The sequence below is a fragment of the Aythya ferina genome (assembly GCF_964211825.1).
Source record: "Aythya ferina genome assembly, chromosome: 2".
Taxonomy (NCBI): domain Eukaryota; kingdom Metazoa; phylum Chordata; class Aves; order Anseriformes; family Anatidae; genus Aythya; species Aythya ferina.
In genome coordinates, this window is record NC_140297.1 from 110,905,090 (window position 1) to 110,976,759 (window position 71,670).

Here is a 71,670-nt window from a genome sequence, read left to right on the forward strand (position 1 = left end):
CCACTTGGACAGACCAGCCTGCTTTGTGCAGGTGCTCTTAGATTAGCAACAAGCTGGCACAACCCTCATCTGTTCTTCATCCCAAAATTGACACTGTTCTGCTGGGCAGTAGAGGAAACTTACTGAAGGCAGCATCTCTCTTTGGGGTTTCAAGGCATCTACCATCTTACCCCATAGTCTTTATAGCATTTATATACCCAACATAGCATTTCCAATGAGACCAATGAGATTGGTTTCATTATCTCCAAATGGGAAATCAAGGCAGGGTATCTTGACTAATCCAGGATCAAGTTGAAGACTGTGACTGAGCAGCAGACAGAACATAGGGCTTGGGAGCTACCTTGAAGATGGGTGAGTTTTAGTACCTCCTATCAAACAAGACTCCTGGTCTCAAAGATAGGATTTCCTAAGGAAAGCCTGCAGTAGTTTCCCATTATGCCCCACAGCAGACACCTGACCTACCCCGACAAATGGAAAAACCTGGATTAAACCCTGCCAGCCCCTGTCACGCTCAGCCTGGGCCCAGCTGAGGTGCAGCCCAGATGCATGGGGTGGGCACTTCCCATCCTGCTGCCACATCTGTGCTGTGGCCACCCTGGACCTGTCACCCCTTGCCTCAGGACAGGGGTCTGTAAGGGACCTCAGGGCATGATGCAGCCTTGACAGTGAGGATAGAAATCCAAGCAAAAAATACATGAGGGAACTTTTTTAAAAATTGTGATCAGAGTGAGCTGAATGGGGTTTCTACTTAGTGTTTTTATTTATGTAAGCATCGCCCTTGTTTATACAGAACTCTTCCTCTGTGGGGTCACTCATTCCCCGTCCTGCCGCCAGCTGCACTTTCAAAGCAGAAGTCTGTGCTTCTCGCCTCCTGGGAGGGTAGCTAAGGATCTCCTCTCTCCTGTGCATGCAAAAGGCTATGCTGTCATGCAGAGGCAGAGCTGAGTTGCATGGGATTTTGTTTGTTTGTTTGTGTGTTTCATACAATATTGGTTTGCAGCAGTATTTTATAAGGCCTTTCTGTTGCCCTTTTCAGCCAGTGGGTGCCCTAGGCCGCAGTACAAGCAATTCCTTTGCCACTCAAGTCTGGTGTTTCACTGACACTGCTGCATAGCTCCAAAAAAATCCTCCAAGAAATCAGCTGAACACCCACAGATCTGTGGCCTCATGATACCATGGCTTTTCCTCTCTCAGCCTACCTTTGCAATTGTTTCTTATAGCTAAACTTCAACACACACACTCACACACACACATATATATAAATTCATCTAGCAATCTGGCAACTACCCACTCAGCTATTTTAAGCTTCTGTAAGGATTCATTATTATTTTTAGTCAGCCTAAGATTTGAGCCTGCAATCCTCCTTGCCTGTTACCTGCTGCTCCAGCCCCAGGGATGCAAGATGCTGAACATCCTTCCATCTTTACGGGTGAAATGAGCTTGGTACGACCTGCCTGCACACCTGCATGACCTCAGTCACCCTAGGACAGGATTCGTTGCATCCAAGGCAAGTGGGATGGGATGTACTCCACATGGTTCAGGTGGGAACAGTGGAGGAACTGAAGCACAGGCAAGTGTCTTGCCCAGAATCACACAAAGAGACACCTACACAACTAGTTTCTTGGATCTCAAACAAATACTCTGAATAGGAGAGACCTTACAGAACTGGACTCATGGTCCTCTATTCCTTAGACTCAGTGCGAGTACCAGAACAGCTCTGGGAGATGCTGCAGTTACTTGCAGGGGAAGGCATTTATAGAAGTGCTGCTTTTTCCAAAGGAGATGGGATCCAACAGCCTCTGTCTCTTCCACAGCATCCTGGGCCGTCGGTTTAGAGCTTACACCGGTGGCAGTTTTGTTTCCCTATGTGGTAGAAGGGGTACAAGTGAAACTCTTCCTCTTGAAAGCCTTTTGTAATTAATACATGCTTTGAGGAAGGGATCAGCATCCAGAAACAGACAAGTGTGAGATGAAACATGGCCATGCAACTAGACAGAGAGTGGCCACCTAGACCTGGGTGCCAAGTGAGTGGTTCAACACTGATACATCAGGCTCGCAGGGAAAGGGTTACTTCTCTCAGCATCACCTGCAGAAAGGGCTCCAGTCGTTCTGCTACTGGTATTTTGCTGTATTGAATCAGGAAATCCTAGTGTGCTTTGCAGTTGCTTGTGTTACCAGTGCTCAAACGAGCCACGGAAGAAATTGCCAACAGCTCTGTTGGCTTCCACAGAGAGAGCTCATCAGCAACGCGCAGCTCTCCTGGTGAGATGTGCTGGGGGTGCTGTTGTGAAACGGAAGGTAACAAATGTGCAGGCTGTGCATTGTCACAAAATATTGCAGGTTTTATTCTTGGAAACTCTGAACACATAAGGTGCTAAGAGCAGGAAGTGTGAAAATGACCACTGAGAGCACTCTGGATGGGTGGTTGATACCAACTGCATGTTTCAGCATCTATTTCTTTCATAATTTTTGTGTTATCTGCACTGATGTGTTTTAATCTTTGGGGAAACAAATGTCATTTAACAGAAACATAAGCACTGGTGAGTATCAAAGCACTGTGGATACCACTGGTGCATGCACATCTGTGTGCTCAGCAAATCAGACCAGAGAAAGGTGCTGTGCACTTGGCCACCACTGCTGTCCTGAACGCTCTGTGGAATCTGTAGGCCTAGCAAGAGGGAAAGATAGTGCTCATGGGGCCTGAATGTAAGGCTTCTCATTAATCCTGAGAGATTCCCCACTCCTGGTTGTCCTCTTTTGTACATCTGGTCTTGATTTTGTCATAATTTCTACATATGTTTGGCTTTAAAATATCAGATAAAGTACAGGCATCACAGTTCTTGGAGTCTCAGCACAGGACTAAGTTTTTGCAGTGTGGAAGGCTGCAACAACTGTGCATTGCTTAGAAGTGGAACTGATCAGAACATTTCAGGGTGATTTTGTTGAAGCTTAGGCTGAAAGAAAAGATTTTTGCCTAGCTCTGCTTATTAGATATTTCTTTGTATTCCCCTCTCTCGATTTTGTCATTCTTACTTGGAGATTTTTATCTGAGATTTCAATCTTTTAGTCACTTCCTTATTGACTATGCTCTTGATCCAGGAGCCAAATCTCATATACTTAGCATGTTACTGAAGATTAAAAATAGCTTATTTTTAATATATTTCTGGGCAGAAATTGGCTCCTGTGCCATGCAGCTCTACCCTGAGCACGCAGCTTGCAGGGGGGCAGTCCCATGGGCTCGGGGCTGCCAGCATCCACTCTTGTCCTCACTTCAGCTCTGTTGGATGGAGCCTTCATATATTGTTCCCCAGGAAATTGGTCAGCAGCCTTCACCTCGCCAAAGTCCAGGAGTGTAACACGGTCCTGAGAAAAGGTTCATCAAAAACTCACAAAGAGGCATCTTAAATGTAAAAAGGGTCATTTGTATGGTAATGCCTTCCAGCAAGGGAGAGGAGCATGGGGGAAGGTCAGCATTTCAGGTCGCTGATGAGGCTCACTTCTTTTTCTTCTTTTGTAATAACCACCAATATTGCTTCCATAATGAAACCAAGATGGATGCTCATGCCTTAATGATTTTAAGGGGAAAGCATCAAATGCTCTTGCCTGGGGTTGAGAAACACATTGCTTTGCTGTCAGTAATTAATTTTGTGTGCCAATTGTAAACATGTTTGCACTTTGTGACATTTCCTCAATGAAGAAAAAAGCATCTGCATGTCACCTCCTTTATGGCGTCCATGTGGTTCCAGTTACTCAATCTGTTTTGTCTTCTGCTTCTGTGGAAGTTAGTAGGTGTCATGGTAAGGAAATCTTCTTGTATTTCCAGTCTAAAGGCAACTGGGCACCGTGTCCAAACTGAAATGCTCTCACAGGTCATTTTGGAGACAAGCCACTTCCCCAGCAGTGGGGGTTACTTTCTGCTCAGAGATCCCCTGCCCTTCCAGCAAACCCTGCCCATGTCCCTCCTGATGTGAACTCCTCCAGGGAGGTGGCTGCAGTTTGCCTTGTGCAAGATCTGGAGTCACAGCTAATAAGAACTAATGCCGACAGCTAGCAGGAAACTGTGTACATAGAGATTATGCTTTAATCTGCAGGTCTTTGTTTGTGATTTTGCAGAGGACCTACTTTTCTTTAAGTTTGGATAATGGGGTGTTTGATTTATTTATTTTTTTTTAATGGCTGGGTTTTTTTTCAATAATAACTCCCTACTGAAAACTGAAAACTAAGTAACTGAACTTTATTTGCTACCGCTGTCTGCTAGCAAATACTTCGGCCTCGTGTGTTGATCTGTTTCCTGAAGTGATCATTTTGGGGGAATTCTGTTCACTTCCAAGATTAACTTTCCTGTTCTAAAGGAGCCTGCTTTTCCCTGGGAGCAGGAGGTGTGACAACAAGGGTGCTTCTCAGAGTAAATATGACAGCTGAGATGTTTGACTTGACTTTCCCATTTAATTTTTCATTCCTGCTTGAACAGACTTTAAAAGGACGGGGTTTATATCAACTACTCACAGCCACAGAGTTACATGTCTGGAAGTGCAACGCAAGCTGATGGGCTGGGTTAGAAGAGCTGCTGCTGCCTCTGAGTTCCCTGCTGGCTTACGGGGAAAAGGGAAGAGATAGCCACTTGAGCCATGCCTCAAGTGGCTAGCATTACTTCACCTGTTTTCATCAAACTGTCTTATTATGCTATGCTTTTTATTTTGTATGCCATCCTTAAATCAAGATGCCAAACAATTGCTGTGCTGCATAGATTTCAGATATCTTGCTGATGTGCTAACAAAGTTCATAGTAAGTCATCTTTCCTTCAAAGATAGACCTTGGCACCCTCCTTCTTCCTAATCCTTGAGTTGTTTCACCAGTTTTGGGGGGAGTAGCTCAGGAATATCCCACCAGTCTGTGCAGCTTAGGCTGGAGGGGCAATTATAATGATGAAATCCAGAGGGTGAGGAGAAATCTTTTGGTGTAATTTGAAATACATGCTTGCTCCCCAGCAGAAACACTCCAAAACAGCCTGCTTGGGAAAAAGGAAAGGGATGAGTCAAAGCAGATCTGCACTGGATAAAAACCATTGCTCTGCATCTCGTGGAGAATGGGAAGGGGACTGTGTGAGATGAAGGATGTTGTTTGCCAGCATCTTCTCTTGTGTCTCAGAAGCACAAAGTCAGCCATTTGGTTTGTGCTGCATACAGCTGTTTGTGTTGGGTTAGCAAGGAGATCATGCTGTTCTCTGCTCCTTCCAAGGATTTTTCTGATTTGCAGTTCTCTTGCAATGAAATAGCTAGAGAAAAGATAGAGGGTGTTCTTCAAAAATTGATCTACTGAGTCAGAATTATTACTTTTAAGAAAAAAAAAAAAAAAAAAAAAAAAAAAAAAAAAGAGGTCAAAACACCTCCACTCCTTCATTTTCCCCAAAGAACAGTCTTTGATGGGCCATTTAACAAAATAATCCTCTATTGACTAAAACACCACCTGGCTTGAGGCAGTCACTGTCTGCTCCAGAATAGCAAATGTTGAAGCATGGATATCCTGCTTATACAACATCCTGTGCCTGGCTACACTACTCTGGCCAGCAGGTAAAACAGGTTTGAATGTTCACTCTTGCAATAGGAGGACCTAAAATGGTGTATGGAATGGGGAAATGCTAGCAGACGACGATCAGTTCTCACTACTTGCTGCTAAACACTTAGAAGTTTTGCTGGACTGAGTTAAAAAGTAAACTTGCAGAAACATTTTGGGAGGCAAAAACCAGGCCCAATGCCATTTAACTAATTCTCCCAGTAAGACAGTGTGTTATAGTCCTCTCTATTCCTTGGGTTATACCCAAAGAGTTTGCGTATTGAGAACTAGGTATTAAGGTTGAAATGGAAGTCTCTTCATGTTGGTATGCTGTGTACAAGAGAATTTACTTTGGTGCAGCCATGTTGCGTTAAACCAGGAGCTAAAGTACATAGAGATACTGGGAACATGATGCGTATGCACCAAAAGTCTGACTGTTACAAGTTAATGAAAACACATTGAGTCTGTGCTAGGATGACTATGATTAGAAGCACAGTGCTGTTAACCTGCAGTAAATTCATGTTTGAGAAGTGGGGATGTCTCCTTGGCTGATTACATGACCCTCTGAAGTCTGATAATTGCTGGTTTCTTCTACCACCTCTGGTTGCCTTGGCTCTGGGGGATACTTTGAAACTGTGAACAGGGAAAGGTCCCTATCTTCCTTTGGGGAGCAGCATCTTTCCTGCCTGAGAGGGTGGCGTGCGCATGGGACTTGGCTTTCAGCAAAATGTTGTGAAAGCTTTGACAGTTTATTTGTGTCACATTTAGTTGATATAATTGGGATTTGTCTTCTGGGAAATACACCTCTTGGTATATCTAGAAACAGCAGTGCTTGGTCCTGGGATATTCCTACCTGGATTAGAAAAATTTGTCATATATTATACTTGACTGAGTTGAGTTTGGTTCCTGTATTGTAACTGGATATTATTCATATGTCTGATCTGACTTTCTGCTGGCTTTCTGCTACCTCATAGGAAGAAGTAAAAAAAGTTTTTGTCTTTTTATAAAGATGTGTAAATGAATATTATTCTAGAGTTATTTGAATGTGTGCAATTGATATAACTTTACTTGCATCTATACACAGAGGCCTCCAGAGAGGGCTGGACAAGGTGCAGTAAACACTTGTACTGAGTAGTAATCTTCTGTGTTTTATGCTTTGAATAGAAAGATAGACTAGATCTCATCTAACTCTTTCAAGTCTGTGATACGGGCAGTGATGTCTGCTTCTGTATATCTCTGACACCTCCCCAATTTCACTGCTGCATAATACTGCATTGCAGAAAAGCAGTAATGGTATGGCAAAACTGAGGGATGATTGCAAATGACAATAACCACATTTCCATTGATTGATGAAAGAAAAAAAAATAAAACAACAAACATTGCTGTTGTTTTCAGAGTAGGTTGAAGCTTACTCATAAGAGAAGTAATAAGAAAGTTCTTTCATTAAGATGGTGATGCTGCAATTGTGAATTCTAGTTTATGGATCCCAGTTTACAGCTGCATTAATCATTCAGAAGCGATCTCTATCTTGTTCCAAATGTGCATCTGGCTTCAAAATAAAGGTGGGTGCAGATCTGCAGTGCAATATTCATAGATGCAGATTTATATGACAAATGACTTGCCCTGCCAAGATAATGGGGAATATCACCTTTTGTTACTATGCTACATCAAAACCCTTAGATGAAATATCTCCCATTATATACATTTCTTGATAAAGATTATTTTTCATTTTTCAGATCCTGACTAATAATGGCAATGAATGGTGATATAATACCAAAAAAAGAGCAGTATTTGACATGATTGAGGTGGATGTATGACTAAGCATTTTATGTGCCAGAATTTTCACTCAGGTTTGTGGAGGAAACCCATGTAGAGGATTGCCTTCTAGAAGATTTAGCATGTCTTTTATATTCAGGGAGTCTTCCAGAGGAAAGGTTGTTAAGGAATAATTAGATGGAAGTCACGCACTTGATTCAGAAATGTTGCTCTGTTGGACTGCTATGGGCTGGAATCTCTGCCCCATTTGTTCCCTACTTACTGTGGGTGCTGCAGTGCAGCACAGGGCTTTCATGGTGCCATATATCATAAAATCCCCAATCAGGAACTCTGAATGCAGCATGACAAGGACCTGAAGAGCTTGTAGAGGACATGTAGTGTCCTTTTCAGGTGTTTCACTCTTTGAAGGCAGGAAAATTCTCCCTTGTGTGAGAGAGATGTGCTGGTTGGGAAGCCATCTTATTTAAACTATGTTTTTTGTCAAAAAAAAAAAATCTTTTCCACTGAAAACTTTAGGCAGCCACGTCCGTGCTTTAGGGTGCTTTGATCCAACACATGCTGCCAAGATGTACTCATTCCCACAGAAGACTCTGCTCTCCTTCCTGCAGCTCCTGATCTGCCTGGCTCAAACCTAGTTTGGATATTGCTATAGTCATTGCGAGCTCCTGGAGTAAATGTGGCCAAAAGCACACAATACAGGCAGAATGTGAATTCCAGCTTTTAATTTCCTTTCTATTTCCTGAATTCCCATCATTTCATATCAGTGTTTCAGCTCTTTTTATTAGAGTTTGACAGAAAAAGTCAATAGGATCCTGCAGCATATTTGATTCTTATTTTCCTTATCCCCAGATGCCAGATGCAAACCAACAAGGGGAAATAAAAGCAATAGAGTGGGTCACTAAACTGGATGAATTTAAACCTTCATGGAGTCAACTCCTCCAGATGATATTCTTTGGAGGGCTTTTCTATTATTATTTGTTTAAAAAATGACACAGTGAGTTCAGTCTAGAAAGTTGTATTGTAATGTTGATACTGCTCCTTGACATACTCAGAGTTCAGGTTGAACTTGTTATTCAGGGTGTCATTAAATATATTTGCTACAGGACCCTGACACACATTCTGCACCTGTATTCCCTTAAGTTTAAAGGAATAGCTTGTTCCTAAAAAAAAATAAAATATGTAAAACGACTGTAATGTCTGCATGAGGAAGGCAGCCAACTTTTAGTAGGAAATGTGAATGGACTTTTTTAAAAATGTGTGGCTTCCAATGAAACTGGAAATTTGGTTCAGCATTTGTGCTCTCCACATGCTGCACTTGGCAGCACCATTAAAACCCCAGACGTACAGAACATGCATTTCTTTACTGCTCCGCACACACTGATATATAATTCTTTATGTTGTTTGCGGAGCAGAGAAGGCAGAAAAAAAAAATCAATAAAATGTTTTATAAAGTGTGTAACATTTTCTATAAAATGAGTATGCTGAATCAACTGTTATTCCATCCTTTATGCTACTGGGTAACTCTGTTGGGAATTAAAAACCAGAAGCAAGTCTTGAATGTTTGTGATTTCCTTGCAGGCCTTAGCACTGCTAGGAATTAGTGTGACAACCAACAGGGTAAATGTATGTGTATGCGTTGTGGGCTTTTTCCTAATTACTATTTAATTAATGCAACAAACACCTAGCCTTTGGAGCTAGTGCCAAAACTCCTTTGCATTTCTCACTAGAATTAAATACTACAGCTGAAAATTACCCAATATCTATTACAGCCACTGCCTACAAAGGCTGCCTCCTTCACCTGCTCTCCCTGGTTCCTTTCTTCTCACACCTAATTTCTGTGAACAACCTGGAAATACAAGATTTTTTTTTAATTAAGAGAGTAGCTGCTAACATTATATCCCCTCAGCTGTGAGAAACATGAAAGCATGCAGCTGTGATCGTCAGTGCCCACACCAGAGGTAGAGAAGCAAGGCACAAGGAGAAGTCTGTGCTGCTCAGCATGGAGCAAAGTGCTGCCACATCCATGACTAGAGGCTCCCAGGAGCATCCCTGCAGAACAACATGGCCTGGACAACGTGGTCTGGACAGAGCTGCAGGGCTGCTGATATCCCCCAGTAACCCAAGGGTTACTAGCAGATCTGATTTTTCCTCTGTGGCTGTGGTGCTCAGGTTGTGCTCAGCACAGCACTCCTTCCTGTGGCTGTATGAGCAAGCGGTTGTAGGAATTACAAGGTTCCTGGCTCCTGTTGTTGTGTCTAATCTATTTGTGCTGCATTAGCTCAACTGCAGAGACCAAACCCACAGAAGGTTATTCTGTTACCAAGTAGTACTTCATCCTCTTAAGCCTGTCAGGGTGCCTGTATACCATTTGCTTGAGAATCAGGTCTCTTGAAGACCCCACAGAAACGTAACCTGGCCAGCATTATGCTCATCCCATGCTCACTGCTCACAGCAGATGCAGCAATGAGATTTCATAGTCTGATCTCCACGTCGCCCCAGGGGAAATTTGGCTTCTCCACCAGGCTTTGCTCAGGTGAGACTGGCACATAGGCAGCGCCATGCTTGGACAGACACACTTGGCTGTGCCTGTGCCTTCGCCATGGTGCTGTGCATCTTGGTGGGATGGAGAGGTGGAGAAGAAAAACGTTTCCCCTGAGGCCAGCTCTGCTGTGCAGGCAGTAACCTCTGGAGAAGAGGAGCCAGAAGGAAGATGCCGTGCTGTGCCCCTGTCAGGGTGCAGTGAGGGCTGGCTGCTCCCCGCAGTGCTCCTGGATGTTATATATGCAGCTGTGTTATAAGGCTGCACGTAACCTTTCCTTTCCCCCAAGGAAACTCCTTGTCAGCATCAGTATTAAGTCATCGCCATCGGCTACACCTAAACACTTTTCACATTAAATATTTTAATGAGTCCAAAGACCAGAACTAATTTATATCATAACCGTATCAAAATATACCATAAGCAGCCAGGTGCCAACAGACCAACCTTTCAGAATAGCGGTCTCCAGCCTGAAGTAAATGTTTTCTTACTGCATCCATCTTCTTGCCAGCTCTTGACACTAAATCGACAGAGCCAAGCAACGCGAATTAACAAATTCTCGTTCCTCTGCAGCAACTGGAAACAACATGATTGCATTAGCATAGTTCCTCTGCTGCCAGTTTCTCATGCCAAGCCCTGCTATCAACACATTTCATTGTACTTCTTGCTGTCAGCTGTTCTCTATCAGTAGATAAGGCACTTAATTTGCAGAAGGGGGTGAACATCTATTAGGAAGTGTTTGTATCACCCATCAGTATAGCTCTGCTTTACAAAGTAAAGGCAAGTCCTGAATATTGGCTTCACTTGTTAGTTTGTGTAATCTTTTTCTTCTTTTCACCATAACATCTGAGAACCACATTAAGTGTTTAATGTATTTATCCACACAATTCTCCTGCGAATAGAGGGAATACCATTATCCATACTACAGACCCGTTAAATTAATGTGAGGCCTGAACTGACTGAACAACTTAGCCAAGCTACGGGCAGGAAATTTGTAACACAGCTAGAAATTGAACCCTGACTCTTATCCAAGTGCATCTTTTCTATCAGGCCATCTCTCATCTGAACAGGTCTCTGGGAGAAAGAACGATTTCCTGTAGCAAAATCGCTGTTGTATTCATTTATGCTGTCTCAAAATGGGAATAGCTGCTTGTTCACAAAGGCAAGCAGATCCCAAAGCTGCTCAGTACTGAGTGTGCTGAAGTATGGCTAAGACAGTCCAGCCCCCAGGGCATCTGCAGTCCCTGCTTGTGGACACGGAGGTTAGGCGACCAGAGGAGGTTGAGTGGGCTCCCAAAGGAGCCTAAATCCTGAAATGATCTTGAGGCAGTCAGGGAGGCAATTATCTGGCAGAGCTGCCAGATCAGTCTGTGTGAGCATTACCTAAAGGCTTCATTACAAAGACAGCCTTATTTGCTTAGGTGAAAGCCGCTGTCCTTGTCCTGCAATGGAAGAGCCATTTTCACTTTGCCTTTCCCTTGTGTGGTTCAACATCCAGGTAAGGGACAGGAATTTCTAAATACACTCCAATGAGGCCTTGCCCTCAAACACACTGACTTTTTTTTTCTTCTGTGTAACTGAGTTCATCCAGACCTGGGTCAGGTATAGCCCTTATAGTAACTCACAAGTGTAATCCGATTCTTTTAATATTGGTAACATCCTTGAACATTGTTTCATCCAAATACTCATGCGACCTTTCATTTAAATGGAGTAATGAAAATAATTTGCATTTATTGAACCACACAGAAGGGACACTGTACAAATGTTTTGATATCAGTTGCCAGCAGCTCTTGTAGCAGCTCTTGTAATATGTTAATTTGGGAGACTTCAGGTCCTGTTATTTTTCCCTTGCAGTGCCACAACAAAGTGATATTTAAACAGCTCCTACAAAGCTAGTGCCTTGAGTTATTGCCAAAGTGACAGCTGCAGGCAGGGAAGGGTGAATGAAACCTTGTCTGTCACTGATGGACAAAGAGCTCCAGAATAAGGCTCTGCAAAATGCATCAAGAATGAGAAAATCTTTTTCTCTCTCCCCTCCAAACTAGTCTGATTGGTTTCTTCAGCTGTCATGTCCATGATTTCTAAGCATAAGCTTGTATGCAGTTCTGTAATTTTCTTTGTTTCATGTTGTGCTATAGGGCTGCCCCGAGACCTTTGATCCCTTTTGATCCCCAGTATTGGTCACTGTGGGTAATGTGGGGCAGAAATTGCTAGGACAGTTTGTCAGAAGTCGTTTTAAAAAATCATGAAGGAGTAGAAACACTGTTGATCTTTATTGTTTAGTCTTCTATCATTTACTCTATTATTTAGAACATTCCTCTCATGTGCTTAATTAAACACAGGCATTGCTGTTTTGTTTTCAGTGCCTGTTTGCTCTCATGCTGAGAGTGTTGGCCTCTGTGAATTGGTCCAGCATTTGATAATATTTGATGATATTTCAGCATCAGGAAGTGTTGAAAGCATGTTAGTTATACAAAACACTCCTGTAACAATTTACCGTGGGATTCCTTTTTTTTTTTTTTTTTTCTTAAAAAGATGTTCCTACTTGGTGCTCCCAACTTGCATTAGCCTTGTAACCCTTGTGGGCTACAAAGAGAAGTTAGAAGTGTGATTAAATTTCAAGCAGATGAAAGTGAAAAGTTTATTTTTAATAAAAGGTACTCAAGACCTGGGCCATATTCAATCTTCAAGACACTTCACGGATCCCAGACAATAAGGTAGCAAACTCACCAAGTCAGACAAATGAATAGACTATGGATTTTGATGATTGATGAGGTGTTAGTCTCAAAATTCAGAGACAATTCCTTCTTTTATGACCCCTTATCTCCCATAACCAGATAACTAATACTCTTAGAGGTATTGCTGCAAGGCCAATTTTGTAAAATATAAGACAAAAGGAATAACGTGGGTTACAGAAGCTCAGCTAACATAGAAGGAGTTAGTGTGCCTGACAAACGTGCTGGCCTTCTACGGTGGTGTTACAGCACTGCTGGATAGGGGAAGAGCAGCTGACATCACCTACCTGGACTTGTGCAAAGCATTTGACACTGTTCCCAGTGATATCCTTGTCTCTAAATTGGAGCAACATGCATTTGATGGATGGATGACTCAGTGGGTCAGGAATTGGCTGGATGGTCGCACTCGGAGAGTTGTGGTTAATGGTTCAATGTCCAGGTGGAGATCAGTAACTAGTGGTGTTCCTCAGGGGGCAGTGTTGGGACCGGTGCTGTTTAACATCTTTGTTGGTCACATGGACAGTGAAAATTGAGGGCACCTTCAGCAAGTTTGCCAGTTACACCAAGCTGTGTGTGCAGTTAGCAGGCTGGAGGGCAGGGATGCCATACTGAGGGAGCTGGGCGGGCTTGAGAGGTGGGCCTGTGTGAGCCTCACAAGGTTCAACAAGGCCAAGTGCAAGGTCCTGCACCTGGGCTGGGGCAAACCCAAGCACAAATACAGACTGGGTGGAGAAGGGACTGAGAGCAGCCTTGATGAATATTAATTATATTATCCTATATTATATCATATCATATCATATTATATTTTATAATTGTACTATATCTGTGTATGTATGTACAATAATTATTATTAATTATAATTTCAGCCCAGAAAGCCAACCATATCCCAGGCTGCATCAAAAGAAGTGTGGCTGGCAGGTCAAGGGAGGTGATTCTTCCCCTCTGCTCTGTTCTCCTGAGACCCCACCTGGAGCACTGTGCTCAGCTCTGGAACCCCCAACATAAGGGCATGGGCCTGTTGGAGTGAGCCAAGAGGACCACAAGGATGATCAGAGGGATGGAGCACCTCTCCTGTGAAGACAGGTTGAGGGAGTTGGAGTTGTTCAGCTCAGAGAAGGGAAGGCTTCAGGGAGACCCAACAGCAACCTTCCAGCACCTAAAGGGGGCCTAGAGGAGGGCTGGAGAGAGCCTTTGTCAGGGAGTGTAGTGATAGGACAAGGAGGAATGGCTTTAAACTAGAAGAGTGGAGACTCAGGTTAGACATTAGGAAGAAGTTCTTTACTCAGAGGGTGGCGAGTCACTGGCACAGGCTGCCCAGAGAAGCTGTGGATGCCCCATCCCTCGAGGTGCTCAAGGCCAGGCTGGATGGGGCTTTGGGCAACCTGGGCTGGTGGGAGGTGTCCCTGCCCATGGCAGGGGGGGTTGGAACTGGGTGGGCTTTAAGGTCCCTTCCAACCCAAACCATCCTGTGATTTTACTATCTGAGCAAAGTGGTACAAAATTTCTTTGCTGTCTCCAAGCTGATTGTATTACCCCTGGAAACTGGGGAAAGAAATGATGAAAGGATGCATTTGGAGAAGGAATGATGAAAGACTGGAAGAGGAAACTTCAAGACCAAACTGGGATGCAGAATGAGTGTAGCATTCAGCAGGGCAAATGGCAAGGACTCAGAAATGCTACAGCTATGCAGAGCTAGTAATGACATAAAGACAGTAAAGACATCTAATACCACCTGTAGGGCTCTTTAAGTCATCAGTTGGAAAGTGTGAAGGATAGGAAACTGCTGGGGACAGCTTATTCATCAGAAAGTTCAGGAACACCCCCTTCTCTCAAAAGGCCTATGGGTTCCTTTCATAGCTTCCCAAAAGGTCTAGCAATGTCCTGTTTTGTCTAACATACTGCTCTGAATATAGTCTTCAGTCATACCAGCCCTCTTTGCCAGTGGTGAACAGTCTTCACATTCTCTAAATTCTTTGAGTACCTCATGTTTAAGTCTACATATTCATATTTTTTGAATATTAATTTCCTTTGCCTGAAAATATGCTAGTCTCACACTTATTGATTTAAGTCACATTAAAGCCTGCTGTATAATAAACCACTTCTACTTTTTTGTATCTTTCTGATCTCGAGCAGCGTAAACTAGCTTGGACTTTAAGGTCCGTGCTTCAGCTCAACAACTGCTATCAGTACTAAATCATACTAATAAAGGAGAACAGTGATATTTTAGTTAATTCCTAGTGAAAAGAAGTAGCTCTTCCAGAGCTATGAACAGGTCTGTTACCACGTTTAAGCATTCTGTATAAGTCCTTACACCCATGGGAAGATAGACCATTTGTTGTGCTTCATACTTAAGAAGATTTTTTAATATTTTTTTTTAATGGTTTGAATAACTTGTGTTCAGTTTATGAAAGGCAGGCAATGATTCCTATTCTACATTCTTTCTTCTCATGTCTGGGTGTGTCTGTACTGGTCAACTTCACCATGTGCTAATTCCCTCTACTCGAGCCTTGAGGCCAACATTTTGCTTCACATTCTCTCTAGCTACACTTGCTAAAACACCCTGCACATTCCACCTTCACTGAGGTGTTACATAAAGTGGCTTCCAGCAAAAGGAACTTAACTTGCTAAGTGTAGGCAGAACTCTTAAGTGAATGCACAACCTTATTTCTTGTACTTTAGAGGACTGTAAATACACTCAAGAATCGTTAACTTACGAAAGTAAGAAGCTGCTGACGACCTAAAGCTGCAAGGTATGATGAATATAGATGGTACCTGAAGAGCTTAACCAGATGACTTTAAAACTGCTAGAGCTGGGATGAAATTTACAGGAAAGAGCGTGTGACATGGCTTTCAGGACTAGTAACAAGAATACTGCTACCGTCTGTGAGTTCAGTAATTTGAAAGACAGTTAAGCCCCCAAGTGTGTTTAACTACAGGCTAGCTACTGAACATCCATTTAATGGATCAGAAAAAGGTAAGGTTTGATCCTTCCATGTATTAAGCAGGTTTCTGGTATGATCTCAGATGAAATAGTATGTACAGTCTGATCATCTCTGTTCAAGAAAGATGGACTACCATAGGTGCTGAGAAGAACCTGTCTAATAAGCAGTACATTATTTACATTTGGTGCACTTACAAAAGGCAACGACATCCTCTTTCCCCTGTTCTGTGTGTTGGGCTACATGCCAGAGAAAGAAAGCAATAATTTAAGCTTAGTAAATCCTACTGGTTGGAAATTAAAATACACTTTTTCTACTAGTATTAATATATTGAATAGGAGTGAATAAGGGCAGAAAGACACAACGAGTTTTACAGTGAAAGTTGATTTCTTTATGTAAGGAGTTACAGGAAACTGTTGCCCATGGTAGCAGAGAGGTAGCAGACTGCTAAACTAGAACTCACCTTTGCTTTCCAACTCTTATTAACTAACAGCATGTACCTTTGTTTCCCAGCTCTTACTTACTACTACAAACATACTATAATTAAATATGAATCATTCATTCCAAAAGACTTTTTTTTAAAAAAAAAGCTTTATTAAACATATGCATTTTAAAGACTTGTATAAACTTGAAGAAATCCTCTATCACACATAAAAGCTCTTATTTTCAGTACTAAATTAATCATCTATGCAAGTACAACTCAGAAATAGTAGATGAATGGTAACTGAAATGGCCGCTGTTAACTGAAATGATGAGTAGAAAACCATCTCACAAACAACCGAAAGCTGGGGTAACATCTGCATAGTATATGCATTGTTTACACAGAAGGAATAATCCAAACTCTTTCAACTCACAGAAGCTAAGAATTCTACTCTGCTTTGTAACAGATGGAAAAAACAGCAGTGCTTTCCATGCCTAGAAATTTGTTCTGTTATGACAACTCAGTACTGAAGATAACAGTGACCTATTATCACCCATTTATTTTTCAATAATAAAGCATATACCTTTTGAAGTATATAAAAAAAAAAAAAAGTTACTGTAAGCACAGAGAAAGCTAAGTAGCTTAGGTAAATTTCCATGTTAATAGAAGCTGTTCTATAGCATTAAACAGCCATCTCCATTTTAATAGGTGGATGAGGATTATAATCTTCAATCTCAAAGTCTTCTGCCTTGAAGTCACAGATGTCGTCAACCTTACGAAGAAATTTGAGTTTGGGGAAAGGTCTTGGCTCCCTTTGAAGCTGAAATAAAAGCATGTCCTTAGTTTATTGTACAAAGCTAATACTTGGAGGCAGAGATTTTATGTTATAAATTCGATCTCATTAATCTCAATTCAGATTACACCATGTAGATTCTCCCCCCTCCCCAGGAAGAGTTAAAGGCAAATAATTACAATACAGTTTGGCAGTATCTAATTTAGTATTTTGATTGGAAGCAGCAGTGTCCGAATGCACTGCAAGCAGTTTCAGTTTGTAGAGCAATTCTCATGGATGCAAATTAAATTCCTTCCAGAGGAAACCAAATTGGAAATTCTGACCCAGATGTGCATCCAATGTGCTGCAGTTTCTCATGGGAACATTAGGGCCCAAACCAGTAACTAGTTCTCTGGATGGTTTTGAACCATATGAATGGTGAGGATATTCACTCCGAGCCAAGTCTAATCAAATAAAATTCTAATTGTTTCTACTGCACCAAATTAGATCCTGAAGAAAATATACCCTTATTCAGCCAAACAGTAATAGCAACTAACTAATGTGAATTGATGAGTTAGCCTTTTCTGATATACTCCAAAGACATTTTATTTTGTGTTTATCCTATTAGGCAGAATGGTTTTCTAAGGTTTTGTAATGATGAAGTCAAAAGTAAGGTACAGACTCTGGATCTCTAACTTGGTTCTGGAATAGTACATTTCAATCTGGAATGGTACATTGATGTACTTTTCAGTCATGTTTGTATTATGTTTCTGTTTGCAAACAGAGGTGAACATAGGTTAAAGGGCAGTTTATTACGATAATACCCAGTTCTGATACTACAATTATTAGCACAGAAATGTAAGAAAAGCCATACAAATGAGTATCTGCAAAATAGTAATTACAACACCAAGATAACTTTGTATTGGATGAGCATTGTGGAAGATAAAAGGATACAAGAACACAGAGTAAGTACTTACTTGAATTTTTAGAGGTTCCACATGATTCAGATATATGTGAGCATCTCCTAACGTGTGTATGAACTCTCCAGGCTGAAGAGAAAGGAAAATAGTTCTAATAGTCAGATTTCAAGAAAGCACAACATTACAATGCCTACGGTGTTGATTCTTAGCATCATACAGCTAGCATGGAACTGCAGCTTCTGTACTGGATTACATTATCAAGACATCCTTGCAAACTTCAGAGGACAGTCTCTTCCCAGATGCATGCATGGTTAATAAAAACATAATGAAATTCCCATTCATGTACTAAAAAATATATATCCTTGAAATCTTGCTCGGGAAATAGTTAGAGTGACTGAATAGAGTACTACTGATCTGTTCACCCAGTTGGGAACAGGTGTGGCAGTGACATCCAGCTTTCTCTTCCACATCCTCAGCAAGTAGGACTTGCTGAAGTTGTTTCAAACTAGCAACTTTAGCCACTACTGTACAATGTAGTTTGTGGCAATGGAGGTGTCAGTCACAGGCTAATGCATTTATCCAGCATCCAAATGAGTTTTGCAGGCTTGAAAGTTCTGTGATTTAGCAACCCTGGAAAACCTAATTTAACGTAAGTTTTACTGGCTATTTTATCAACCTCTGACCAATGTAGATGAGCCTTTGGATACATCATGCTAAATGCTGTATGTCTGATACTCAGAAATTACACTGCTACAGTACAGAAAGGGCAAGGAAATTTTCCTTGTACTTAGTTACAAAGGAACGGCATGGAGCTGGGACAGGGGAGGGTCAGGCTGGGGGTTAGGGAAAGGTTCTGCACCCAGAAGGTGGCTGGGCACAGGGACAGGCTGCCCAGGGCTGTGGTCCTGGTGCTGAGCCTGCTGGAGTTCAAGAAGTGTTTGGACAACACTCTCAGACACATGGTCTGATTTTTGTGTAACCCTGTGTGGAGCCAGGAGTTGGACTTGATGGTCCTTGAGGGTCCCTTCCAACTCAGGATATTTTATGATTAGTTCAGACACCTACCTTGAGTGGTCAAAATTGTCTGTCTTCAGAGGCTTCTCAACTAACGATAAGTAGGGCAAAAAAAATTGAAAACTAAAATTTATCGCTACCCAATACATATGTTTTAAAAATCTATTTAATTTGCAATTTTATACAAACCAAGATATTAAAATACTTATTCAGAGCTCTGTATCACCTAGCATTTCTCCTTGTAATATTTCACAGTGTTCTGGATTTTAAAAGCAAAGATTTGTGGATCTCTACACAGGAAAAAAAGGAAACCATCAAAGCTGTGAGAGGAAGTGGTGGAGGGGGAAGAGCTACTTTATGGACATAATGTTATTTTGGCTTTTCCTAGTACTTTGGCCTATTTTTAAAAGTATGTCTGTTCTTTTGCTGTGAAGTTTGATTTTTCCCTACTTTCTTATTTTACCTTAAGTTCCCTTTCATGTTGCTGGTGGCAGGAGGATCAGGCCCAAATGGCCTTGCTGGTTTAATCTTTAAGTGCTCTAAAGACGAGGGGGGTTCGCTTGTATAAGGCTGTGGACTACTTAAATTATTCTACCGAGCTGCAAAATACAGTTCTGGAATCAGGGTAGTACCCATCTGAGCACATACTGCCACTCTACATAACCATCTACAGTAGGAAAAATAAACAAATAAATAATTAAATAAAGCCACAAAACTGAAATTATAGCAGGAAGTTAGGTGGGCAGAATATCCAAAGTGGAATCTTGACAGCAACTGCTGAGCTGTTGCTTACAAGAAAAGCTGTCGCTTACAACAAAAAAACAAATTCTACAAAATTTAATCACTTGTATGCTGTTATTCCATAACATCAAATGTTCAGTTAAGATTTCTGAGTAGTGGAGAACTGGAACAAGTCAGTTTTCACACATTCAGTTACAGAGACATGGAGGATCTCCTCTGTTTGACCTGAACTTAAGAATTCTTACACTGCTGATCCCAACTGCCAACCTCTTTTACACGTATTTCAGCAAGAATCTGAAAAGTCTGTTCAGTCCAGTTTTTTTGGACATAACACCAGAGTATCAACTTTGTCACTCTTCAAACAATACCAAGTAAAATGATCGATTAGCCTACCTTCAGCCCTGTGACATGGGCAATCATGTATGTGAGCAGTGAATAGCTGGCAATATTGAAAGGCACTCCTAGTCCCATATCTCCAGACCTCTGATAGAGTTGGCAAGACAATTCACCATTTAGAACATAGAACTGGCAAAGAGCATGACAAGGTGGCAAAGCCATCAGAGAAATATCTAGGAATTGCAATACAGGAAGAAAGGGAAAAAAAGTCAAAACAGCATTCGTGTCATAAACGTAGAAAATGCAAAAACTGAACAAGCACTTGGTGAGATATAGTAGACAGCAATATCAAGCTGCACTATCATTCTGTTTTCTCTTGTTTAAAAGCACCTGCTGCCTAAGCAATTAAGACTGGGTCATGACAAGCTGTCTCCTGGGCTGTATGATTAGAAAAATCATAAACAGATATTCCACAGAACAGATTTACGCCATAATGCTGCACAGCAGTTTGGTTTTACTCACCTAGGTGAGCCAATTGATTTCCCTAAAGGAAGGCATTAAGACTAAAATTAAGCATGTACCCTAAAGCAACTTCCAACAGCTTCATCTTATGCTCTTCTCACTGCAATGTATCTTTACTGCTTGTTGATATAAAACTGAGTGATCAACAATAAACTAATTAGCAAACAAAAGATCTTTTGAGTGATTATCTACACTTAAAAGCGAAGATAGTAAATTTACAGCTAGGTAAGTAAAACTTTAACCCGCTCCTGGTATCTGAGAGTGTTTAACCTTAAAAATACCAGCAACAGTGCATGGAAACCTCTTTTAGAGACATAAGTGGAAAATGCTGGGGGGATTTTTTTTGTGGGCATGGAACTACTGCTGCTGAAGTAGAATGTACTCTAGCAGCAGCTCTTATTTAGAGGCAGTGCTACAGAGTGAGTAGGCATCTAGACACACGTATATCCAAAGAATATAATTACAACACAAATAACGTTTTTGTTCTATAGTTGCAAGGTTTTAAGTTTATGGTTTAATATATGTCTTAAAAACAGGCATACTGCTTTGGTATACTTTTTTTTTTAACCTTTTTAACGTAACAACTTCTGTCATTGGTAGCCATCTATATCCCTCACTCTAAGCTGCTGAGAAAAACTTTGGAGTAATCGTTCAAAAATTATGAGGCCTGAACATGAGAATTAAGTAGAAAGAGAACCAAGCTGATAACCCCTGACCATTTTTATTGCTCTCAGTGACCTACTTTTTCCTGGTAGTTTTATGAAGAATAAGCAAAGACACCAAGATGGAACTGATTGCTGACACGGTAATTAGAACCTAGCTTATTGTACAGTAAGATAACATTCAACTGCATTCCCTTAATGTGCGCTGTTCAGTACCTTTGGGATTCCAAGCACACATAATGATTCTTCTGTCATCTGGATTGGTTTTGATCATATCAATCACATTTTTCAGCTGATCAACTCCTTGGTTGGAATAATCTGAAGAAAGATACCAAACATGATCTAAGTCAGATAGATTCAAATCATGATTTATTTCTAAAGCCCAGCTCACACCCCACTGAAAAGTCATACCCCAATCTCTGAAGATTTTCGTGGAACTTTGAAAATGACTAGATTTATCAGTTTGCACCTTCCAAGGGTAGGCTATTCTTGGTCTTCCTTTGGGTTCTCTAAGGCTTGTGAAATTCTCATGATGGTATTACAGTATGTCCCACAATCTCTTGTGTGCTTCCAGTACCTTTAGCACCCGTTCAAATGGGAACGTTCCTATTTAGAACATTTTCTTCCAGGCATCAACAACTAGACATTTTTTAAGACCAAAGAAGAAATCTGCATGAACACTACATCCCAGAAAACAATGGCAGGAGGGTTTGGAATTTGATGAGCTTTAAGGTCTCTTCCAACCCAAACCATCACTCTATGATTCTATGATCTAGAGCTCACAAGGTCATTTATAAAAACTAAATTTCCATAACATTCAGTGCCAGAAGGGAACTTTCATCTCGTATATTGCAGGATATTATAATTCACCCACTGACCCTTGTGCTGGCTGATCTTAGGCTCAGTATCAATTATACACGAAATTCACTGGAATTAACTTACCAGCAGAATGGATTCCAAAATAAAAGAGTCATTAGTTGTTATTCATTATTCTGACTCATGCCAGTGAATCAGCATGGTTGGTAACTAATTTTTTCTAATAACTCTTATTGCAACACAACACCAAATTATGGTTACAGGGAGAGACCCAAGCTGGCTGGGAAGCAAGGTAGTAATACATAATTAGCATCTCAGGGATTTCTTCTGCCAGTAGCACTGTGCCAGAAGCCTTCTCAAATGGTTTTGTTAGCTCCTGAAGCTAATTACCTATCCATTAGTAGCAAAACATAACAAAATCCATTAGCAACAAAAGTTAAGGGTATTTATGTTGTTCATTTTTGCTACACTATGTTAGGCCTCAGTTCTTTTAAATTCAGTAAAGCAAAAACATTTCTGTAAGTTTTTGCCAATTCACCATTTGGACCACTTGTGTTAACATAAAACTGTACTCTGCCAGTGGTCAACATGCCAACATTAAGTACAACATCTATAACTAATGTCAACTTTGAGAATGCATTGACAAGAAAATGCAGGAAAAATTACAATTAACCATTTTGATATTCTACATGAGTTAAAAAAATCACACCAACCAGACAGGGATATTCTTTTTTTTTTTTTTTTGATTCATTTTTTATGGCAGTCCTTTTAAGTTTTTGCATGTCCTCTGCTTTGATGATTTAGAAAGAGCCATCCAGACACTTCAGAGTGAGTTTAATGGACCAGTTCCACTGAAAATAGTATCAACAGATATTGCATCACATCATAATTTGTTACAGCTATTCTATCCACAGCATCATCAGCTATGGATACATCCTATATAGTTCCAGCTAAAATGGAAATACTTTTCTGTTCCACAGTCTCCCATGGACATCGTGCACTAACATCAGCTCCTGCCAGCACAAGTGAATTATGGAGTTAGGATCCTGTGTTAGAATTCAGAGTGCAGTCTGTGTCCCACTGCCATCACACTGAGAGAGCTCACGTTTCTGGATTACAATACAGATACCTATCTTTCCATCTGTCAATGCCCATACCAACTCTACATTAAAGTAAAGTAACACACACCTTATGATTCCTCTATACTATAAATGCCAAACTACAACATACAATGCTACTTCTTTCAGGATATTTAGATTCAGAAAGCAAAACTCACCCTCTCTGACAGATTATTCATTCGATTTCAGGTCACCCTGTGAACAGTCCTTTTAACAACAGTCCAACGGAAGTGAGGTGTTACAGTCATCCCACTAAGCAATCAAATGTATTTTTATCTGATTACCTGTGTGCATATCTTTGTATTCTGCTCCAAAGTGCCTCCACTGGAAACCATAAACTGGTCCCAAATCCCCCTCCTCTCTGGTACCAAAACCCTGCTTATCCAGGAATTCACGTGATCCATTGGCATCCCAAATCTTCACACCCTTTGCAGAGAGCTCTTTGGCATTTGTCGAACCCTACAAAATACAGACAGTACAAAGTCTACCTCCTAATCCCAGCACAGACGACATGATTCAAAACAGCTGCATTAAGCTTTGCCATTCAACAGCGTCTCTCCACTTTTAACATACAGGATAAACAGTCTGATTATTATACTATACTATTATACTAGTGCTGTTCTTGCACTTAGACAGAATAAATCTTACAAGCAACACACTAGACTGAGGTTTGAGATGCTATGCTCCTGTTATTTAACTCGGGATTATTTTAACTGTGAAGACATAAACAGTACAGCCTCAAGGTCACCCGCAGTATATCATTTCACATGCACATCTACAGAGAAAAACATTTTGCTTTCGGATGGATAAAAGTAAACAAAAAAAGGATGGCCTAGACATTGTCTTTCCCAAGCCACCTATAATGAGCTTAAGGTCTTAAAATCCCTCTTGTTAGCGTGACAAAAATTAAAAATGTTACAAAATGACCTAGAGTCATCCAACAAGAGCTGTAGAACAATGAGCTCCTCAACAACTCCAAATCAGCAAACTCACAAATCCAGCATAACAAGTGTTCTGTTTTGGGGAGTATCCAGCCTTTTACCTTTGGGAAAAGGATACTTAAAAAAAATATGTATGTATTTGAGTCCTGCTATTTAGCAAATGATTAGGTAGATTTTCACACACCAGTACATTGTCACAACATATCAAGAACCCTTGTACAGCAACATATTATCTACAGAATTTTAGTACTCTAACTACAGTTATTAGCTCTCAGTCAGCTATTAGGTCTCAGTTTTTGCTGCTAAAAAGCCTAATGTTTACATCAGTCTTACTGCATCTGTGGTTCCTCACTGCTTGCTTCTATTCAAATCAATACAATCTACCTCAATATTAAAAAGTGGATCATTAAATTGTTTACAAGCTACTTCATATTACTATTTCTTACACAAACACTAATAAGAGAGACTGTATTAGGCTTTGCAACTGCAGAGCATAGCTAAAATAGCACAAGCACTCACTGTATGAGGCCATTTCCCTTGAAACAGAGGAAAAAAAATGATTTGCAACAATGCAATAGTCTTCACTAAAATATACAGTGTCTCGAAGATAATTGTCTTGAGCATGCAGCGTGTTCTGCTGCATGAACAGAAGTACCTGCAGCCATCCCAAATTCCTTAACCTATTCCATACCAGAAAGTTGTTTTGACATTATTTGCAGGCCTGCTACTGATAGAGACATCCAAATACTGAACCTTGATAAACCACAGCAGCTCCTCCAGCACGCCTTTCCAGAACACTCTCTTGGTTGTTAGCAGTGGAAACTGATCTGAAAAAAATAATATACAGATACAAGCTGTCAGAGATGACCACCAATTTGTTAGGGCGAACTGACCTAGGGTTTTCTCCAGAGGACAGCGTCCTCATCTGATGCTCAGAAGTTTGGAGATAAGGTAAGACGCTGGGAAAGGATGTGCAGTGCTGTTATTGGGACCGAGGAAGATAAGAGCCTGGCTTTTCTTTTCCTGGAGCAAAGTGCGGCGGCAGATGGAGGTCGATGGTTTGCAGAGGAGGATTTTGCAGAGCGCCGCCAGAGACACCATGGGGCAGCATGTGGGGCCACGTAGGCCGTGCATGTAGAAAGCAGAAAAAGGAGGATTCAGATAAACTTTTATAGGATAAACAATCCTACCTCAGAGGAGGCTGAGGGGAAACTTTTAGAGCATACACAAACCTATTTCACCAGTTCTCCCTCCTCTGCCCGTACAGCAGGAAGGTTCCCTCCCCACCCTCCCCCTTTCACCACTGCCACTCCTCCCTAAAACACAAGAAGCATTGCTGGGGGTGTCCCCGAGTCGTGGCAGCTTGAAGTAGGGCGAGGGGGCTGCAGGGCTGCCCCCAAACACCTCCACAGCCCCCCGGGCAGAGAAGATGGCGCCCGACCCCCAGCGCTGCGGGGCGGCTCTGGGGCCGCGGGTCCCGCCTCGGTGCCGACCTCTGAGGCTGTATCGAGCCTGCATGCCGAAGACGGAGATGGTGCCGGTGCCGGTGCGATCGTCCTTGCGGTGCCCGTGCTGCAGGATGTGCTGGACCTGCTGCAGGTACTGCAGCTCGCCGGCCATCGGCTCCAGCCCATTAGCAGCCGCGCTCAGCGGCTCCCCCGCCGCAGGCATGGCGGCAGTGGGCAGCCCGGGCTGTCCCCGCCGGCCTGGGGAGCTCCGGCTCCGGCTCGGGCTGTCCCCAGGCCCTCGGCCTCTCGTCCGAGCCCGCCAGAAGTTTTACTTTCCCGCCCAGCAAGGCTGGGAGGAGCAGAGGGAGCAGCGCTTCCCCTTCCTCTCCCCCCCCTTCCGCGGTGGCTTTCCCCACGGCTCTGCCCGGGGCCCCCTTGCACGCAGCCTGGCAGGCCTTTCCCGAAAACCTAACCGAGCCTGGGCACCAAACTGCCCTGACTTCTCACATGTTCCACCCCACGGGCAAATTAATCCATCTCTGGTCTCTTTGGTAGCAGGACAGAAGGCTTCGGCCTGTGCTGGCAGGCTGCAACACCTCAGGAGGGATGGCTTCGACCTCAAAACCCAAAGCCCCGAGTGCAGCTCAGCACCTGCCTCCCTCATCTTCTGTCAGATGCTCCTGCAGCACCATGCCCCATGCACAGGCTCGCCTCCCGTGTTACACCCACCCGTGCTTTTACAGCTGGGCTCCTTCTCTGCCATACCTTCTCACCGCGGGTAGCACTCGGTGCTGGCTCTTACTGAGTTTCATCTTGTCGATCTGAGCTTCTCTCCCCCATTTTTCAGCGTCATTTTGCATTCTGACTTGTGCCTTCTGAACTGATTGAAATGATTCCCGATGCAGCATCATCCGAAATTTTTCTAGATAGATTCTGTTCATCAAGCTCTTCCCTGAATATTTCTTCACTAGTATGTCTCAGAGTCACTTATCTCTCAGACAAAACCCAACTTTCTAACTACTAGTGTGATTGCACGAGTTATGACTACTAATCTCTCAAGATGAGGATCCTGCAATACAGGCATATATAACAAAGGATGAATGGAGATGGATAAATGGATGAATGGAACAGAGGACTGTTTACTAGAAAGCATTACTTCTTACTGCAGGCAGGAAACTATATCTTCCCTACTATTTAGACAATAAAATTACTATTTTTCTTGTGTCACTTGCATGGTTTTGTACGTTTTGAAATGAATACAACTTCATTAGCAAAGACAGTTGAAAATGGTGAATATCACCATGGGCCAAAAATTCTAAGAAATATCAGGCACAGTAAATGAAACCAAATTACCTAGAACTCTGCTTCTGAGAGATGTATCAGTACTTAACCTTTATTATAATTTGCAAATACCATGCAAGCTAAAGTGTATAATGTAGGAAAAGACAAACATCTTTAACATCTTTTCTGATAAAGGGTTCCCTGTTAATTATGGCTCCAGAGGAGAACTACAAATAAAAAAGTGCCAAAGGCAGAAGACTTACTCATTAGTGCATATTCAGAAAAGTCAATTAATGCGCGTTATAAACATCAAAAGGAACTGGAAGAAGAGATGGAAAGTTTTCATTGGAAAATAATATGCTATATGCATATGGAAATCTGGTTGATTCAGACTTAGCTGAATGTGCAACATCTGTAGGGACCAATCTGGAAAAGACTTAAAAATGTGCCTGAATTTAAGTATGCAAATAGGAATTATTTGCATGCTTAGAGCTGATTATTTCCTTAAATCTTTGCATAAACAGGACCATAGCTGGTTATCAAAGATTACCTAATTTACAACATAAATAATATTTTATTTAAACAAATGACACTTAAAATGGGCTTGAATTTGTTTTCCAATTAAAAGATTGCTACATTCATCAGTTGCTAGCTGATACATCATGGTATTTATTAAGCAAAATTGTATTTATATGCAGCTACTTTAACCATAGGCATTCAACAATTAGCTGTACATCGAGCTAAGGAGTATTGCACCTAAGGAGAGTATACTGGATTTCAGGACGTAAGATTTCACACGTCTTCTTTCCTAGGAGAAAAATAAATAAATAAATTATTTTTAATCTGAAAGATGTTTGACAATTACATATATGGGGAATGTATCAGAGTCCTGCTGTAAAAACAAATACAACATGAAAAACAGGCCAAAGTGGATTTTTTTCTCTTTTTCACTTCTTGTGGAGCATCCCATTTCCTTGTGGAGCTTTTGTTTTTTCTTTCATCGTACTTTCATGTACCCTGAATTTGTTGTGCGAACGGAACATAAAATGGTATTGCAGTTTGGAAACTAACGCCACTTACTTTTCTTGGGTATGAAATGCATATGAAAGATGAGTTGCACAGGCAATTCAGGCTAAAAATTATATTCAGACTAAAGAAATGAATTTTGTCATCATAAGGGCATGAAGGTTAGTCTTATGTGATCTGAAAAAGTATATATTATCAATAACTATAGAAATTACAGAGTATTTTGAAGGCAAACTGTATATCAACTGTGGGAGAATTTTGTATGCTTACAAATATTAAAAACTATGTATTTTAAATTTAATATAATTTCACAAACATAAACCTAATCAAAATTCGTGGTGAGGCTTACTGTATTCTGTCTAAATTCTGCAGGCCAGGCCACTGTAGCCTCTCTGATGGAGGACCTCTCATCTGTTTAAAAATTGTGAGCCTGACCTCAAGTAATGACAGTCAGTAAAAAAAAAAAAAAAAAAAAAAAAAACACTGACATTTTCTTTTCTTCCTTTTTATGTTCCTTCAGGGACTTCTACACGCTTTCAGGTTATGCTTCCCAGCTTTATTTGCTGAGATGAGGCTGTCAGATGCTCAGTGACCTGAAGAGGAGCCATCCCTGAGTCTAGTGCCTCCTCAGCACATCGGTGGGACACTGCAGTGCTTGTAGGTCTGCAACTCTTGTGGCTCCAGCCTCTAGGACTGCCATTTGTGAGCACTGGTGGTTGCCAGAGCTGTGCATGACAGAGCTCCTCCAGGTTTTGTGGCTAGCCCCACGGCAGCATGGTATCACCAGTAGCATGATATCACCTAAAAAACGCACTATCTTTCCTAGAGTTTCCCCATGGGGTGAGATAATGTGAAGCAATGTTTGCCCCTGCCTCTCTGGCCTTGTTCCTCCCTCCCCATCTGGAAATCTCATAAACACAGAGCGAGGCCTCCATGAGCAATTCCTACAGAAATGGTTAGAAGGCCGTGGGGAGGATTTTCCCCTGCACACTCCTACAAGTCAAATTGCAGACTTGGTTAACTGCTACTCTGAGCACAGCACTGCTAATGTGCAAATGTTATTGCAAAGCGCCTCTTTCAAGTCATGATGCTGGCCCTAACTTTTCAGTCCTTTATTGTCAAAAATAACATGGAGTATGCTCTTAAACACCACCAAAAATAATAAAAATAATAATAAAAAAACATTATGAATAGCGGTAATTTCAGTTCATACTTGATTAATGGAGGCGAAGACATGGTGTCTGATGCCAAAGCTCTGGACTGTGGTTGCAAGGCAATTCTTTTCTGATGGAATATTTGTCATTACATTACCTCATCCCAGATGTTACTTAAAGATCGAGGGTTTCACAGTTAAATAAGCGAAGTCTTTTAATATCATATTGTCTGCATTTTGCAGGCTGGAACATTGAGCATTTGTTTTTGTTTTCTGTAACACTTGTGTTTGTCTCTCAATCAATACATTGTTTCTAAGGAGATGGTCTTGAACATACCATGGCTGAATTCTGTTCCATCTAATGTTTATTGCAATGTAAACATCTCTTATGAAGAACTGTGTTCTCTATAAAAGGAGAAGAGAATGAACTTACCACTTAAAAATTCTGCTTGTATAGTTGCAGTGCTTTTCCAGCTATGTATTCAATGAATTCAGCACTCTGTGGGTCTAAGTTGGGAGGAACTTTAATGGTGAAAGTAGGCGAAGTCAGAATATTCACATCTACCACAGTTTCATTTGCACCAGAGGGATCCCCAGGTACCACCTAGAAGACAGCAAATCAGTACTTTAGACACTACAACCTGCTGTGTGCTTTCAGTTTTGTTTACACCTACTGTGCCTTCCATCTTTAATAAGAGAAGATTAAACCAAAGAATATTTTAAACTTGTCTACTTTCTTTAAATTACTTTGTTCTGAAAAGACAGTGGGTGTCTTCAGTTTATGCCAAAGCTTATTGTAAGCAGCAGGAAGAGGTGACACGGCACTGCAAGACCGTGTTTAACAACTGTAAGTTAATATTTAAACCATGAACTATGCTTATAAAGAGCTTCTGATCTCTTAATGAAAACTTACGTTTGAGTTGTTCCATTAATTTCAAAAGGAAGTGTGCATGGTTGAAATTACTCATTCCCATGTGTTTTTCTAAACCAGACTTAGTTCTGTAGCTTTATTTTCCTGAGCAGATAGCTCAGACTTGGTTGGGAAAGAGTGCTTAAATATGGCTCATCTCCTTGTTCCTGATTTTTGGGGTGAAGGGGGTGTGAGGGGGGTGTTGGTGGATTACACAATTATTTTGTATAAAGTTCTTGTATCAATAGTAGTGCGCTGGATTTCTGAGTTGAAAGGGAGAACGGGATTTGTCCCTGCCCAGTAAAATCCATTGAACTTACCTTGACTGTATTCTTGTGGGCAATGTATAGTTAATCATGATGTATTCACTGCAATATTGACAGCTGCTCTTTATGATATGCAGCTTCCACTGCAATAACCCGCATAGCAGTTGCTTTCTTTGTGCTTTGGGATATATAGGTAGAGACAGGTACGTATATTCAGTGATCCATTAAGGATGTGTTACTGGCTGGTACAGTGAAATTTGCCCAAGAAGGGAATCCGAGGCCAGCCAAAGCTGCTAGTATCAATTTGCTCTTATTAGAGATGATTTGGGTTAGCCTGTCAGGCAGCCATCCAAATAAAAGTATTTAGAGGAAAATAGTTTCTAATCTCTGGAGTTTCAGCTCATTGAGGGATTATCAAACATATGTAGATTCAAGCTGAGTAGGAACTTTCCAGTGTAAAGACCAAAAATTACATATATGCAAACAGCCACAATCCCCAAGAGCATACGTGTGAGCAAGGCATAGGTGAAAGACAACTCTGTGAAATAGTTCCCTTTAGTAGATAATCCTTACCTTAACTATATTGAAAATGTTTTCTGGTCCAATGGTCATATTGGATAGCTCAGAGACCCACCCAAATCTTTCTTTCATCTTGTTCAACAAGTAGGAAGTGTCTTCTGTATGGCGCTGAACCATCTGGAGAATCTGCTCGTACTGCTCGCCAGAGAGATTAACCAGTTTAAAGGCTTCATCAAACTTGATGTGCAGTTCAGGAACATTTGGGCAATCTGTTTAGAAAGACAGCCAGCGTGAAGCTTACAGAAAGTCATGTGTCTTCTACTTGGCCTCCTCTATCTAAAGCACAGAAATCTAGGAAAACTACAAAAACAGGCTAGCAAGGAGGCATATTTTTGGGTTAGTGTTTAAATAATGCTAAATAAAAGAGTTTAATTCTTGCTGACCTATTTTGGTAGCTTTAGTTTAGGCTTACAATGACTAAATGGATTAATTATCCCATTTGCTGCATTACAACGACTTACCAAGTACTTTAAGGTTTGTATCATATCACATAGCAATAGATTGTCGGGTATAGTAACAAAGAACTGGTAGTTGTTACCTTCAGCAACTTCTTAATCTCCTAATATGTTATCTCTTTTTTAATTGCTCATTTATCAATCCATCCCAAGTGTATGGGTTATTAGAAGACTGTAATTCCTGACGTTAGTATTCCTGCTGAGTGTTAAGGCCTAATTTGCTTTATCTAACAATTGCTAAACATTAGTATGTGACTGAGGATTGCTCTCTCTTTTCTTTTGTAAAATGTGTAGTTTAAACAGTAATATTATATTATTCCTGTGCAAGAATTACCATGGACACATTCAGTTTAGTCTCTATCAAATAGGACTATCAAGGGACACCTTCAGGCTGATAGCACAACAACCACGGATACGAACTGGTATGTGTAATACGCAGCTGTAGACAAAAAGGTATTTTTAGTGAGATGGAAATGGTCCAATGCTCTCTCCAAAATGTGTCATTGGATCACTTAAATCTGCAACGCTGGAGATGTTCTGAAGATATTTGGATTTAAGTATTTCCTGTGGCTTTTGAGGCATAAATAACTCTGGAAACACAGGCATGTTATGCTGCAGTGGGAGTCCTGACAGCGTTTCTGTGTGATACAGTCTGATTTTTTTTCCAGGTGCCCATGGAGAGTGCATGCCAGAGCTTTGCCATCTTCTTACATATTGAGAAGCACGCCCCTTTTTATTCGCCATGTCAGCCCTGTTTTACAAGCTCTTCAGTGCTTGCTTTCCTTGTGAGGAGCTAATGCTGCCTGGCATTATGTCTGGTTGCCTGCAGGAGAAGCCAGTGTCAGGAGTTTCAGCTTCACCTTGCTTTCTGCTCAGCACTTGTGCACCCAGGCAGGACTGATTGCTGCCTGATCTCTTGCTCCTCTGTAGGATGGCAACTCTCACAGTGTATATAGGTATTTTGTGTTCAACTTCGGACCTCCAGCAGTATGTTAACAACTGAGTTATACTGACACTGTGTGGAGACAGCAGGGAAAGGTAATTGAAATCATCTGGAATGACTAATGGTGTTTAAATTCCTAATTACAGTAAAAACCCAGTGACTGACTGTTAATTCCAAAAATATGGAAACAACACAGTAGAAAATGACAGCCTCAAGATATACAAACCAATGGCCAACACATTACAGAAATAAATCAGAAAATCAGAGAGTATTTACCTTGCAAAAGATTGTCTTGACATTTCTGACATCTCTCGTGAAACCGTGTGCATCCAGAGGAATTCTCTCGAAGCTCTTTGCACAGAGTTCTTTGACGTCCTGACACAATTTTTGAGAACATGCCACTTCTGTCAGAATCTAGGGCAAAATTACAGTATTTTTAGACCGACATTAAGTTTAGGTTCTTAATAAATACACATTTGTTACCTATTACGTTTGATTATATAAAGATACTTTTTGCACTGAATCCAAAATAACTGGCATAAGTCCAAGCAACAAATAGGGATTAAACATTCAGAAGTCAAAATCAGGAGATGATGTAAACCCTGTTTTCTTCCAAGGAATTCATATAATTCCCTTATAAAGGCATGGTAATGTATTTCCCACTGATAGTCAAACAATTCTTAATATTACCACAGACCATTTTTACAGCATGAGCATTCTGATAAGATCTGTTTGACCTTTAGAAATCAGGATGTTTTGTAATTGTGTAGAGCTAGATGAGAGCACAGTACCAAGGTAACATGGGTCGTGATTCAGGAAGAATTAAAAATTGCTTTTGTAGAATCGCTTCAATTTATGTTTTCTGATGACTGTATAGTGACTATGCCACCTCCCACTCAGAGTTATTGCATATCCTTACTGTGCTCTCTTTATAGATAGGCATCAGCATGTATTTGAACTGCTTTTTGTTGTTGTTGTTGGTTTTGTTGTTGTTGTTGTTTTAATTTTCATTAATAAGATAGGAAAGATAAAGCTTATCTGTATTCTAAAGGTTGACTGAGGGTTGTTTCCTCCATCGAGAGTTATCACCTAAACCAAAGCTATGCCCAGTGTTTTTCTGGTTACTGGGAAATCCCGTGGCTGTTTTGTATTTGACTGGTACACTACATTGCACCAGTAGCTTCAGGCAGGGCTTGCAGCTGTCTGGCAGAGCTTAATGTCATTTGGCAAGGGCAGGGATATGCCATGACATCTCGCAGAATTACCCTGACTTTTTAGAGTTGGAGACATGTCAATATGGCATGATACATAAGTCTTCCTGACAAAGGCTGAGATCAGACCTGTCAGTCAGCCTTGTGAAAACCTGCATCTGCCATGACTTCAAGAGCTCCTGAGGAACTCCTGAAAACATTTTGAGAAATACCACGAAAATTAGGCTGTGTAGGACCCATAAGTTCCACTTCAATATTTCTATGAGGTTTCTAGGTGATTTCTTCTTTTTAATTTATCCAATGAATTTATGCTTGGCCGATGCCTGTTTAACCAAGGTAGCCTCCAGAGCTTCCATACCACGTCTTACATTAACATGCCACGGACTGAGCCACAAGCTATAGTTTAGCAATCCTGAGAGGTTTGATGTCACCGACCAGGCAGTTGAGTTTTGTTTTCCAACACTTGCCTTTGGCTTGTTCCGTCAAATCTCTTCTATTATCTTTGTATTCATTGAATGCTTCAGTAATCACCTCACTGACACCTTCAAACACTGTCTTGCTGAAATCAAAGACTGTCTGTAGGAAGCCTGGTATGCCCCAGTCTTTCTGTAAGCCATCACTTCTGGTAGTATCCTCGGGTAAAGCAGGCATGCTGGGGGACTCGTTCAAATCCAGATCAGACATGAAATATGCTTGAAAGGACTGGTCAAATTCTTTTTGCATGTGCTTGAAAAAAATGAAACTTCTGTCAAATACTGAGCCCATGTCTGATAATAGTTGGCTAAATAAATCTTCCATTTTTACTAGCTGGGTATCCTCTTTCTCAGGCTTTTCATTAACCTGGATGTCTTTTCCTTGATCTTCATGAAAAGTAAAAATAAGCGTAGGTATTTTCCTCAAAAAATCTTCGACCTGAATGTAAGAAAGAGATAGATTAGCTGCCAGACAATTTAACAATTTTCATCTCTCAGGGAAGTGGCTCTAAACTTTTTTTTTATTTTTTCAAATACCTATAGCAACAATGTACTCTCTTACAACTGAAATCACAGCAAATTCTCCAAAGTAATTTAAGATATTAGACTCAAGAGTGCAAGTACATTTAGTCTAAATTATTAGCTCCAAATCAGGTCTGGAGGAAGAGGGTTGGCCTTTAATCTGTTGAGGCTCAAAGTTAGTATTGGTTTTTGGGTTTTATCCAACATACAGTTTGGACTTTATCTTGGAAATATTTCTGTGGTAGTTTTGTGTCATGTAGAGAACAGAAGGCAGTTGTTCTCAGTGTAATCTGTAAACACCCTTGCTTCTCACCAATAGCCAAGTGCTCAAATTCCTCTGCTAAACCAAACCCATTAACATCAATAAATCAGTGGCTTCGAGTCCATGGTTTGCTGATGGAGGAGACTGAGTGACAGCTCTGCTTCGTGGAGTTCCCATTTCCCAGGTCTCAGCTGCTCATTCCCTGCTTCCCACTTTGACATAATGCCTTCACCTGAGCAGAAACACTGCCTTGTGAAGCCACAATTTATGGCATTAGAAAACTGGTAAGGGTTAAGAAGCACCATGTCAAATATATATGTACACATATACATATGTGTATACATACATGTATACATTGACAGGCATTTTGGCAGAACTAGGGGGAAGGTACATTGTGAATCCATGCTGGAGGATCAGCCTCAGCTTGTATTGCCCCCACTGCCTGTGTGTCATCAGCCACAGCTAGAGTCTTTGTCCTCTTTTTTTAAACATGATTTAGGTCACAACACATTTCTCACTTTGAATGCTTCAAATAAATCATAGAGCTCACAGGAAAAGTTATTGAGAGTGTCAAAGACAGTGACGGTGCAGTGTATGTTTTACTGCAAGGATTTCCACCTGACACCCAAAGACTCCTGAAACTCCAGGTGATACATCAGGAATTAATATCTAAAAATCCCAAATAATCACCAATAGGCTTAAATTTAATACATCCCACACTTTTACTTGAATAATTTTAAGAATACGCACAAATACTAAACACTTTTGATCTAAAACTTCTCACATGCGAGACACACCATGTGTAAGTTTTCAATTAGCATATTTTTCAGTGCCTGGGGATCTGAAAGCTAGGTAACTTGGCTAACATTTCAGTAGCAACAATTGTGCAGGATCTGTTGTTAAGCTGCAGTTAAAGCATATGCCCAAATAATAATAATAATAAAAAATACAGTTTTGTTAAATCTTGTAATAATGTCCCAGCCAGGAAAGCATACTTTCTTTCTGGTAGAACTTGGGGAATCTCTCTAACAATTAACAAACCTAACAATTTCTTCTGTTAAAAACAATTAAATGCTTTAAAGGCATTTTGTTACTTAAAGAGTAGATATAGAATAACCTAAATATAGAAAAAAACGATATTGTGTAAGGAGATTATTTTTTCCATGGGGACTTTTCTTAATTCTATGTACAATTTTAACTCTGATTATCATATGGAACACAGAGAATCTATGTGGTATTTTTCACAGTTATTGAGCATCTTAATGCAAGTCCTACTGTGAGATACATCACTGTATATCTGGAGTGACTCTTTGGGAACCAGAGGAATAATCAATGCCCATGGAGCCACGCCAGGGTGCCACAGAACTCACTTTGGCTCAGTGTTCAATGAATGTAATTAAATGTAATCTGTGCTTTATAACTTCACATTTCCAGGCCCTCCAAATCAAATTAATTTTAGTAAGTTGATATAGCTGAAAGAGCTGGCCACTGAGAAAATGAGAAGTTCTCTCTCCAAAACTGGTGTGTGGATTCAAGAGTATTTCCCAGATACAAAATTTCTTCCTACCTTGCTTCTAAATGTTGACACACCACGTCTGCAAGTTGTAGAAAATCTCATGCAGGTACTTTCTAAACAAGATTCACATTCATCCCATAGATTTTTCAAGGATACTTGGCATTGTCTTTCTTCTTCTTCTAATCTTTCTTTTACTTCATCCATAATTCGCAAAGCTTCCTGAATAAGAAAAAAGATTCAGTTGATGGCAATTTTCAGATTAATATCCTGAATACTTATCCCAGTGTTGATCACTCATTTTGCCTATTTATTGTTCCTTTTTTCTAATCTTTAACCATTGGGGTGTGTTGCCTCTTCAGCTGCAATCACACGTGGACGGAAGGGGAAATTGAAAAGCTTTTCCATACAGAGTTTTCCTAACATTCAGAGAGTGCAGTGTACGAAACCAAACAGATCTCTACAGTCAACCTGGATCTTTGAGGTTATGAAAAACAAAACAAAATAAAACAGTCCGCTTTGCTACTTTGCTCTGTTCTTTAAGGGCCTGTGATGCTTCACGAAGCTAGGTTTTTGCCATACATAAATTCCCTCTCTAATGCAGAAGTATCCAAAAGTATGTATGTATTTTCCTCTGTTTGTGATTATACTAATCCAAAAACTGTAGTGAGGGGTGTTCTTCCCCCCCTTGTGGAAGTGTGAGGTACTTCTTCTACACCAAATGGAAACAAGATGCATTTTGCAATGCTGCTTCTAATTACTGGATCATTCTTCATCCAGTAGAGCACAAAGCTGAGCAATGATTAGAAGAAGCACTTTAGAATAGACTGGACAATGGAAAGACAGAAAAATTCTTGTTAAAGTAGATTGCACATCATAAATTTCTTTCTTCCAGTGCAACATATTTTAATACTTTAGGTTTCCAAACACTATTTCATGCTGTTCGTAAGTATGACAGAAATACTTAATGGGTCAGACTTACTCCTTCCTGGAAGTATTTCAACAGAGAAAAGTCTCTGAGAAAAGAAGACTTCTGTCAGAAAGTGCTTGGTGGAGCTAGTAATTTTGCTATTCATGTTTGATGTTTAATTATTTTCTGATCTTTCTAAATATATTTATTCAGTGTTTTATGAACTCTTGCTGTTGGGGATAAATTCTGTGCAAATGAAATCATCCAGTAAGAACCAACAATGGACTCAATAATGGGAGCATAGTGGTGTTTCTAAAGATGTCATCAAGTTACCAGGAGCTTTTTGACTTGCTAATACATTTAGTTTAAAATAATCTCCAAGTTGGGCCAAAATTGAATTTTCTTTCAAGCTCACTGAAAGCAATAGTTAAGATCTTTTTGTATTATTATTTTTTAAATATTCAGTATTCTCCACTTCACAGGATCATCTGAGAACATTGCTCTAAGCTTAGGCATTGCACCAGGACATTAGGATTTCCTCTAATCCCCTGTTCTTTCTCTAGAGAGCATTATTATTTGCAGCAATATAATTTTTTTTCTGAAGGTCTGAAGTCTGTAAAGCGAGCTGGGAAGTGCCTTAAGGCCTGCAGTGTATGAGGGGACATGGAGGGCAGAGCAGCCAGACTTTCTGCACTAAACACCTTTGCAAAGCTGCCTGTAGTTGCCTTGGTCTTCATTTGGTGAAAGAGATGATTTCTAGAAATGAACCATAAAAGCAATAAAGAAATGAATTCAACACACTGCTGGATATTACAAACTCAAGTTCTTTCTTCTAAATAATGTTTGAGTCCACATAGAGCATTTCATGGCTCCTTTTACTGCAGAACATCTGTGTTTTCACATGGTGGTCACCACCAGCTTTGACTATGCCTAGGCTGCTTCTTGTCACTAAACAACTGCAGAAGAACAAGAACACAAATCTCAAGAAGGATGGTGTCAGATGACTTGTTTTAACTTACAACCAGGATGGGCTGAGACAACGTAACGTGCTAACTTGTGGTAACTTAGCTGCATTTTGTCTACTGTTTGCTCTTTTATTTTCATTTTAGAAATGATTTAGACATTCAGCCACAAGGGAAAAGTTAACACTGGCACTCAGTTAGGAAGCTGTGTTTCTGAGGAAAGATGTAAACTCTTCACCTCTAGGTTTTGAAAGAACCACAAAATCTGGAAAAGGCACCAGTGACACAGGCGTTGGTCTCATTCAATGCTTTACTCCAGTGCAGTCTGAGAGCTTCAGTCAGAACTGAAGCCTTAATATGCCAGATTCCTGCAAACACACAACCTCTTTCTTAAGAAATTGGCAAATGTGAACTAATGCTTTAACTTTTTTAGAAGCATCAATCCAGGCTAGGAAAGAATGTCCATTGGCCCAGGTCCTGGTTCAAGGATCCATACACTGAGAACCTCTATAGACCTACTGTGAGAGTTTTCTTCTGCTGGTGAGAAAAAGCAGAAGCAGAGACTTCCCATCACCCCTGGCTTTGCTATGTGACTGCACAAAAAGATGTATGCTCCTCAGAACGCATATACAATATGGTTTGCATTCTTCACAGAAAAAGGGAGACTCCAAGGGATCCTTTCTGGGTTGGTTTTTGGCCTTAGCATAATAGCATGCTATATACATGTATATAACTTCCAGGAGGTAGGCTAAGTCCATGTACAACCTGCCTCATCTTTGATTAAAAATAGCCATAACTTAAAAAAAAAAAAAAAAAAAAAAAAAAAAAAAAAAAAACAGGTAAACAGGTGCACTTTTTACCTGTTTTTCTTCACTGCTCTTCTTCAAGGTTTTCATCAGATCTATGTGCTTATCTTCATTTTTTTCCATCATAATTTTCATCTGCTTAATACCAATCAGAGCTTTCTTTACCTCGTCATCTACATATTTCTCTCCAACTTCAGATAACACTAAAATAAATAAATAAATAAATTTATAGAGTGGCTTAATCCAATTTTAGCACTAGCACAAATTGTCACACACAGATGACAAAGGAAAGCAAACCAGCTTTATGTTTCCCTAGAGTTGCAATGCCAAACCTTGGGACAGTGAGTGCTGAATAACATGCAGCCAAGGCAATTTCCGTCAATTAAGGTTTGGGCTCTGAGTCTTTGCCAGTGATCAGCTATATACTTGGCTGTCCCATTTCTGATCACCGAACCCCAGTATAGTTGAGGTTGGAAGGCACTTCTGGAGGTCACTGAGTCCAACCCACCTGCTGAAAGCAGGGTCAACTGGAGCAGGATGCTCAGGACCTCATCCTGGGTTTTGGGTGTCTCCAAGGGTTGCTCACTAGTTTCTTATTGACATAACCTATATATTTATTTTTGATCTGAAATCAGTCTGTGAGAGTTTGAGAGTATATATTTTGAAAATGTAGATTACAGGAGCCTGCAACCTGCTTTCCAAAAAATATAATCTCTAGAGTTCCTGTGAGGTAACACCCATAGAGTTTTGGTGAAAGGCCAGACTGGTCTCCGTGTTGCACCTTGAATCTCTTCATGAGTGCAAATTCTTTATCTGTATTTGTTCCCTGTGTAGAAATACCCTGAATATTACTGGAGCTATACAAAACAAGTAAAGGGCACATTACCATGAGACTGCCAAAAGCATATGTCATTCATTTATTCCATTATATTTCTCTTCCCCTCCTCTAACATTTTGTTTGTCACAGAAGTACTATTAAAATAGACAGAAGCAAAGGAATATTTCATGGCTGATCCTCTTGGGCTTCATACCTACACAGTAAAGCTATGCTTAGAGGTGAGTATACACAGAACATCTGTTGTAGGGTTGTTGTTTTTTTTCTCCTAAATTAAGTCATTTTATTTCAATTATTTTTAATAATCATCTTTTCCAGCTAAGCATATAATTCTGGAATAAACATTTGCAAAGGTTATTTAAACAAACAAAAATCAGTGGGATTGAACATTGGGTTCAGCTTAAACTCTAATGATCTATGAAGGACCAAATAACCTATAAAAATGTAAATAGTTTATTTTGTCACAGGAGGCTTCTCTGTTAATACCTTTAGTTTCTCACTCAATTGTTCTTATTTCCCCATTGTGCGTGTGGATGCTTTGTTTCAGCAAAATTCAGCTATATCACAGTTTCTAAGCTCCACACATGAAAACAGATCTCTTGACTGCAATGAGCATGGAAGTCAAAGAGCACCAGGGCAAGCCTGAATGGAGACCTGGGCCCAGGGACTTCCAGCACACCCCCCGTAAGAAATGCATACATACTCTTGAGGCTTTCCCGAAGATTTGTTTCCTCCTGCCTTGTCGGTGCACACTGGTGACCATTCAGACAGAGCACATATATTAGAAATACCCAAGAGGACTTCATGGTCTTTCTGTTAAAAAAACAGGTTGATAAAGTTAGATATAAGGATCTTTGTGATGGCCAAATGCCTAGGTAATTTTTACTAAGCATAATACAAGTCCCTTTATTTTTGTCTCTGACTCTCTAAGTATGGTTTCTCAGATCTATAATATACTCCTACTGTTAGTAAAAACACGAGTAAAAAGGTGACCTCATTCGTACTCTATTTATTCATACTAATAGATCAATTCCACTGAGTTTACACAATGGTGTAATAGAACCAGGACACAAAAAATATAAAACTGGAAGATTATGAAGCTCAGTCTGTCTCTTTTCTCTTACACTAAAAGCTTTTTACTCTTTTTATTGTTAGTTCATGTTATACACGAATCCATGCTAAACATTATTGCTAGGTTTTGAAAAGGAAATTTCTAGAATATTGTTCCCCTCCTTATCTCCAAATTTGTGACCGCTTTCATTGTCCTTCAGGATAATACTTAAAATAGCAAAGGCAGTAATAGGTGTGCTAAGAAGCTGGCAATTAGATCATTTTATAAGTAAACACAGCAGCAATTGAAATAAATTCCTAACAAAAAAAAAAAAAAAAAAGACTTTTACTATATTTCCCTCCCCAAAAAAGTTACATGAATAAGGTTTAAGAAAGGTTTATTTTTTAGAAACCATGCAATTACACTTTATAGTCCTCATCTCATAAGGTAAACATAGTGTTTACATTCCTTCTTGTTAGGCAGTGCAGCCTTCTGGAAGATGCAATTATCAGCTGCAAGTGCATATGTAAATGAAGAGCCGGGATTTATCTATATCCTGGATTTACTTCTACAGTCACTTGCACATTTTACCTTTACATCTATAATGAAATACCGATTAACTTTGCAAAGAAATACAAACCCACTGCCAAAGGAAAGTTAAAAACCAGCATATTTACCATTAATACTGAAACGCGTCCTCTGAAAAATTGCTGCCCGCATCAGGAAGGGCTGGGGCTGTGCTCTGATCTAATTGCTCAGAGTGACAGGGATTTTGCCATGTTCGACTTATCTGATGACAAGGTACTTAATCCTATTAATGGGACATATTGTCATTAGGCTGGGGGGAGGTTGCTTGTATGGGACTTCGTGCTCAGCCGTGTGGGCAAAACCACTAGGGGGAGTGTTGGATAGAATTACATAATTGAACGCGATACGGATCTGTTATTTTTCGGTAGTCCTCTCTTTACAGCTTGTCAGTCATCTTGCTTTTTACCTTAGGAGACATCTGCAGCTTATGTTCTTAGTGAAATTACTACAATTAGTTTGACTAAAAATAGCTTCCAACGTTTAATCTCTTCAGCTATAAAAAACATTGAATTGCGTCACGGCTTTCTTCATATACATTCTGAAGATACAAAAGTTGAAAGAATTAGGGAATCCAGGTGCAGTCTGGCATATGAGTAGAGCCTGAGATGAAATAAGCAAATCTTGGCATTTTGTACATCATTATTCTTGATGATGTTTGGGCTTTTTGCCCCCTTAATGATTTTCTTCAGTAAACCCATGTGTCTGAAGTACATCTGGGATCTGAGCAGCATGAAGTTTTAGATACTTTGAAATGAGATACTTAAATGCTAGCAGATGCTTGATATAAAATATGCACAAGTATTGTTGGCAGGTAGTATCGCACCTGTGATGTTCACCAGCAGTACTCCCTTGAAGACAAAGAGGGGACAATGAAAGTAGGTATATGTGGCTAGTGGTCCATAACATCAGTTTTTAATACATCCCTTTTGTTTGTTTGTTTACCTCGTAGTTCATAAGAGTCAACTGGTGATTGATGGTCAAGGTCCAGGAAGACTAGTGCTGCTTAGGCAAGGGACTTGTTTTTTTATTATTATTACTACTTAAAACATGTCAGGAAGAATGGAGAACCCGTTAGCTTTTAATGGGAAGTGCAAGTCCTTGACTTGCATTACATATTCAGATAGCTCCACTCTTATTTTCTGAAAATGGTGGAAGGGAGGGGAATTCATTTTTTGTTTTAATATATATGAATTGCTGGTTCACTGAAATACTGCTGACTTCTTGACCAAGATCCATCATTGTACAAAATATTTCAAATTATCTTTTGTGACTATACCAAGCAAGCAGCCTTGAAGGACTTGCAGTCCCCTGCCAGGAGCAGCCTGGCTCAATGCAGAGAAAACTGTACTTGATCTAGAGTAAAAATGGCAGTCCAACACATCACCCAACCCATGGGGAGGGAGACCAGCACCCCTGTCAAAGTGTGCAGATGCTGGAGGCTGCCCCAGGCACTGACTCCATGTCTTGTTTACAGAATTGCTCTTCTTCTGACCGCCCGTGTGGGTCCACAGTCAAACACATCCATGCACCTTGCAATGCTAGTCCTTAAGGGAAATAAGCTAAGGTTGAGACATGAAGCCTCATGCATGTCAGGCTCTTTTTTCTCAGTTCGGTTGATTTTGAACATTGTGAAGTGTGTTGCATCATCTTAGGTGTTATTCTTTGTGTCGTATTACACCCACTATGTAAGCAAATGGAAACAGGCATTATTATATAGATTTATTCATTGAATAAATAAATAAATAAATAAATCCCAATTCTTTGCTCCAATGTTATTTTTTATATATTTGGTGGTTGAAATAGGAGGTAGAAGAAACCTAGGAAATTTCAACCTGAAGACAAAATTATCTATAGCTATTATGCCTGTTAAAGTTAATCTTGGACTTATATTTAATCTTTCAAGTGCACTTGGGAACCCAACACTCTGTTCTTGAAAGGTAATTACTGGTAGTGCTCACTCTGGAAATCATTTCTCTCACATTTTCATTTTGAATTTAATTAAACAGAAATCTCCAAAATTATAACTTCAGGTTACATATCAAATATCCATTCTATTTTCTTTTAATGTTTCAGATCTGTCTTGTATGGATCCATTGTGGATATCTCCAATTTTTATATCAGCTGCCATATTCAACTGTTTCCTCTTAATGTGTTCTTCTGAATTTGAGTGATTCAATCACCAATAGTGTGCCATGTCACCACATTGTGGTACTGACATGCCTATTTTTTCACAAGCTAATACAAGCAGATGATTTCAGAGCTTACTGCTGTGGCTGCAAATTAAGATATAGTCTTTTAACAGCTTCTCAGGCTGGACACAATCTGAAGAAGCCTTTGTGAGCAAAAGTCTCTTTCTCCCCAGCTCAACTGTTATTTACGTACTGCTGTATATTTACTGAAAGTAATAAGTATATATTGGAAAAAAAAAAAAATAATAACTTGAAAAGGGATTTGCACAAAAACAGGGCTTTTGCAAGAATCTGATAAATTCAAACTGAAATAATTCAATGATTCAGATCAACATTAAACTTGAACCTAACTGAACTTTAGCAATGGGAGTTGTAGCTGATTTTTGGAGTTGCCTTCTGTCCTACTGGATGACCTCCACAAATGTATAACATTTTTTTACAGTGTACTGTGACTTCTCCCTTTTTGTTGATCCATTCCACCTGGCAGGATTAAGAATCAAGAAATATGTTGAAATGGAATTTCCTGTGTTATACATTAGCTGTGGGATTTTGTTCCGGTTTTGTATTTATACAATTATTTGCTGTTTGGAAGAGTTGTTTTCTACTATATATTTTCACATTTATGCCTGAGATAGGCCAGTCATTTAATGATCATGCTGAAAGTATGTTTACTTGCTTTCAGTCTTCACGAGGCATGCAAAGTGCTATACATCGACATTAATTCTCTTGATACTTCTATAGAATAGTCCCCAGTTCTACCAAATCTTAATTAGGTTTATTTGTAAGCACACCATTAGTTCCACTGCTTTCAATTGACATTAAATCCTACTGGGGGCCTATTGTCTGATTACATGCCTAATCTAAAGCACGCACAACACTTTGCTAGCAGTTGGTATGGTTTTTAAGGCTATAGGAATTGAAGTTTTTATTTTGTTTTGTTCTGGTCTTAATGCTTTCCAGTAATTCAGGAGCCCCTAAGTGGTTTCCACTTTCTCCTGTCATTCAGAGGCCATGGGAACCCTTCTTCAGTCTGACTTTGAGCTTTACCTGAGTAGTTGAAGTTAGGAAACAAGGCTCCTTCTTTAGCCAGGAGAGAGAGACGCTCTCACTCATGCTGGAAGGACTAAGGAGCTGAGGCTACCCTAAGTTAAATAGCTGGAGTTAGACCAAGCTACATATCTTGTAAAAAGAAATATCACCTCAGGCCTCAAAAGTGGCACAGCTGTGTTAGCATGACACTATCTCAAAGTTCACAAGCCCTGCTGATGTGATTGCCCTGTCTGGAGGAGGGTCAGGCAAGGCCACATCAAGGCCCTTCACTGTGCTCCACGCAAACACGAAACCAGCTGAAGGCATGAAATCAGCATGCATAGCTTAGTGCATCACTAATTAAGGTGTCTTTATTTGAAACTATTAAGCTTTTGATGTCGGAGAAACAATCTTCAGAAGTTTTGATGTGTTTTAAAATGTGTAAGACTTCTGATTTCCTTTTGCTTGTCTATCCATGGACATTCAGGAAGACTATTAGGTGTGGAAAAAAATCTTCCACTTCACTGCTGAATTTTTTTCACAAACACTCCAGGCCTTTGACACAAAGCTCTAAATGCCAGTCCCAGTAGTAAAGGGACATCTGCTGTTCACAGAGTTGTGCAAAGTTTCTTAACATCTAATCCAAAGACTCTACACAGAAAAGAGGGACCAAGCATGCCAGTAAGTGATAGCAAGATACTGAACACTGTATTTGGGAAGACAAAAGTATGAAATAAAGGGATTTAAATACTTCTACGGACCAGAGAATGAAAGCTTTAGAGTTGAATGTAAGATGGTATGAAGCTGAAACATAAAAATGATGTGGTTGTCTTCAGAATTTGTGCTTGAGATATCAGCTAACTATTGAACTTGGAGTAGCACTATTACTGGTGTTATGTTATCAGCAGGAGATATCAAAGTCGGTGTAAGGATAACAAAATGAGTTAGAAACAATTTATTATAAATCTGTGAAGCTAATCTGCATGGTACAGTTACACAAACAGATTTCAGGAAGCATTTAATATTAAAATGCTGAAGTTTTCAACCAGATGTTTTGCAAGGATTTAGTTTCAAGCTTCCCTAGGAACATTAAAACAAAAAAGTTTTATTGCATGCAGACATGTAATATATCAGCTTTCAGCCTGCAACTGAAAGGAACAGGGTTCCTCATGTGTTTTCAACTGGTTTGCTTAAGCATATCTTCATCATTCAGTTCTGTATCAGCTAGTTAAAGGGTGGTTGCTTGTTGGAAACAATTCTGGGGTTTAATGAAATTAAGATGAATGAATTATCAGTGCGTAGTTTTTGATGTGCTGAACAACTCTTGAAGATGCTGCTAACTGCCCCAATCTGCTGGTTTCTTGAAAAGTTAATTAAAGGCATTCACGATAGGGCCTTAATAATATTCTGCGAAACTGGAATTTGCTTTGGTGAAGAATAATCCTCTGACTAGAAACTTGGCTTCTTGCTTCTGCTGCATTTAAAGTGGAACCGGCTCCAGTGCCTGAGGGTTCAAAAGTCCAAAGAGGGATGTCTGAAGATCACACTTCCTCAATATAACCAGTAAGAGGACAAACACAGCCCCCTTGCTTGCAGTAGCACGGAAGTGGAAGGAGTAAAGTTGGAATGCTGCCTGAAGTTGTCTTTTTCTCCATTTCAGATATTAGAAGCAATTTCTAAGAACAGCATTACTGCAATTAGAATTAATGACTTCATGCTTCTAACAGTTCTTGCTTAATTGCCATTGCACATGTTTTTACAGCTGTCCTTTTACATAACTAGTACACTGCCCCGTGCAGCTGCCTCAGAACTCCGAGCTTTTAAAACTGTGAAAAAACAACATCAATTACAGAGACCTGACAAATGGGAGGAGAATAAAAAAGAAACATTGAGTTCAGAGCAAATGAGAATTAGCAAAAAAAAATAAAAAAGACAGAAAGGGAAATGAAGGTGAGACATGAAAGAGCACAAGGTACTAAAATGCCAGGGGAAGCATTGACGGGGACAGCCTCTCCAAATGGAAATATATGAAGTAAAATACAATTCCATATTCCCCACCAACAGATAATTTGGTCTTGAAAACAACAAAAATGTAGAAAGCCCATGAAGATGCACATGTGGCAGCACAGGACAACTACATTTACCTTCAAATCCTTCCTCTTTCCCCCTGTTTCCTTCAGTTCTGGTATGAAACCATTTGGGCAAAGTTGAGAATTTGCTGATGCTTCAAGTTTCTTAAGACATTTCCAGGTGCTGTGAAATACTAAGGACTAAGAAAAGAATATGGGAGTTTTCAGTTCGGATTTGAGTGTGCACAGTGTTCACCTCAGCCAATGAGCTAGGCTTTCTTTGTAGCCAACCAAGAGCTTTAATCTAAGCCACAGTTGAACTGACCTGCTGTAGACCTTGACCTCAAAATTAGTTGAGTCACAGTTTGGAAGACCCTATTTTTGTTGCAAGTAGAAAGTGAATGTAGCAGACTAACCTAAATGTAGATCTCTAAAACTGGGACAGATGAATCTCATTGATATGACATGAAGTTTCAGCACGACCTGGCTTATTTCTAAGTGTTTCCCAGCAGCATCTGGGGCTGCATTAAGAAGAGGACTGCCATGGGAGCGGGCCATGGGAGGTCAACCTTCCCCCCCTGCTAAGCACTGGTGAAGCCACACCTGGATTGTGGGATCCAGTTCTGGGCCTCCCAGTACGTGAGACATGGAGATACTGGGTCAAGTCCAGTGAATGGTCATAAAGATAATTAAGGGACTGGACCACCTTCCATGTGAGGAGAGGCCAAGAGAGCTGGGACTCTTCAGCCTGGAGATCTTCAGAGGGATCTTATAAATAAGTATAAATAACCCGTGTGAGGGAATGTAGACAAAAGAGACAGACTCAGTGGTGCTAGTACCAGGACAAGAACGAACTGGGCATGAAGAAAACACAGGAGGTTCCATCTGAACACAAAAAAAAAACACTTTTTATGGTGAGGATGGACAGACACTGGAAGAGGTTACCCAGAGAAGCTGTGGAGTCTCCATCCGTGGAGGTACTCAAAACCTGATGGGACATGGTTCTGGGTAACCTTCCTTAGGTGGTCCTGCTGGAGCCGTGGGGTTGAACCAGGTGATCTCAAGAAGTCCCTACCAACCTAAACTCTTCTTTGATTTCCCGTTAATATTTGTATGGCACGGGCCAAAATGGGATTCATAGATAGTCTGCAAATTATGGTTACGTGTAACTTCCAGCATGCGTGGAAGTTGGCAGGTTCTGAGCATTCACACTTAGAGCATAACTGCGTTAGAAATTATTTCAAGCTGTACAGATTCCTGTCTACCATTTCCTAGCACCATCTGCAGTCAGACGAGATGGCAGTTACCACATCTAAATCATCATCTTTCTGAAAACTTGAATCCAAGTGTTAAAGTCATAAAAGATAAAGGAAAACTCCTACTGAGCATAACATAGCACAGTAATTTACTTCAGGATTAGACTCTAACACTTCAAAGTCTTTCTAGATTTTCACTTAGCTTTGGGGTTAGCTATATTTATTAATGTCCAGCACAGTATCAGATATCCTAATTTTTGTTTCCTATAGGTAATGCATGTAAAAATATCTGTGAAGATAGGCTCATTTTGGTTATTTAACACAATGGAGAAAATGTTGGAAGCATATTAAAGGTAGCCTCCTATTTGTGCATTTACATGGAACGTATTAGTTTTCTCACAAAAGTGCTAAAACTAGATACTTCACTGGTTTTCTTGAGCTTTGGAAAACTGAAATATCTCCTCTGCAATTGAGGGCAATTTTTCACCTCTATGCTAAGATTTTAGTAAGATATGGAGATGTAGAGTAAAAAAATCATTCCAGCTCCAACTGGAAACTGGGCAGAAGAACATAGCCATTTGCTCATTCAAGTTAAGTTTTATTTAGTTCTTTAAGAACTGGATCTTTGTTATGTCCAATATAGTCAGTGTATGCAAATTACTGATATGGAATTTCATGACAAAAAGTTCTACTCTGGAATGTTGACAAAAATCTGGAGTACAGGGCTAGTACTATGCGTTAAGATGTACTCTCACTGCACATTCTGGGCACCTTGCAGAAATGGTTTTGCTCTGCATCTGGTCAACAGAGAGATATAGAAGCCTTCAGAAAATAATTGAAACCATGAGTTAGGCAGTACTTAACTTCCTAACTCAGCTGATCTTAAATGGCCACTTCATTTTGTCTGCTAGAGGAGCCAGAGCACCTGGCCACATGTATGTAAGACACAGGAATGGTCAGTGATTAATCCTAAAAATTCTGAAGTAAAGCAGATTCATTTGAAACACCTTACATGCTAGAAAGCTTCAGGAGCTCTGTAGTATAGATGTGATTTTGTTGCTAGCATTAATCAAAAGTATTTCGCTAGAGGCACTGGAAGATAGTATCATACTACATATTTTCCTACTTGACTTCGGGAAGAAATTTTTCATTCCACTCTTTTGCCCTGGCATCTCTAGTAAGATATCTCCTATCCCAAGAGCAGGTTGTTGAAGGCCTATTCATCTGTCCGGGTCTTGTATGTTTAACTGCACATACGCACACATTTGTATATTAACACAGTAGGCAGCAGGTCAAATCCTTAGCTGATGTAAATAAGCATATCTCCCTCATCTCAGCAAACAGCACTGATTCATACCAGCTGAAGACCAGCACATTTTCCCTAGGTCTGGATTCAGTAAACCACACACACACACACTGCAAAGCAGCCTATTGTTTGAAGGAAACCTTTCTTGTTTAGGGCACTGCTGAACAAATAAACCAGGCAGCAGAGGGAATTAGCAAGAATGAAGAGCATTAGCTCCTCAGAGAAAATAACACCAGAAAAGCCCTTGGTATCCATCAGTCAGAATTCCTTTAGTGCTACACAAAAGCTGCAATGGAAATTGCTGTGTTGTGACCTACGTGATCCCATGTTGAACTATTTACTTGAAATGCTGTGCTTCTAACACATTGTACAGATCAAGTATCATGAGCAAGGAATGAAAGAGAATAAGAAATTAAAAAGAACTTAAATACTATTCAAGCAAAGCACTTAACCACACATTTAACTTTTAGCCTGAGCGTAGTCCCATTGAAGTCAATGGGATTACTTCCGTGCTTAAAGTAAATCATGCGCTTAAATGGTCCCCTGGATCAGGATTTTAAAAATCTAAATGGCTACTACTTAAACATGAATACGATACAATAGGGGAAGGGAAAGAGAAAAATCTGTTTTCCATCCTCTGCTTCAAGTGCGCTGACAAAGGCCTGATAAGATCTAGCACCGGGAAGTTGGAGTTGGAAAAATCCAGCCTTGAAATAAGACATTTCCTCATAGCTGTGAGGAAAATATTGAGACAGCTTATGAGAAGGAAGTGGATTTACCCTCACACAGAGTTCTTATAATGAGATTAAATATATTAAAAGAAAAAAGGGGATTAATCCAGATTTTGGGAACAAAATAAATGAGGTCAAAAAAAATTATATATAATTACATAAAAAGGTAGTTCCTGAAGATGAAATCCCTCTGGATTAGTCCAGTATGATGGTCCAGCTCCATCCTCTGGTTCAAGAGATTCCTAAACTACTGATTAGGACAAGGATGATTTTATATTGCTCAGCTTTTTGCATTTCTTGTAAGCATCTGCTACTTTTGGAAGCAGTACTGAGCTACATGCATTCTTGATTTAACCTACTACAACCATATTTATTTTTAAGACTGCATGAAGTGCACACACACACTGTGAGGGGATGAGGCAGGCCAGCATTTGCAGTCTTTTCTGGCAGCAGTGGCTGGCAATGGAGCGAGAGTCACCAAGGAGCATCAGTCCCAGCAGCCAGGGTGCTGCACAGTGAGGAAGGCACCTCCATTTCTCCTCGCCATGGCACACGCTTTCCAATCTCTTGAGGAAAAAAACATGTTCTTGTAGTGATGGCATATCTGGATAAAATTTGCATGTCCTGTGATTAACCAGAGATCAGACCAGATGATCTCATTCAGTTTTTTCTGGCGGCAAACACTGTAAACTCTTGTCCTGGGCCAGGGCCATCAAGGCCCATCAGAGTCCCTGGAAATACTCCTATTGACTTCTCTGTGCGTGAACAAGACTTCAGCTCAATCTACAGCCTCTGCCCAAGTCAACAGGAGTCTAAAGAGAATGCAGCTCAGCTGCCAACAAATACATGTACCTATATGACCACAAACAGAGCTATTCAGAAAAGACTAACAATCGTATCATCACAGAAATTGAATGTGTGAACACTCAATTAAAGACATCTTCAGGGCATATTCTTATCAACTTTATGAAAGGTCCACTGATGTGAAAAGCTTTGAATGTTGCCTATATGAGAGAAGCTTATGACGGTCTAAGCCCCTGCAGAATTCAGCCACTGGAGAAAAACTGTTTCACCACAGTTTGTCTATTTCCCAAAACAAAACTGAGATCAGCCCACATAATTTACATGAGTATTGGCTGGATTTTAAATGAGAAAAGAGTCGTGTTCTGGGCCAGAAGCACAGCTGGTATAATCCTAAGGATCTAGTTCATAGCAGTAATATTTTGCTGCAGTTTTAAGCCAAAGCTCCTGCAAGTTTCAGTATGACAGCTCTCAGCTTTAGACCCAAGACATAACAGAGTGCTGGGAGTAATTAACCGTGTACTTTCCCCAAAAATATTGCAGTTTATGACTCCCGTGTCTTTCACGGCAGTGAGATGATCTTAGTTTAAATGTTAGGCTTTTTGCTAAATACTAAGATGCATTTCTTTTTTGATTTATGCAGGGATATAAAATCATTGAGCAAAATAGAAGCATATTTACATATAAATTCATCATTGTTATAAGACAGGTGTTAATACAGTATTTATGTGGCTGCCATTTAAATGTAAATAATAAGATACTTAGGAATGTTCATTGAAAAAAAAAAGTAATTTTTCACCTTTTGTAGGTGAAAAAAGTTGCATTAACAAGCATCTAGACGAATTTGTGACATTAATGTCTTTATACATAATCACAAGAAGAGAGATTTGCATGTAATGGTTTTGTGTCTTTGTCAGCAGATTTGTCTTCTGCACTTTCTGTCCTTGAAATATAAATGTTCAGGAATTCATGAGGCAAAGGTAACAAGATATAACTTTGCTCTACTTGGCAATTCAAAATTCCCACAGGTAAAACCAAACATTGTAAAGTATATAAGGATTAGGGTCAATTTTCTCAACACCGGTCTATTAAATTACGGAGGTAGCTGGCTAACCTGGCATGATAAAAAACACCCTGATTTTCAAATGTGATAACCACCCCAAATTTATTTTCCAGAGCTTAAGTCTCTGTGGCTACATGTATCGTATCTTTGTTAGCCTCACCAAAATTTGGACTTTAATTTGCTGAACTGTGTGCCTCAGTGTGCTGGTTTCACTCTGTAGGAAAGAAAGCTCCAGTTCCACCCTTCGTCTTGGGTTTTTCTAGCTGTGACCTTGCTTTGGAGAATAGCCAGAGCTCAAATATTCCTGTAGGCAGTGTAGACAGTCTGATGATATTCAGGCTCAAGCACAAGTCTGACCCTTGAATTGATAAGGACTTGGTGCCCAGGATTGTCTTGTGGTGCAGCCTGCCCTGGGCCTAGCAGGAGTAGAAGGTGGTCACCTGCAACTACTACTGGGGCCCTGCGTAGAGCCCAAGGCCTGGGTCAGCCTTGTGCACTGGCAAACATAAAACACAGTCATGGGCATGGGGTTTGTTGAGGGAGCAAGCAAGAGAAAACGTGAAACATTATGTACATATGAGCATAATATGTACATGTGAATGTAAAATTAAGTGGCTGGTCAGATAGAAGGACTCTGTATGTTTGAGAATAATGATCTGGAAAATATACCTCTTGCTAAGATGATAAACTGCTTTTATAAGAGATGGATTTCCCCCCCCCCCCCCCCCCCCCTTTTTGTGAGTTTTGCTTTGTTAGCATTTGCTTTCAAGTATTTATTTGTAGTTTTTGCATTTTTATTAAAAGTTATAACTTTGGCATGTAGGAAGGAAAGACAGTTTTCATGTATGTCAGAGGCATGCACCCAAGGAGTGGTGTGTTTGCTTTTTAATAAGAAATAGGCTGCCACAGGAAATTATCCTGGTTAAAAAATAAAATAAAGTAAAATAAAAATCCAGCAAAGGTAGCCTTTGCTATATGATGTATTTTAGAAATTGCATTTTAGTCACAGCATTCTACAAACTGCAAAAACTATGCATGCCATTTCAAAAGACTTTAGGGAAAGGCAGCTGAATCCCACTTCTAATTGTGAAGCAATAGGCACAGCTTCATGCATTTTGGGGGAATGTGAAGTATTTCTATCATTTTTGCTTTCCTTTCTCCCGATTCCTGCCTCCTCTGTCTCCTACTCCCCTTGCTACTTAACGTAGCATTTAGGACAGAAAAGCCATATATTGGAAATAAGTACATAAAGCTTTCATACAGAGTCTCTTCAAGAATATATATTGATTAGGGGCCAGGGGAAGAGGCTTTTTCAAGAAAAGGCTTAATGGGAGAAATTGAGCATTTGATACACAAGTATGGAGTGAAATGCTGGAACAGTGCCATGGGGACTGGCAGCTGAGGAGATAGCCAAACAGCGTGGGGTAGCACAAAGAGATCAAAGTAGAGAAAATTAAGCCTAAATATAAGGGGAAATATCCTGGCACTGTTGGACTGGAATGGCGTCCAAAGGGAAATTTTGTGTCTGAAGACAGAGACTGGACAAAGGGCTGGAAACACTTCCTGGGCAAGAATTCTGCACTGACAGAGAGATGGATGTGTGTCTGTCAGCTCAAATACCATGACCAGAGACGGGATTAGTCATAAGCTACTAACTTCCACATGGTGATCCCAGGAGGCTGCAGCACTGACGCTGCCTGTTATAAATCTCCTGCAAGGAAGCAAGGCACCCAAGAAAGACGTTTAGCACACAGTTAGAGAGACGGGAGACCTGACTTCCATCTATCTCAATCCCACATCCTTCCTGATTGTCTAATTTGCTCAGATGCTGAGTTGCCTCTGGAGACATTTAATTCCAGGGAGGCATCTCAATTATTTAGATCAGCAAATCACAGCTGTTTCTCAACCCAGATGTCAGAAACTGCCTCCAGCATGCTTCTCCCAGGAGCCGAGTCACCTGTGGTCGGCTGCACAGACAGCTCCTCCTCTGCCCCTTCCCCATCCCGCCAAGTCTCCCCGTGCTCCTCAGTGCCGCTTCACCAGGCTGGTTGTTGTTACAAGTCACGGCAGATAAGCTTCAGGCTGAAAGTTCAGGGCTGTGGTTGAAGAATTGGACCATTATGGAGCTATGTGGCTTCTCAGATTGATAAGTAATGTTTTCATTGCAGATGAGGTTGCATGGGCAATCTGTAAGTTATCAGAGCTGTCTTCACTTCCAGTTTCTGGGTCCAGGCTGTTTCCAGGTTGATGTGAGACACAAGTGAGCTTGCCACCCTGCCCGTCTACCAACTCCTGATATGTCTGCACAACCTACACAACCAGAGGACTGGCCCTAGGATGTGTGCATAGACACAAGCTACAACACACAGGGGGAAATATGGCACGATATATCACATCATGTTACTCACCACAAAAACTTTCGCTAATTGGGTGATGAGCCCAGGGGAGACAAGGAACAGCTGTAGAAACTGCACAGGAACTCATGTGCAGTTTTATTTTAAAAGCCATAGCTCCAGGGGGAAGTGTCCTTCCACCAGCCACTGTTCTGCATTATGAAATGAAAGGGCTCCTGTCCTGACCTGTGTTGGTGACATTCCTCCCCTAAGGGCTTAATTGTCTCCTTAGCTGTCACTGTCTGAAGGAGGAGGATATAGCAGAGAAGGGGTCTTAGGAAACTTGATGGAAAACAAAGTATTTGGCCAGCACATTTAATTCAATAGATAAAAGGGCTTGCAATTCTTAAATATCTTGAGTACATCTGCCCTGGACTTGCATTTAAAGTTTGGGTTTCTTTTCTTCAAGATTAAGTAACATTTAGTTAATATTTACTATATAGAATCACAACTTATTGTTTCCTGATAGCAAAGCTGATCCTTCCATTAAATGATGCTTGTGACTAATTCCTTTGAGTAGTAAATATTTAAATTAATATTTCTTGCTCACCTCCTAACAAAGAAATTTGGTGCTAGATCTCTTCCTGTTATTATGTGGATGGGGTATTTTCACTAAATCTAAGGAAACAAAACAGGCAAGCGTCACTTATTTTGCAGAGTATACTTTAAAATGTTTGTTTGGCACCTTTGAGCTATTCATATCTTTTCACTGCCACTACAGAAAAACATGGTTTCATACTTAATAAATGTCATTAAGGAGCTTTCTGCTCTTGTTTAAAATGAAGTAAACTTTCAGACCTTATCAAAACAAGTAGGTTAAGCTCAACTAATCAGCTTGAACTCATACTATTAATAGTGAAGGCAGCACCATTATTCCACTAATCTTTTGTCTGGAATACAAGGGGCAGGTACAAATTTCCATACAGAAGAGGTTAAACCAGATGAACCTTTCCAAAATGAAAATACAATAGTTGTCATTTATGTTATATTTTTTAAATCTGGGGAGGGGTTTTCTGCCCAGCTGAACAAAACAGGAGACATGAAATTGAGACTTTTTTCAGAAAATGTTGTTACTTTGCTTTCTGCATGAGGACAGTTGCTTTGCTATACCTTTGCCAGGTGGAGCCTGTAGTGATGTTGAAATTTCCATGGAATATGATTATGTCTGAATCCAAACTATGTACATTGCTTACCCCACATAAAGTACTTATCAGACAAATTATGATCTCAGCTCAAAGATTAAATGAAATCTGATGAAATTAAGATGATCAGCAAACAAAGATGCACTTTTGATTTCTGTCAGACACATGGAAGAAAGATATAAAACTTGGAAAAGAGGTAAAATCAGGTTTTGTATTTTCAGATTAAATAAATGCAAATAATCAACTACGTCCAAAATGCAATCAGTTACCTGGAACTCGCATTCCATCATTGTTTATTAATTATTTTATCCACAACATGAACCATTTAATCCAGCAGTGCTTCATGTAAAGAATGTAGATCAGGATGAAGACATCCACTGACAGCATTTGGGTTTAGTTTTTCTTTTTGTAACAGATTCTTCTCCAGGTCTTACTGAAAAGTGTTGTCTGTGGTTTCCAGAGGGAGTTGAAATGTAGATATTTCTGTGTATGGCTTCTCTCAGTGATCACCTGTGGCACTAAAAAACCTGGGCATATCCCTGTGAACACTTACCCAGCAGTACTTTCACCTTCTCAGCTCTCCTAGAAAATGGTTCCATTTCTGAATCTTTAGCCCAACAAAAACACAATGTAAGGCCTTTTCTTTTTACATAAAGACTGATGTTTAGACGTTATTTTTAGCCACTAGCCCAGGAAACAAACTGAAGCTGAGAGTTGCTATCTTTATGTGACCAAAACAGTACAGATGAGCAACTATGACAAGCATCCCAAGGTCCTAAATATCTGCTGTTCAGGTAAGGAGCTATGTAAGCCACCGGTCTGCAAGAGCATAGGAGAACGGCTTTCATTTTAGCCTGCATAACTGCAAAAGATGAATGCTATATGCTGACTGAAACCTTTATAAAAGAAACATTTTCTTATGTTAGGAGCATGGAAGCATCAAATGCAAATGATCCCCATCAAATGTCACAATGCTGTGGAGCTGTAGGGCACTCAGATCTCACATTTTCCAATAAAATTATCTAATAATCTTTTCACAGTTCTTTGCTGTAATCTCTTAGCATTCATACCCTCCCTTTAGTAGTATTATTTCTTACTGCAACTGTTTCCTACAGCTGTAAATTTCCACAACTGGAGACCTCAAGGAGATTAGACTCATTTTTCTCTGTAACATGCACGTAATTTACTGGAACATTAATGAGAAAAAAAAAGTAGATGACAATTCCCCATCTGTCTGAAGTGTTTATGCTAAACCAGCTGGATGTTTAAAGGCACTGTGGATTAATAAGAGGTGCTATCAAATAAGTTGTAAGGTCTCAGGTCTCCCTACTTCTGTTACAGGTAGGTCATAGTGGTAATAAATGACTTATCACCACTGAAACCACCTCTAACATCTGTTCTCGCTACACATGATAAGTAAGGCTTCAGTTCTTACATATGTGAACAGTCCTTTATGTTTTTGATCGCTAAAGATACATATGCACTGAAATATGAAATTGAGAATGGAATGCTTACTGAAGAAATAATGATAAAAATCATGTTCTGTAACATTAGAAAATCTTAGTTGTTTTAATGTCAGACTGTGTCCAGAACCCACTTCCAGTTTTCTTGAACAACGGAAGTGTTTTCAGAAATGAAAGCTATGTACCTCATTTTGCCACATGTTTGGAGGGCCAAGACAAAGTTGTCTCTCAGATGTTTTCAGTGTTCAAGCGTAAAAATAAAATATTTCAGTCTGAGAAAGTTTCATGCTTTTATACCCACAAAAGAAAGTTCTTTTGCCATTCCCCTCAGCTAAAGGGAGATCTTCCCTCCTATCCTAGCTTCAGAACTTACAGATGATATTTCTTTTTCATTCAGAGAAATGAATGTAGAAGACCTTTTGGCAGAAACTTCTTCAACAAAATGTTTTTACTACCCAAAAGACATGAGCAATCAATATGAGTTTACCTTCTGTGCCAGGAAAATCTTCACACATATAACCCCATATGAAGGACACTCCTCTGACAATCCTGCAAATGTTATTTAGGACCAAGATAGCCATATCCTTCATCAGGGCTCACATATCCTTCATTCATGCTTACTTATAACTGCTGTCAGAGCAAAGAGCAGTTTACAGAATAAAGCCTCACAATCTACTTATTTCAACACTAGTCAAAATTAAAGAGAAATGTGTATCAACAGTTTTCCAAGTGTTGCATTTACTCTATCATGTGCACTTAAAGCAGCTGCTTTTCGCACACACACACACAAAGAAAGCATGTAAACTTCACTCAACTGATGTTTGTAACGTTTGCTTGCAATTAAATAGTATTTGCTGATAAACATAATCTTCAGTGTTTGGATTTACTGTTAAAAAAAAAAAAAAAAAAAAAAAAAGATTTTTCATGTTATGGAGAAAACAGAAAAATGCAATTTTGTCAACAACTTGCAACATTTGTCCATGTCATGTAAGCAGTCCACTTGAAAGTGGACATTTGCCAGAAATACCAAATCTATATCCTTAGCACATATTTTTTCTATTTCTCACTTATTAACTGGGCCCTCTGAGGTCCTTCTCTTCCATTCCTTATCCCTTTTGTTCCAAGTAGCCAGGACACTGATGGTAAAATGACAGAGATTCTCCCACAGACAGCTTCCATTTTGTGAGTATATGGAAAACATATTTGCATATGCAACTGGAGGCAATTATATTAGGAATCCAGTTACGTAGCTCTGCTTGCCAGTACAGATTTTGCAAGACATCCTCATAGCCTCTGCAATCAAAAGTGTTCAAATGTTCTCCACAAATTATCTGGCAGGGGGCTGGCAGGGGGATTTGCTCCTCAGACCAAAAATCCGTTATACGGGTAAGCATATTGTCCTTGCCCAGCTGTTCTTATTCCCTCCATTGAACAAGATATTTTCTGCCTTGTCCTGCCTCTCAGTGCTTGCGTGGTGATGCTAGCAGATGATGGTGGCTGCATATTATCACTGTAGTGTCTAGTTCCTTGTTAGCTCTTTTCCAAGTAGCCCCGAGCATCTGCAGTGCCCTGTCCTGCTCTTCTTTGCCTGGAGTGCTAGCTGTAATACAGCAAAAACTGCCTAGTACACCCAACTCATACTGAATTTTAGCTTCTTCCAGGTTGTTTGGGAAAGGAAAAATTGCACTGCCTGATGTGCCAGAATTAAGGTATTTCTGCCCATTGTCACATTTTCCATAACTCTGAGTTTTAGGCTACCTGCTTCACTGTTTTCTTCATCATATTTTCTAAGTGTGTTTTCTTTCTATCTGTGTGGATGATGTGATGAAAGTAATGCATTTTAGCTGAAAAGTTCTATTTTTCCAAAAAGCAAAATCTGCTCTTCCATATATCTCTAGGGCAACCTCATAAGGAAGTCGTAAGAGAGTTTAATGCTTATGCCTCTGTAACCACTTGTACAAAAGGAAGCACTGAGGGATGGAAAGTACCTGTTCTCCAGGCTCAGGCTTGGATTTCGATATATTGAGCAAAGAACATTATCAGTCCACTGTTTGGGGAATCAACTGAGATTTTTGTGGAAATCATCTAAAGCCACAGGATTACACAAGAGTAGCCCTTCTCTGAAAGAGCTAGTGTTTGCAGAGGGATGGCTCACTTGCTGACAGATAACCCACTTTCTTAGGGGAAATAGCTCTCCTGCCCACTCAAGAGCCCTTGAAAAAGCAAAGGCAGCAAGTTCAGTCCTTCGAGTGGTATTTCCACTGAGGAAAGCAGAGGCAGTCCCACACAGGTCTTGGGGAAAAAAAAAAAAAAAAAAAAAAAAAAAAACAACAACTTGGCTTGCAGAATTAGTCCTGTAGGAGCACCTGATCCCAAGCAGTGGCCCCCCAAAGAAAGCTCAGATGCTGCTCTTTGGTTTGGTCCCAAACAGGGTGGTGTTATTTCTGGATAACTTGTGCTTCCTTTTTTTTCAGTCTCTTTATGAGAATTTTGAGAAATTTTCTTAGTTCCTTGTTATCCACCTAAGCTGCATTAAAACTGCTTGGTATCTGTTAGCTTTTTGTTCTGCATATGAGGACAGGAGCTGGCAAGATTGTTTTTCTGCTGTCCCAGGCAATCCTTGCAAAAACAGCCGTTACGATGTCGAAAGAAACATTAAATCTCTGGCATAACAAAAGAGAATCAAAGTGTCCTATAAAAAAAGAGGCTAAAGTAGTGTTATTTTCCCAACACACATTCAACAGTATTGTAGAAAATTCCTTCAGCAACAGAAATGGAAAGAGCAACAAAGTTTAACATTTCAGTGTCTTACTCAGCAAAGTTTTCTGAGGAAAACAGATCAGCTGAAATCGTACACTTTGTTAGTTTTTCCATATTCTTTATTCAAATAAAGATATATGAGCTACATATGTTCCCGTTTAATTTGAAGATTTTATTCTAAATGCCTTTGATGTACATTAACTTGATATTTTTATTTATTAGTCATTGAAAAGAGTGACACTCGGGAATAATGTTGAATGTGCTGTAAGTCAGTGCAGTATTTAGTCTGCAGAGATTTAATCAGAAAAGCAGGACTTGTAGAGGGAGGAAATATGTTTTACTAGCCTAGCTGCCACAGTTGAAAAAAGGGACACAAATCTAATAAGCTTTGCCCATTTTTCCAATTAAATATTTGGTCTAATAAAAAATAATACCTCTCTTGTAGCCTTAAACCACAGAAGCTGCAGCAAGGGCAGTATAACAATACAAAAGATTAATCATTAGTGCAGACTTGGCCACAAAGCTATGCAGCTTCATTGTTTGCATCTTCCCCTCTGCCCAGAATATAAAATATGGTTATTAGTCTCCTAGCTAATGATTTTGTTAGAAAATGTAGAGACTAGTCCTTCTCAGTCTTATGTAGCAAACAGGACTGCGCGTGCATGACAGCTCAGCACACAGAAGCAGGAGCAAGCTTTTGGTTTCAAAAGAAGAAAAAAAAAAAAAAAAAAAAGAGCCTAGCTCTGTGATCCTTGTTTCAGTACTGCTCGGGCCCATGAAAAGATGCAAGATTGAGTCTGAGTGATAATTTTAGTCCCCTCTTAGGGCAAAGGTTTGACATTCCTTTACCTAATGAGTAATCGTATCATACCACCCCTGCTGAGCTGCTAATAGTGAGTAAGAGACATTTTGGGACTGAAGGAAGCTAGGAGTCCTTTCTAATTAAGCATGTCCCTCTCTGAGTTTCTAGATAAACTCCACAGCACTTTTTTCAACAACCTTGTGCCCCCTCTCAGTATGCTGTTCGTCCTGCATGCTCCATCCACTGCTCTGCAGGCAGAAAAATTCCACTGGAATTCCTTCTGTGTCTGGTCATTCCATAGATTAAATCAGAGCCCCTTGGTTTATTACTAGGAATGCAATCATCTCAGCTATTGGCATGTCCCTGGACCCTTCTTATTCCTACTTCCAGCCTTAAGGTTCCTTTGGAGCTTTTAAAGTCAAAAACTGCGTTTCCTTAACCCTTTTGAACTAATGTCTGTGACTGTGTGCATCGTCTGGTTTATCTCCTGTGCTTTGTCTATGCCAGGAAATATACAGAGTCATGAAGAGTGCTCAGTTTTGCTTTTGATGTATGGCCACTTCTCTCAGATTTCAGCTGGATGTAGATGGGGTTGTGCTGAGCACAGGAGCCCTGCGATGGCTGGTTTGCTCCATAGGGGCTGGACCACAGGCTTGCATCCCATAGCCTCTATGTTTCTTGTTGCATTCTCCCTTTCCTTCTTTCTGTCCTCACAAGCACGCTGCTCTGCCCCATGCCTCCAGTTCCTCTTACATTGCCCATGCTTCCGACCACTGCAACACAGATAACTTCCTCCAGTGTCCTTCAGTGCCCCTAAATCTTTTGGGAAGCCAAGCTGTGGCTGGCCTGGACCTGTGTGCGTGCTATCTGGCCAGCCAACACACACAGGTGGGTGGATGAGGTGGCCCCTTCCAGACTGAACAAATGCTGAGCTCTGTCTGCCTCCCCTTGAGGAACAGATGCCCCTCCAGCTCTCATTTCTCTACAGGGACAAATGGTTTGATCAGACATTTAGGAACTAAACAATATCGAGCCCTGTGCCACTCTGTCAAATCTGACTGAAACTGGTGGACTGCATTACAAAGTTATCAAGAAAAGATTGAGAGCAGACAGATAAATGGTCATACAAATAGGCTGCAAAAGTCATGTAAGATTCATTTTCTTAGGAAGTCAGGCTGAAAATCTAAAAGCCTGGGTGGAGAATGACATCAGGGAAGCTGGACTTGGCTTCCTGATTCTTAGGCTCAGCCTGTGCATTGCCATAAATAACGCTGCTGACAGGCAGTTTTGGATTGCACAACAAATGGACCAGGGCAGGGCTACTCCATGGAGCAGAGCAAAACACAGCCTCTGTTCTTTCCTGCTCTTCTGCTCCTTGCTGCCAGATGCCTCCTCCTCCCCCTACCCTTACACAACCTGGGGTAAAGAACAGGCTTCTGAAGGAGAAATAAGTCCTGGTGGTTATTGCACCCCAGGTCCCCCAGCCCAGGAGACAGATGGCTTGTGCAAGGGGGTCTCACGCAGGCTGTGGCAGGGCTGAAATCCCCAGGTCTACAGGCGGTCCTGGTGTGGTCCTGATTCTGGGTCTTGTGTGCATTTTAGTTCTGGAGCACCTAAAACATCTTTTCCTCGAGGTGGTGTGAGTCCCCATGGTAGAAAAAGGCTACTTGCAAATTTGTAAAGATGTATACTCAAGTAACAAAAACATAAACTGGCTAAGACTAGAAAGGGATTTTTCTTGTGAAGCAAATTTCCCGGTGTATGGGCTCTTTACCACAACAGGCTTAACAGAAACTAGCAATTTTCTGGGCTCTTTGCTATATTCCATCTTCGTGGCACCTCCTTCATGTTGTGAAATGGAGCTCTTTTGGCACTGGAATTTTGTCACTCTTCAGATATTCTAATTATCTGCCCTAACAGGAGCCTCGTTTCCTAGTTCACTGTTTCTTTTTCCTCCCTTGAGACTGTTCCTGGCATCTGTTTCCACATCATTATGTGAACGCTGAGTACAAAAATGTCTTTAATGTTTTAGCAAGACTCTACCTTACTTATCGAGTAAATAAAAATCCGTAGATCTGCAAGAAAATCTACTGTCTTTTTCACTGACCCTTTTTCTCTCCAGGTTGAGTTTGAAAAACGCCTTGTAACACATATTAAAACCTTATGATTTCCTGTCTTTTTTTTTTTTTTTTTTCTTTTTTCTTTTTCCCTCTTTGCCTGGCTCTTCTGATGTGGAGCATTGTTGGCTGCTGCTTCATTTATCTGCTCTCATCCACGTAAAGCCCAGTCCCACCTGATTGTGATGGAGGGAGAAGTGGGCGACTCAGCGTCTCACAGAATTAATCTTCAAGAGGAAAGGCAGAAATGTTAAATTTTGAAAAAAATAAACAAGATAAACTCATTGGATTACTGTAAATAGACCAGTGATTTCAAGGGCTGTATTTAGTTAATCTGAAAACTAGTGGCAAGGTCCAGAAAACTGCTTTTGTTTGCAGCCTGTCCTACAATGGATGCAGACTCCTTTCTCTGCAGAGAAAAGGGGACACGTATGCAGCAAATTAATTAAGTCATTTAAAATATTTCCTTTAGTAACCCTCCCCTGCACACTTTACTTCTATGTAAGACGACCTACATCCCACCAGACCTGCAGGACCCTCCACTGCACTCCCCAAGAGAGGGGATGCTCCAAAGCCAGGAGCTGCAGGCAGGGGCAGGGGACTCACCGGGGCTCCCTAGAAGGGTTTTGCCATCCAAAACTGCCACCTCAGCAGCTGAAGCAGAAGCAGCAGCACGTCTGCCTGTCCAGAGCTGTGGCCCAAGTGAAGGAGGCATCCAGGCTGACATTATTTGGCTGTGCAGATGCTCTGCCCCAGGAGCTCTCTGCTTTGCTGCCTGCTTCTTGCCCTGGTACGGGCAGGGAACTGCTGCACATCTGGTTTGCTGTTGCTCTGTCAGGTTATGCTAAACCAAAACCCAGCCCCTCCATGTGTGCCTAAGAGATGTCCAAACACCCATTTTTAAACTCCTGAGTGGGCTCTGTAGCTCCTCAGCTGTCCCTTCATAAGTACAGGCTGAGCTACGTTGTGCCCACAAAGAGAAGCATGTCAATTTAGTGAAGAGGGTAATTGAGATTTTATTGAAAACACACATCAGAAAGAATGTTTGCTTAAAAACTGCCTCCCTGCACATAACTACAGGCTCTACCTTTTGCTTCCCACTTAGGAAAGAGCTAACCAAGCAGGAAGGATTTACAAGGAATGCTTATTAAGGAACAGCAGTTTCAAAGAAGAGTCAGGATCACAGCGTGCAGAAATGCTAACAGTGCCATTAAGCAGATCAGAGTTTCAGACAGACTAGCTGCCGTTTTGTGTTTGGCCATTTCACTCCTCAGAACTGATACCAGCCATTTCCCTTTTCTGCCCTGCCCAAGAGGACTATCTTGTATATACATGTATGCATACATCAAAGTAAAAGTGAAAAAAGAAAAAAAAAGAATGGAAAATATGCTGATCTTAACGTGAAAATGTCCATCCCACAGGCTTCCACATGGAGCAATTGCTATTCGCTTTTTCCTTACAAAGCATAGCCCCTTTCAAATTTAGTTACACATAAAGTAGGCCCAAACAAACCTTTAGAGAACAAATTCATTAGCTCCGTGGCACCTCATAAGGCTGTGGAATCCATGAAAACCACATTCCTTGGATTCTAAAGCACTAGCCATCCCCGCTGCTCTTTCAAATAATGTTGGTTTTGCTGACTGTTCTCTCTGAGAGCCAGCAGAGTTGTCTAATTGTAAGTAAATAATCTTGAAACAAATCCGTGTTTGACATACTGTCATGCTAACATTTACTGTTTTGAAAAGGGGATTTACTTCAAGGATATTGAAAAATTCCATTGGTGTTTAAGAGGAGTAGCAACTGTGACCCTCCATAAATTAAAATGCTTGACCTTGCTATATGATATAGATGATCTGAAGTATTTCATGTGTAAAGATCAGAGAAGGCGGAAAGCAAACCCTCCTCATGAAGGTGTGGTATTATGTTCATGCAAACATCCACAAGGGATATAAAGGTTTTCAGGGGTTAGCTGTTTAAAGCTGAGACTCTTCAGCTCATGTGTAGCCCCATGAGCTTCTTTGGGAATACATAAGGTTGGTTATAAAGATCTATCCCTGAAGACTGCACTGCCAGGAGAGGACATTCAGGATAAATCCAGTGCTTAAGAAGGACACTGGTGCTACCATGATGTCAAAGTTCAAGAGCTCCATGAGCCCTTTGGACCACCTACAACCTGAGGCTGCCAAATCCGAGTCCTGTATTTTCAAGGGAAGAAGGAGTTGTGAACCCTAGGCTAAAAGTCTGGGGCAGGCAGCCTGAGCATGGCCCACCATTGCTCTTCTCACAGGGCAGGTTGGGATCATTCAGGGACTCAAGGTTCAACAGTCTTGAGTCCCTGAATGAGTCCCTCACTCGATCATAAAGCTGTAGTAGTTGTGGCACCTGAGACAGTTGCCCGTAGCAAAGGGTTTGCTTAGCTGAGATGCCCTAACTCTGTTTCTCTGTCCCCTGTAGTATAAACCTAGCAATCTGGCATACTAGGAACTTCTGAAGAGCTCAGCAAGCTCTAGCATGAGGACACCACAGTAGCAACGCAATTACAGCAGTCTGCGTGGCCATGGTGCCTGGAGACCCTGACTCTGCACCTTGCAGAGGATCTACTAACACCCAGGATCACAGAATCACAGAATTTCTAGGTTGGAAGAGACCTCAAGATCATTGAGTCCAACACTAACACTAGACCTAACACTAACAGTACTCCACTAAACCATATCCCTAAGCTCTACATCTAAACGTCTTTTAAAGACCTCCAGGGATGGTGACTCCACCACTTCCCTGGGCAGCCCATTCCAATGTCTAACTACCCTTTTGGTAAAGAAGGATGAGACAGATGACATGGTACATCTGAATTGCAGACTCATCTCCTGCATAAACCCACACACAGGGTATTCTGAGAGTGATGCAAAGTTCCTGAATGTGTGTGCTTCAGCTTGTTAGACGTAGGCTGACACATTACTTTTCTTAAGAAGAAAGCCAGGTTGTATCAGCTCCTAGTACGAATGCTGAGTCCAACGTGCCTTTTGCTATTAGGTATAAGAAGACAAAAAAAGTGACTAAATTTTGCTGCTGACTTCAGACTGAGAACAATTTAGAATATAATTTTTATATTATACTTTTACATGACTGAATACTTTTTTCATTATTACTGTGCATTTACTGTGCATAGAAGAGAGAGCTTTTGCCCATGGTATAATTTAGTTCTAACCTTTTTCATGTTGCCATTAGAAAGAAGTGACAAAAATGGCTTATTGTGAACAAATTTGATAGAAATACCCATGAGAAAAAAAAATAAATATATATATATATATGTATGTTTTGTGACTAATGAAAACATTTAGGCCAACTATCCAGGTGTCTAATCCATACTATTAATAAGTTTGCCTTTATCCAAAAGCTCAAACTATTGAAATGTAGTCAGAGTGATGGGGGAATACAAAGTTTTGTTTAAATTCTTGGCTCCTTCAGGGAAAAAACTCACTTTGGATTTGTGTACCTCTGTTTCCATCTGAAAGTAAAATCCAAAGAAACAGGAGCTGGAACAGCTTTTGGTGTTGATTCAGGCGGTGCATGAAAAATCAGGTCAGTTCTCACTGGATCAGCACCAATTTCACCATTTCCAGTCAAAAAGTTATGATGCATGTTATTAAAATGCTCTCAGATGGGACTGTGTAAAACAGCTCCAGCATGTCACACCAGTTCTTCTGGAATTGCGCGCTACCCGTGGAGAGATCACTAATAAATGCTGCTAACAAATTTGCCCTTTTTGACCTCATGCTGTGAAGTTACCACAATAATTAAAAGAGTTCCTATATCAAATAACAAAGCCCCCTTTTTGACAGAGGAATGCGTAATGTTTGTAGATTTTCCTCTCCAGTAAGCTGTCAACATTTTCAAAGGCAAACAGGAAGATGTCCAGTGGTGAGATCACAAGATAGGGAGTCAGGAGGTCTAGGTTTATTCTTGGCCCTGTCACCATCACACTACATGACACACGGCTCTTCTTTGCCTTGTTTCCATCGTTCACCGTGCAACAGCACTGGTACTCATGGATGTTGCAACGCTGTGGCACTGGTAGCTCATATCCTTATTATTTAGGGAGGCTGGTGAAGGAGTTGTACAGACAAGTTGCACATGCAAAAGGCACATGCCTGTCAGGTCCCATCTCTACCCAGCATATGTGGGGAGGGGAAAACTGGGGGATCTGGGCTGTGTTATGTGCCCTGGGAGCGGGTAGCGATTAGGAAAGTGTTGGTAGCAGGATGTTTTTGCAGGCACCCACAGCTCCTGGGCATCTCCAGCAGTGCAAGTTTGCAGAAAGCTCCAATTGCCTCTGAAAAAACTGTGAAGTTTTTTGCCTCTCTGAGAAGTTGAGCTGCTTTGCCGGGAATATTAACTGCTCTCCCACAAACACATGTACTAGCCACGAAGGTGCCATCATAATAGTTGTCATTTAATCCAATGTTTGTCTTAAGCAATAAATTTTCAGCAACAATCCAATAATATTTCTGTGGGACCCCAAAAGGTTTCCTTTCTTCTTCTATTTTTTTTTTTTTTTTTTTTTTGAAGCTGAATTAACTGTTACATAATATAAGTTTATTTTTTTTCATTTGCTTCATAAATGATTTTTTGTTAGGCACAGTGGAAAAAGAACACCATATAACAATTCCAAATGAAGCCATCTGGCTTTGTGTTTGTCTAACAATGTTAACAAATATCCCACATTTAAAAGAAATATGAAGCACTGTTTCTGTGGTGTGTTCATTTACTTTATTTCGAGGGAGCATAACACTTACATACATATTTTCAATGAAGCACGTATTTCTTCATTTTTTTCCCATGATATTTCATGGCTCCATTGCCCGTGTTTCAGTGATCTCGTACTTCGTTGCGGTTAGCATTAATATACTCTGAAAGATGAACCAATTCTCTCAGTCATGACCTTACTGTGCAGTACCTCTGTGTGTGCTCCCAGCAGAAGGTAGCTCACCCAGCCAGGACAGCAGGTAAAACCCTTTACATCAAGAGAAAAGAGAAGGGAACTGCATTATCAAGATGCAACTATGCCATAAGCTCATGTTCTTAATTTACTTCAGAGCAACTTGTTTGTCTCTCTCATACCCTCATGGGTGTACCCTTCCAGCAAGCAAGTACAGTGGATGATGTAAGATAAAGATGCTCCCATATGGAAAATGTCTCTCTGTTGGCATTTTGATATTGCTTGTGGGAAAAAAAAAAAAAAAAAAAAAAAAAAAAAAAAGAGCAGAAGGGATTTCAAGCTAAATTTGTGCTACTAGGAAAGTCTTACAGTTAGTCTACACCCAGTGTTCCTTAATGTGTGGTCTCCAAGACTTCAGAAGGGAGACTGTGAAACAATTGTGAAAAATTAAGACAACACTCACGCACACACATTCCCACAGATGCAAACAAGGGAGCAGGCAAAAGGGGTGGGGGGAATTAAAATTAATCAGTATGTTTTTGAAGCTTAGCCTTAGCCTTAGTATTTCGTTGTAGTGAAAACTATATTGGCAATGCCATGCAAAATGATCCTTGGACATTCCTCCCCCCAAATCATTACCTGGTACTTCAGTAAGGAGGACTGATAAACACAGACACAACTTCCAGTGATAAATAGAGTTTTGTGTTTGCACAGCAAAAACACTTCATAGAGCTACATTACAAATACTCACAGTCAGAGTCTGTTGGCAAAATTTGTCAGTTTGGGAATTTCTCCTTTCTGATAAGACATATGCCAAGCACACTTCACAGCATAAGTCTTGCTGAAAGCCACGAGGAGGGAGACCAAGCCTGACGAAATAGCTCTGCTAGTAAGTAAAGATGGGCAACTCTGCACATGAAACCATGTTTTATTTTGGAGGGAATTGCATCCCTCTTGCATTCTCCCACTGGAGTTGGTGCCTGCCTGGATTATTATGCAGTGAACTGCCCCTTGTGTGAGCACGGGTGAGGATGGGCAATGTCCAAGGACTTGTGTTGCTGCAGCCCTTTTCTCCCATCTCTGAAGGAAGCTCCTGGTGCTGGATATTAGGAAATACAGGAGAGCTTCTGCAGGACACGTGTCTGTCAGGGTCTGCACCTCTTCAGGCCCAGCACTGACACAGCTGAGCAAGCAGAACTCTGTAGAATAGCCAAGCTTTAAGACAAACAAACAAATATATAAAAGCAATGTTTATATATCCAGCTCCTAGTGTATATGTAGCACCCACCTACAGAAACCCTTCTGGAAATTATCATTTGTCCCACTTGAAGGATGAGAACAGCTTGTCATACTCATCGGCAATTGCAATTTGTTGTCCTCATTTACAAGAAAGAAGAAAGAGTCCAAGGAGCCCCTTGTCTTCAAAAGGCCAGGACCTGGGGCAGCCACCGGCAGTGGTGGGACTCCCGCAGATGTGAACGTGCTCTGTATCAAGCTACATGGTCTCATTCTGGGAATCCCAGCATTTGCGTGTACGCACACATGTGCTTAGCTGATGCAACTTCAGTGCTGCTATCAACAACTTCGCTTCTTCTTTTTCATGGCCATCTGCAATTTTGACTCATTTCTTGCAAAACTGCCCTGCTAGCCATGCCTAGCTGTCTAAAATTAAAGATCCTAGCTGATCTTAGCTATCTTTTCCTTTCCCTTCTTTTAAACCTTACTGTGGATTCGTTAATTCTGCCCTCTCTTCTGCTCTTGTGACTGCAAGGAGCTCAAATAGGTGTCCTAAAACAGGGAAGAAGAGCACAGAAAGAAGAGTACAGTACCATTTTCATGTAGGTTAAAGTGTCTGAGAGAGCACTGAAATCTTCTGTGGCTCTGCCTCAGACTTTCTCTTTTCCACAACTGCGGTGACACAAGTGTTTTCTTTGCCATTAGCTCACCATGTGGGAATCAGTGGCTTAGCATGCATAACAGTACAGCAAAAGTTTAGAATATACTACGAAGCTTAATGACAAAAATATGTGTAGAATCAAATAAATCAAAATCTTACTTTTGGACTGGTTTCTGTGGGCGGAAGGTTGTTCTTTCATTTCATTTTAAAGCCTTCGTTCGTTCTTGCAGTAGTAAGCTGTTTTGTTTCTAATTTGGTCAACTTCACTGTTCTTCACATGCAATTATCTATAAAAAGCTAAAACAACACTAACCATTAGACAATGAATTTCAGATACCTCTTTGCTCTCTTGTCCCCTGATCCAAGATCTTTTCAAAAAGTATGTGATGTTTACAGTTTGATAGAAAGTGATATCTTTTACTCATCTCACAGGGCTTAGCACCCGGGGCCCCGTCAAATGTGTGTCTCTTAATCACACAGCCAAACAGTTAAGCTGAGAAAGATGATTCTTTTTAACATAAACTCATAGAAATATGTCTTGTGGAGGCCTCTCGATATGATGTAATACAAAAAATATATATAAACATAGGAATTATTCAGTGAAGTTTTGCAGTCTTGACAAGCTATCCATTATGATGAATCTTTTTCCTGAGAGGGAATGCTAATCTTAGCATCAGAACAGAAAGAAAAGGGGGCTGCAAATATACACAAGTAGTTGAAATTTGTATAGACCTTCAAAACATTTCAGACAAAGAAAGCCCGTTGTATTTTGTATCAACACGTAGAGGACAGCAATAGGAACATCAGGGCTGGTACGAAAGGTGCAGGAGTGGGAAGGTTGAGGTGGGCAACCACAGGGGAAGCAGTCCATGAAGATCCCAGCAGATCTGTGGGCCACTCCTCAGATGGGGAAATGCAGAGACAGGATATGCTGGAGCAACTAATTATTCTCAACTCCTGGATGGTACAGAAGAAGCACATCTAAAAGCAGGTCATTGTCACCAACCCAAGAAGAAACCAGAAGATGTGGAGAGGACTTCATAGGTGGCATCCCTTGTCTTTTTGTAGGTCTCCCTGACCAACCAGGGAGTCTTGACCAGACCACCTGGATACTCACGTGTGGATCCCTGAATGCTGGATGGGCAGTTTAGGTATATGCCCTCGTCATGCTTGTCAGCATCAGCCTATAGGCACAAGAGTGAGAGTATGACTGAACTTCATTCAGTTTTCCAAATAAAATCAGCTTTCCCTCTATATGGCCTTGCCTTGATCTTTGCTACAGTGTTGCTGGTGTTATTTCCTACAGATGTATGGGATACTCTGGCTTTCAAATAGTTTTGTGTGTTGTTATGAATCAGTGATCGATCTGATGCCTGATTGCAATGATCACAGGCAGATTCCAACATAATTTGTCTCTAATACAGGTACAAAAAGGAGTTACACTTCTAAACCCATCATATATTTGTTTAACTGTATTGGACTTAAACAATTTTCAGCCAATAAAATAGAAAAAAAAAAATAATAATAATAATAAATAAAATAAAAATAAATAAAGTAATCCTCTTGACATACAGTGAAATCCAGACTGTGCTGAAACCAGTGGCAAATATCCCATTGACTTCAGTAGGGCCAATATTTCAGTGACAGCTTCTGGTTTTCCAAGCTATTGAATGTGAAAGTTTAACGCAAAGGCTGTCTGTAAAGATGGTGCCTTACTAGTCTGTCTAGAACTAGGAGAGCTTCCTGATGGTAAACCACCATCAGAAGAGCAAAAGTAGTAAAAGTGCTCTAAAAGAACCTCTTCAAAGAGCAGCTGAATGTCAAGTAAATATTTAACAGCTTTTAAAGAATTAAACAATGAAGATTCCGGTAAGAGACAAAAAGCAAATAGGATCTTTTCCACTGACTTCAACAGCTGCTCACTTTGCCTCTCAGGAAACAAACAGCAATATCTGCATCTACATCTGCATGCATCCTTGAAATGTGGTCATTTCCTTCACATGCAGGTTTTAATAAATTGCCACCTTGTCTCAGAACAGTACCTAAAATACTGGCTGAGTTTTCCATCAAAATGTTTTCCAACACAGTAGTGCTCTTTTCATCAAAATTGAAACATTTTGAAATATGTTGATATAAATGAACTCCACCCCCAAAGGCTTTCAGCACAAACATTGACTATTGCAAGAAAATAAAATTCGTCATACCTTACAAAACTCATTTTGGCATTCTGAAATGATGATTCTATTTGCCTTCCATCCATTTTAAAATCACTTCTGTAACTAATGACATGTTATATACCAGTGCAGTTGGCATGACAACATAACATAATGTAGTACATACTAATATCACAGTTGAAATATTTTATTCCTTCACTGGGTGTTATCATCTTTTTAAATTATTACTGTGAAGTGCTATATGACACTGAATGAAACAGCTTTCCTTGATCACAGTGTCTCCTGTTTATTGCAAAGAACTGGTATGTCACTCCCATCCTAGTATTTCCTGTTTGTATTGGAACTGAACAATCTGATAAACAGTTTATAACCTACAGAAATAGGAGACATTTACATCTACAAGATAAAATGTTTCAATGAGCGAACAAAAACTAATACTAATGATTTTTTTTAAATCATAGAATAAAATGTAGTACCACTGAAGTCATATACTGTTTTCAAAATACTAAAACCTACATTAATAAATATCAATATAAATACGTAAAA

General features: G+C 40.4%; 3 protein-coding genes across 6 annotated transcripts; 1 reads left to right on the plus strand and 2 right to left on the minus strand.

Moving 5' to 3' along the window:
* Positions 1–5,002: 5,002 nt before the first annotated feature.
* Positions 5,003–13,133, plus strand: ENOSF1 (enolase superfamily member 1; the record flags this gene model as incomplete). Its single annotated transcript, XM_084510916.1, is given in 8 exon segments — positions 5,003–5,035; positions 5,502–5,570; positions 8,179–8,257; positions 10,936–11,027; positions 11,720–11,755; positions 11,757–11,829; positions 12,208–12,328; positions 13,040–13,133. Coding segments are annotated over 7 exon segments (561 nt in total). The 5' UTR covers positions 5,003–5,035; positions 5,502–5,504.
* A 2,978-nt stretch (positions 13,134–16,111) lies between these two features.
* On the minus strand, positions 16,112–25,566 carry TYMS (thymidylate synthetase). Its single transcript, XM_084509393.1, has 7 exons — positions 25,296–25,566; positions 24,556–24,629; positions 23,146–23,320; positions 21,144–21,245; positions 19,801–19,976; positions 17,710–17,781; positions 16,112–16,780 (listed from the first exon to the last, which is right to left on the minus strand). Exons 1-7 carry the CDS (start codon positions 25,471–25,473, stop codon positions 16,643–16,645), a joined length of 915 nt encoding a protein of 304 aa, XP_084365519.1. The 5' UTR covers positions 25,474–25,566; the 3' UTR covers positions 16,112–16,642.
* A 1,614-nt stretch (positions 25,567–27,180) lies between these two features.
* CLUL1 (clusterin like 1) lies at positions 27,181–46,476 on the minus strand. 4 transcript variants are annotated; one of them, XM_084507889.1, is made up of 9 exons: positions 46,359–46,476; positions 40,061–40,170; positions 38,577–38,725; positions 35,899–36,066; positions 33,542–33,986; positions 32,140–32,277; positions 30,460–30,674; positions 29,144–29,314; positions 27,181–27,339 (listed from the first exon to the last, which is right to left on the minus strand). In XM_084507889.1, exons 2-8 carry the CDS (start codon positions 40,161–40,163, stop codon positions 29,147–29,149), a joined length of 1,386 nt encoding a protein of 461 aa, XP_084364015.1. In that variant the 5' UTR covers positions 40,164–40,170; positions 46,359–46,476; the 3' UTR covers positions 27,181–27,339; positions 29,144–29,146. The 4 variants fall into 4 exon arrangements, with proteins under 4 accessions (XP_084364015.1, XP_084364017.1, XP_084364016.1 ...); XM_084507891.1 differs by lacking the exon at positions 46,359–46,476 and adding an exon at positions 41,086–41,311 and having other exon boundaries at positions 30,460–30,632; XM_084507890.1 differs by lacking the exon at positions 46,359–46,476 and adding an exon at positions 41,086–41,299 and having other exon boundaries at positions 27,181–27,334.
* Positions 46,477–71,670: the final 25,194 nt, after the last annotated feature.

Excerpts from the sequence above, each read along its gene's own strand:
- TYMS (XM_084509393.1), bottom strand. The coding sequence starts at position 25,473 with ATGCCTGCGGCGGGGGAGCCGCTGAGCGCGGCTGCTAATGGGCTGGAG. Across the intron at positions 24,630-25,295 it reads GGCTCGATACAGCCTCAGAG|ATCAGTTTCCACTGCTAACA; the intron begins GTCGGCACCGAG and ends TATTTTTTTCAG. Across the intron at positions 23,321-24,555 it reads AGCTGCTGTGGTTTATCAAG|GGTTCGACAAATGCCAAAGA; the intron begins GTTCAGTATTTG and ends TGTATTTTGTAG.
- CLUL1 (XM_084507889.1), bottom strand. The coding sequence starts at position 40,163 with ATGAAGTCCTCTTGGGTATTTCTAATATATGTGCTCTGTCTGAATGGT. Across the intron at positions 36,067-38,576 it reads AGAGCAGTGAAGAAAAACAG|GAAGCTTTGCGAATTATGGA; the intron begins GTAAAAAGTGCA and ends TTTCTTATTCAG. Across the intron at positions 29,315-30,459 it reads ACATTTTCAATATAGTTAAG|GTGGTACCTGGGGATCCCTC; the intron begins GTAAGGATTATC and ends GCTGTCTTCTAG.